This window comes from Scyliorhinus canicula, chromosome 11 (genome assembly GCF_902713615.1).
Source record: "Scyliorhinus canicula chromosome 11, sScyCan1.1, whole genome shotgun sequence".
NCBI classification, from domain to species: domain Eukaryota; kingdom Metazoa; phylum Chordata; class Chondrichthyes; order Carcharhiniformes; family Scyliorhinidae; genus Scyliorhinus; species Scyliorhinus canicula.
In genome coordinates, this window is record NC_052156.1 from 91,161,549 (window position 1) to 91,233,637 (window position 72,089).

The 72,089-nt window shown below is 48.9% G+C and overlaps 1 long non-coding RNA gene across 1 annotated transcript; it reads left to right on the forward strand.

Moving 5' to 3' along the window:
• Positions 1 to 15,468: 15,468 nt before the first annotated feature.
• On the forward strand, positions 15,469 to 57,319 carry LOC119973194. Its single transcript, XR_005462252.1, has 3 exons — positions 15,469 to 15,547; positions 51,906 to 52,069; positions 57,244 to 57,319. It is a non-coding gene; the product is annotated as an uncharacterized LOC119973194 (long non-coding RNA).
• Positions 57,320 to 72,089: the final 14,770 nt, after the last annotated feature.

Sequence of the window (72,089 nt, forward strand, 5' to 3'; positions counted from 1 at the left end):
CCACATGTCAACCGCCTGTTCAGGAACTTGGCCCATTGGAGGAGGAGCATTGCCAGAGGGCCTTCCGATGACGCGGCAACGCCTTTTCAATGACGTGCGGCATGTGATGCGATGACGGAAGGAATTCTCCGCCGATCTCTGATTACAATATCGGCGTCGGGCAGCGGATACTCCCGCCCCTTGTGTTCAGGACAGACCACAATACTCAAGTCTAAGCGCTGTCTACAGTTGGAGACAGAAATCACTCAATATGGTAGAGTTACTGACATTGCTTTAACTGCAGCTGAGATTCAGGGTTATGCTGAAAACTCCGGTTTTCTCTCATTGTTTCCTGTGTAAAGACAGCACAAAGTTAACCACTTCAAAGTATGTTCATTTTGTCACTGAGTGTCTCTATTTGAATTGCAGTTGCAACTGATTTTCTTATCTTGTGTTTAAATGCCAAGTGTTTGGTATGAAATGGAAATCTCCGCCACATCCCGCAATGTGCAATCTGTTCATTATCGCTATTTGTCGAGTGGTGCTGTAATACTGCCTCTGAGGTACAAAACTCGAGCGCCTTTAGCAGGGTTTCAGCACTCAATCTATCTTGGACAATAGAGACTGCCGTCGCTTTGTGAAGTTGACATTTCTGTGGCTCAGACTGCTGTCTGGAGCGGCTGGCACTGAGATTGAAGTGATGTGGGTAATTAGATTTTTAACCACAGCTTCTTGATGTCAGGACTCAGTGCAGGAAAAGTGATGACCTTCATTTACTGACAGAAGGACAATGGGTCTCATTGGGACTGGTGCTACCTCAGTGCCATGCTTTTAGCTTAAGCCTTTTGGTGGGCTGAAGATGATTCATGCCTTGGTTCTGAAGTAAGCCTGTATGGAGCTGAATTCCCTTGCCATCCAATTCACTGCTGTCGTTATTGGTTCTCCAGTTCACCCTCTGAAATGTCTTCACCCAGAGAGTGGTGAAACTGTGGAATTCTCTACCACAGAATGCAGTTGAGGCCAAAACATTATGGGCTGGATTCTCCGACTCCCTGCCTAGTCAGAGAATCCCCGGGTGGCGGTGTGAATCCCGCCCCGTATTCTCTGGCGCCGTTTTTAGTGTGGGGGCGGGATTCATGGCACGCCGGTCAGGGGCCGTTGACAGCGGGAATTCTCTGGGCCCTGATGGGCCGAGCGGCCGTCCGTTTCTGGCCAGTATTGCCAGCGTGGGTTATGTATGGTCCCACTTGCCGGGACCTGGCAGATAAGTCGGTGGGGGTGGTCCTCGGTGGGGGGGGGCACGGTGGCCTGGCCCGCGATCGGGGGGGGCCCACGGTGGCCTGGCCCGCGGTGGCCTGGCCCGCGATCGGGGCCCACCGATCTGCGAGGGGGCCTGTTCCGTGGGGGCACTTCTTCCTTCCGCGCCAGCCGCTGTAGGGCTCCGCCATGGCCGGCGTGCAGAGGAGAACCCCCCGCGCATGCCAGAGGGCCTTCCAATGATGCGGCAATGCCTTTTCAATGAGGTGCGGCACGCGATGCGATGACGAAAGGGATTCTCCAACGATCTCCGATTACAATATCGCCGTCGGGCAGCGGAGAATCCCCTTGTGTTCAGGGCAGAGCACAATACTCGGGTCTAAGCGCTGTCTACAGTTGGAGACAGAAATCACTCAATGTGGTAGAGTTACTGACCAAATACGCCGGCCGGTCTGTGCATGCGCAGTACCACACCGGCGGTTGCGCGCATGCGCGAGACCACGCCGTCCCTTCGCCGCCTGCTGGAGCGGCGCCAATCCCTCCGGCGTCCACCTAGCCCCCGGAGGTGAGAATTCCTCACCTTGGGGCCCATTGACGCTGGCATGGGGTCTTAGTTCCTGGACGAGAGAATCCCACTGTATATGTTTCCAAGGAGCAGTTAGATATATGTCTTGGGGTTAAAGGGACCAAAGGATATGGGGGGAAAGTGGGAACAGGTTACTGAGTTAGATGATCAGCCATGATCATAATGAATGACGGAGCAGACTCGAAGGGCCAAATGGCCCCCTTCTTCTCCTATTTTCTATGTTTCTATGTTTCCACCATTTATCATTTTCAAAGTGAGGCATCTCCCTGCCTGGCTTCCTCCATATATTCTCAATCATAGAATCCCGATAGTATAGAAGAAGGCCATTTGGTCTATCAAGTCTGCACCGGCCCTGGGAAAGAACAACCTACTTAAGCTCACGCCTCCATCCCGTCCCCATAACCCAGTGACCCTAACCTTATTGACACTAAGGGGCAATTTATCATGGCCAATCCACCTAACCTGCACATCTTTGGACAGCGGGAGGAAACCGGAGCACCCGGAGGAAACCCACACAGACACGGGGAGAAAATGCAAACTCCACACAGGCAGTCACCAGAGGCTGGAAGTGAACCCGGGTACCTGGAGCTCTGAGGCAGCAGTGTTAACCACTGTGCTCTGGCTGTCAGGAGAGTGGTTAGGGTTAGGGTTAGCCAGGCATTCTGGGAGTTTGGCCATCTCTGCACCAAACTCTCCACTGCCGTGCCTTACATCACGTGGTCAGCAGATTCCTGTCAGCAGCCATGCTGCCTCCTACTTGAAAGTTGGCGGCTGGGATTTCAGTAAAGCCCGGGATCTTCTCATTGCTGGAGTTACCCTCCTGTGGCCCCCAATGTTACTGCGCCAGTTTTGACTTCTTAATCTTCAACCACGCTGTTCCTCGGTGTTATCAGAGTGACTGCAGGGCGTGAGGGATCTGATGCTGTCTGCCAGGAGTGTGGGACAGAGATGCCCACCCCCCTTTTGCCCAACCTTTTGCGTCTGCCTCAAGGAAACTAAGTCGCAGGTGAGTCTAGAGGCACATCATGAACCTGACTGATAGCCTTAGCACACTCAGAATTGCTCAGCGAGTGCTGTCTCCTCATGGAACCACATCAGACATTAGAGATTTGCTGTGTGGCTTGCATATGGTGGCCAGAGATTCTATACATTCATATGCATGGAGATGTGCTCTGCAGGCCAAAGGAACACGTCCAGGCATTGCGCCATTTTTGAATTAAACAAAAGTGGGAGGGACAATAGTTCCTTGCCACATTCTCCATCGCAAGGCCTCAACTAATCAGAGTCAACTTATCATCAATCAGCAGCCTTTTCTCATACAGCATAGATTGTTAGTCACTTTGAAATTTGACATTCTTGCGTCTGTCCTGATAAGTGCGAGATGAAAAACATCAGTAGCATGCCTCTTTTTTTCAGTAGCACTCAAATCCTGTATGATCAAGTGACACCAGCATCCCTTTCTTCTCCAATATGGGGCGTGATTCTCCATAGCCCGACGCTGAAATCGTGTTTGGCGAGCGGGTGGAGAATAGGCTCAGGTGCCTAAATCGGGGCTGGCGCCGGTTGGACAACAGTCCGCCACGCTCTGGCCTTTCAAAAATGGCGTCATTATGACACGTGCTGCATGCCATTTCAGCGCCGTTGGCACGTCATGGGCCGGGTTCCCGACGGCGCAGGACATGTGTGGTCTGAGCCGGCATGCCAGATGCGGACTGTGTCCAGCTCCGCTTGGCTAGGATCCATACTGCTGGCCGGGAGAGACATCTGCTAGGGCTGCAGGGACTGGTGGGGGGTGGGCTGTGGGGTCGCGGTTTCCGGGTCAGATTACGTGCACAGCCGGCACCATGGTGTACGGCGCGACCGGTGCAGGTCGTGTGCAGTCGTGGCCCGGGACCCGACCATTCTCCGGCCCTTTGTGGCACAGACGGCGGGGGTTTCAGTCGCCGCCAGTGATAGCCCCTCACCGGTACCAGAATCGGTGAGGATTCACCGTCGAATTGTCTGTTGTGAAAGTCGACACATTCTATGCTGGCATCAGCACTTAGTCTCCAGAACAGAGAATCCAGCCCATGGTGTCTCGGGCAGCAGCTTTTTTCGGACATACTGCCTGCTTGGAGGCCTCTCATGTTTGGGTCCTTCAGCTCAGATTTCTCATGACCTGGAAGCAACCTCAGAGTAGGACGTGATGCTGAGCAGCCATTGATGTGGGTTGCGGACCCTTCCAATTGACCCCAGAGAGGCTTCATAAGAGATTTACAGGAGTGATCCCAGCATCAGACACTTTATCCAAGTGGAGAATCTGGAGAAACTGGGATCATTTACCTGAGAATAGGAGACTATCAAAGTGGGATTTAATAGGGTAATTGCAGGCGGTGGGGGAGGGGTGGAGAACTCCATAATGATTTTGATCGGGTAAATAATGAAAAGCGGCTTCAAGTGGCAGCAAGGTGATTGGCCCGCTCCCCAGGTCATTGCGTGCCCACATCCAATCGGAAAGGGTGCAGTTTGCACAGCGGCGTGCAGAGGTCTGGTGATGCCCGGGGCAAATCTTGATTATATGCCCCCAAAGACTCAAGTATAAGGCCTAATATACTGAGAAATATTATGAGAAAGGAAAACATTTTGAATATATAAACACAGATGAAACATGAAATAAACGCTTTAAACATAGAACAGTACAGCACAGAACAGGCCCTTCGGCCCTCAATGTTGTGCTGAGCCATGATCACCCTACTCAAACCCACGTATCCACCCTATACCCGTAACCCAACAACCCCCCCCCCCTTAACCTTACTTTTATTAGGACACTACGGGCAATTTAGCCTGGCCAATCCACCTAACCCGCACATCTTTGGACTGTGGGAGGAAACCGGAGCACCCGGAGGAAACCCACGCACACAGGGGGAGGATGTGCAGACTCCACACAGACAGTGACCCAGCCGGGAATCGAACCTGGGACCCTGGAGCTGTGAAGCATTTATGCTAACCACCATGCTACCCTGATTTATTCGATTTTAATATTAATCAATCAAATTTATTAAGTTCTTTTCCCCAAATGATACCTCCTGTCACAAAACACCTGAACTACTTCATTTTTTACATCAGCTGTGAGAAATTCTTTTTCAATGCTTATTAAAGCCAGGTTGGTCAGTCGCTCCTGTGACATAGAAGACCTCAGATATGTTTTTATTAATTTCAGTTTTGAAAATGACCTTTCACAGCTTGCGACTGAAAATGCAATTGTAAGCAGTAATCTGTATGAAACACACAGCGTCGGAAAGACATCCCTCCCATACTGCAGTAAAGACTCCAGAGCATCTTTAGGATCAGGGGGAACTCTAGTCCCTCCAGCTCGAAGGAGCATCACAAAATCAATAATTTTGTCATATAACTGAATTGCAACCACATCATTGTCATAATAATTTGCAAAGTCTGAACATTCCTTTTTTAATTTCTCTCTTTCTTGTTCATCTCCACTGATAATTTTGTGCAATTTATATCATAGACTTGCAAATTAGTGGTATCTGTATTCAGATATTAGCATGTTAAGGAATAAATGTCTCCTATTCCGAGATTAAATGCCATAGCAGTCCTCTGATCATCCAGGCTTCACTCTTACTACATCCCACGTAAATATTTCATTAAATATCACCAAAAAACCTATAAAAAACGTAGTTGCACCCGTTCTAGAGCTATTCACTGACCTCTTTATCTTTGCCATCTCTAAGGTATAGGACGGCTGCCTGAGGTTAAATTGCGCTGTAAGTTAGTCAATTTCCCCTTAGCGCTGGAATTCTAGGGATATTGTTCTCTTCTTCAGTCATTTTGCTTTGCAACACGGTAGCATAGTGGTTAGCATCAATGCTTCACAGCTCCAGGGTCCCAGGTTTGGTTCCCAGCTGGGTCACTGTCTGTGCGGAGTCTGCACGTCCTCCTCGTGTGTGCGTGGGTTTCCTCCGGGTGCTCCGGTTTCCTCCCACAGTCCAAAGATGTGCGGGTTAGGTGGATTGGCCATACTAAATTGCCCGTAGTGTCCTAAAAAGTAAGGTTAAGGGGGAGTTGTTGGGTTACGGGTATAGGGTGGATACGTGAGTTTGAGTAGGGTGATCATTGCTCGGCACAACATCGAGGGCCGAAGGGCCTGCTCTGTGCTGTACTGTTCTAAATCTAAATCAATGGGTGAGATGTTATGTCTCAAAAGTTGCGCCTCCCTCCTCTGCAACCCCCATGGAGAAGGATATGAGCAGAACGTCATGGAAATACTGTTATGACCCTTGTGGAAACAACTACAAACAACCCAACTAAGACCAATATACAAGACTTCACTTTTATATTAGCAATCACACCAAAATCAACGTAAATTAAACATGAATTAACAGGAAAATTGCAATAATATGACCGATAAATTACACATAGCAGATACAAAGACATATCTCACACATTTCGGTCAGCTCATTCAGCACGTATCGCTTTCATTTCAGCCACAATATCCTTCAAAACGTTGAACTTCTTCAAATCAAATTCCATCTTCATTTCTCTAAAGCTTTAGCACCAAGTCTCATCAAACTACTTCACCCAATTTCCACAAATATAATTTTCACAGTCAACACATTTCCAGATCCCTTCTTCTTCACAAAACCCTGGTCATGTGGGGCCTGTTTGTGCACTATGCCAGTGCATAAAGGGTCCCCAAATCCAGATATAAAAGCTCTGTTCAAGATCCGAGCTCCAGCAGCTTGCAGTCAAGTCTCTGAGAATCTCCCCTGCACCCTGCTGACCCTGGGCTTTAAGTATAAAGGGTAAGAGGGCAAAAGTTAAGAGGCCATGATGAATTTTTATAAAATACTGGTTCTGTCCCAAATGGGTGCCCCTGGCCCAAATGTCAAATTCTGGGCACGACAGTTTAAAAGTTGACAGCTACAGAGAGGGTGCAGAGAAGAGTTTTAAAATAGATCAAATAAATAAAATAAATAAATGAATAAATAAAACTCACCCATGGTGGCAATGCCGTCCATTCTGGAAAATTCGCGCCCTTTCTGCTCCCTCTCCAGCCTCTGCAGTGCGCAGGCGCGCTCGGGCTGACCGCGGTGCGCAGGCGCGCTCGGGCCGACCGCGGTGCGCAGGCGCGCTCGGGCCGACCGCGGCGACCGCGGTGCGCAGGCGCGCTCGGGCCGACCGCGGTGCGCAGGCGCGCTCGGGCCGACCGCGGTGCGCAGGCGCGCTCGGGCCGACCGCGGTGCGCAGGCGCGCTCGGGCCGACCGCGGTGCTGCCCCCATCCAGTCGCTGCCTGGGGCCAGCGCCCCGTCGGCCCCCCCCTCTGCACGCCGCTGAGTTTGCATTAATGTTAACTCTCAGTGAGACTGCCTTTTTCCCAATAGTTTTAATTACATCCAGAAACTGATCAAGGACTTTCAAAAAATAGCATAATTTCATCCGAATGGCCCAATGATCTTTATCCTGTGTTACTCACTGCAGTGTCCGTAGGATTAGTCAGCCATTCCCACAGATTCCCATTTAATATTGGGGTCAAGTAACATTTAAACATGTTTTTTTAAGGGGTGTGGGTGTCATTAGCTAGGCCGACATTTGGTGCTTGTCCGTGATTGCCGTGGACAGCGGTTTGCAATGAACCCTAAAGAAAAGCTTATTGTCTAAATGGTGAGAGATTTCAGAGCTCTGAGATGCAGAGGGATCTGGGTGACCTAGTGGATGAATGACAAAAGGTTAGTATACAGGTACAGCAAGTCATTAGGAAAGCTAATAGGATGTTATTGTTCATTGTGAGGGGAATTGATTACAAAAGTATGGAGGTTTTGCTTCAGTTGAACCGGGCAACGATGGAGTACTGTGAACAGTATTGCCTCCTCATTTAAGGACAGGTGTAAATGTTTTAGAAGCAGTTCAGAGAAGGTTTACTAGACTAATATCTGGGACAGAACTGGTGGGATGGTGGCAGACCCAAACGAGGTGAACAAGGTCCCCGGTGAGGGACTCGGAGATGGAACAGTTCCGGTGGTGGGGAAAGACAGGAAACAAGGGCTGGAAGCACTGCTAGAGCTGGGCAAAATCATGGAATGCATTAATTCCATGCAGTCAGGGAAAGCGCCGGGACTGGATGGGTTCCCGATAAACTTTTACAAGAAATGTGCGCCGGGAGATGTTTAATGACTCACTGTCAAAGGGAGCCCTGCCTCCCACATTGGCTCATGCCTCGGTCTCACTGTACCCCAAAAAGGACAAAGACTCGACAGAGTGTGTATCGTACAGGCCCATCTCTTTCTTAAACACTGATACAAAACTTCTGGCGCGTGGAGAGTTGCTCCACAGAACTGATGGCGGAAGATCAGATCGGGTTTGTCAAGGACAGACAGCTAACAGCGAACATCAGGCGCCTGCTGAACGTAATAATGACCCCATCGGGGAGAAGACACCAGAGGTGATGGTCTCCCTGGACAGTAAGAAAGCCTTTGACCGAATGGAATGGGGATACTTCATGATGGTGCTTGAATGGTTTGGGTTTGGAGCAGGGTTCACTGCATGGGTGAAGCTCCTGGATAGCGCACATGGTGAGTGTGGGGAAAAACGCCACCAGTTCGAGGTACTTTCAGCTGCATAGGATATGAGGCAGGGGTGCTCCTGTGCCGCTCCTGTTCATACTGGCAACTGAGCCACTGGCCATCGCCCACAGATCGGCAGAGTGGTGGACGGGCATTCTCAGAGGGGGCAGGGAGCACAGAGTTTAGCTCTATGCAGATGGCCTGCTCCTCTATGTATCAAACCTCTTGGCCACCATGGGAACGATAACAGGACTCCTGGGGGAGTTTGGTGCCTTCTCAGGTTACAAATTCAACCTGAGAATGAGCAAAATCGTCCCGTGAATCCCCAAGAGAGGAGCAGAGCTGGAAGAACTACCGTTTAAAGTAACCAAGGCCAAGTTCAGATACCTGGGGATACAAGTGGCCCACACCTGGAAAAGGCTCCACAAGTAGATCCTCTCCAGCATGGTGGAGGAGATAAAGAGGAAACTGCAAATGGGACTCACTCCCACTCTCACTAGCGGGAAACGTACAGATGGTCAAAATGAACATGCTGCCTAGGTTCTCTTCGTATTCAGATCACTCCCGATCTTCATCCCCAAATCCTTCTTTACCAGGGTCAACAAACTACTTATGGCCTTTGTCTGGGGCAAAGAATCCCTAGGTTATGAAAAACCATTCTAAAATGAGGGTGACGTGTGGGAGGCTCCAAACCTCCTACTCTTCCACTGGATGGCAAACGAGGAGAGGGTGATGTTGTGTTTGATCCTTTATACCGTACAAAGGTATCTGCCAAACACCTCAACTTGTCCAAACCAGAATCTTTTATAGAGTCTCGTGTGCTAAGATAGCAATCTGATACAGAGCACATTATCATGGAGTCTGCTAACTACTCCTCTGGAATCTGCACCTAGCACTGACCATTCACAGGTATGTCTTATTACCCTCTCAATATACTTCTGAAGATGGCTGGATTTGTCTCCCCTTATATGGGAGTCACTGGTCACATGACCTTGGTCCAGAGACTGCATAGTGTGTTTGCACTGCCACCTGCTGGTTGGAGGTCACCCACCACCATCTATGATATAGCCCATACGTATAGCACCTCAGGTAATGTGGTGGCTGAGGGAACTAGAGATGCACTGGGTCCGAATGGCGGAAGACTGCCACATTGGGACATCTCTCTGGGCACTGGCCAGTGCAACACTCCCAGTCCCCCATGCACATTCACTCCAGGAGCCCACTAAAGACCTGGAATCAGTTCATGCGCCACTTCAAGCTTGGTGGTATGTCTATAGAGGCCCCTTTCTGCAACTAACATAGGTTCACACCGGCGAAGATAGATTCCACGTTTGGGATGTGGAAGGAGGTGAGAGGGGTACTGAGAGTGAAGGACATTTACGAGAATGATAGATGGCGACTCTGGGGGCTCTCTTGGAGAGGCTCCAACTCCCAAAAGGGAATGAGCTGCACGACTTTCTCCGCAAGGAGACAAAAACGTTCCCCCAGCTACCCAGACACACACTCTTGGACACAATGGTAGGGCTGGACTGGGTAGGGGAGGGCGTGTGGCGACATTTACGGATGGCTTATATAAAAGTGGTAGGACTCTGGATTGAGGCGCTGCACAGGATCAACTCCACCTCCTCCTGCGCCGGGCTAAGCCTGATGCAGCTGAAGATGGTGCATAGAGCTCACCTTACTAAGACACACATGAGCGGGTTCTTCCCAGATGTGGAGTTTTAGTGTGAGCGGTGTCGGGGGGGGGGGGGGGGGGGGGGGGGTCCTGGCCAGCTAAACCCACATGTTCTGGTCCTACCCCAGACTCGGAATTCTGGATCGCTTTTTTCAAGGCCATGTCCAGGGTTGTGGGGGTTGAGATGGAGCCGTGCCCATCTGTGGTGGTCTTCGAGGTGTCAGACCATCCAGAGCTCTGGGCAGAGAAAGGGACGGACACCATGGTCTTCGCCTCACTTATTGCCAGGCAGAAACATCTGCCATACTGGAAGTCGGCAGCGCCACCCAGGGCTTCGGGGTGGCTCTCAGACCTGGCAGAGTCCCTGAAACTGAGAAAATTAACATTCTCGATCAAAGGGTCAGAGGAGAAATTCCACGACGCACGAGAGAAGTTGACAAAACCTTTTTGAGGGCATGTTCACAACCAGCACCTAACTGAGGGGGGGGGGGGGGGGGGGGGGAAGAGTGGGAGAGCTGAAAGCAAGAGGGCGGAGCAGATGGACTGGGGGAGGGAGGGCACGGAGAGGGAGGGCAGGAATATTGCTGGGATAAAAGAAAGCTTGCGTACTGAAAACGGGAGATGGGGAGGAGGGCCATTAGCCGGAGGGGACATGGACCTCTCCCACACAGGGAGAAATTGGGAAGGTGGACCATACTAACCTCCTTTGAAAACTCATTGGGAGAACAGGACCCTGCCCCCACCATTAAAACAAATGTAATATGTATAAAGTTGAGAGTTCTGGCATGGATTGTTAATACGAATGTAAATCAGAAAATGCAGGCACGGGAACCTTGGTCACAGGAAAGGCATCACCTAGTTGCAAAGATGTTTATGAAGTTGTTGCTGCCTAGTTTCTTCATATGTGCATTTTGCCAATGGCTGTGTTTCTTGTGTATAAATTTTGCTTTAGGAGAGGCAGGAATGTGGGGTGGAGCTATGATCAGGCTCAATGGGTCGAGTGGCCTACTCATGCGCTGTAATGATGCACTTTCGCAAACTTCATTAATGGACAAAAAGGGTTTGATTTGCAAGGATCTACAAGAGCAGCAACATGTTGGCAGCTAATTCTAAAATACTTCTGCTGAGGAGAACTCCTCCCTTTGGGGTGAATCCTCACTCTGAGTCCCAATTGGTCACCCAGACCTGGCGACCCTTACTCTGCTATGTTGCCCTTAAAGGGACAATCACCACATACTCCATATTTGTATGTTAACATTGTCTGGAGTCACGTGTGGACTAGGCCAGTAAGGACAGGAGGTTTCATGCCCTAAAGGATATTAGGGAACTAGATATGACAATAGATGATAACTTGATTATCAAGGTAGTTTTCAATTCTAGATTATTTTTATTAATTACATTTTCATTTACTTAATTTAAATTCCACCCATTTACATGGCAGGGTTGGAACCCTTGTCCCCAGGGCCTAAACCTCTGGATTAGTAGTCTAGTGATTTTACCATTGTGCCATCATCTCCTTTCCTCTACCTCAGCAGGGAATGTCTCAGAGCTGAAGGTCGGCAGTGATGGAATGGATTGACAGGCTGTGGAATGCTGACAGTCGAGGCCTACACATACAGGCTCGTCTTCAGCCAGGGGGAGTTGGGAAATCCTGGGTTTGGCGTTGGGAGTTGTGATGACCAGATGACTAAAGAGGTCCAGGCTGGCTGGATTTGTTCTCCAGTCACTGGTAGGCCTCAACATTCAGGCCTTCTGAGAGAGCCATTTCAATCAATCACAGGCTCTCTGCTAATTTGGTGTAAATGACCTTCTGGGAGTTACATGCACAGCAACACTGAGGAAAACTCCTGCACAGAGTGTGGGAAGGGAGCAAGGTCACAGCAAGTACTCTGAGCACACAGTCTCGATGTGTTTTAGCTAAGCCCTGCTGCTTAAATTGAATGTTGACGTGCATGAATTGTAAATGAAAGCATTTAGCTGCAGTCATTTGATACAACTTTCATCTCATTACATCAGTCACGAGTTGGTGTGTGATTCTCAATAATGGGACCTCAGATGAGCACTGCTCACTGAGCTCTCCCTTATCCAGGGCTAGATCCCAGTGCTGGCCCTGGGGGGAGAGGGGGAAGCTGGGATTAGAGAGAATGGGGCAGGTGGCGGGGAAAAGGTGAGAGGGGAGGAGAAATGAAGGCGAGGAAGGGTAATGGAGCGAGAGAGAGAAGAGGAGGATGAGGGAAGATAGGAAGATGGGAATGAAGGGAGCAGATGGTGGAGTAATCCTAGAGTCCTGACAGTACATCGAGCCCATTTGAGAGAAATGAAGGAAGCGAAAGGGAGGATGAGAATGAATAGCCTCAGGAATGTATATAAATACTCCATGTAGGTCCAGGAGTCAACCTATGTGTCGATGTTGGTGTGGGTGCGTGCGTGCGTGTGTGTGTGTGTCTGTGCTGATGAACGGGTATGTGTTCTTAGGTGTGTGTGTGTGCATGGGTGTTGGTTTGTGGGTGTTGGTATGTGTCCACAGGTGTGTGTGTGCGCGCGCAGGTGCGAGGGTGTATAGGGCGTGTGTGTAAGGGTGTGTGAAGGTGTGTCTGTGAGTGACTGTGTGAGGGGTTGAGGGTGTGAGGCTGTATGCGGGTGAGGGGTTCAGGGTGTGAGGGTGTATGTGTGAAGGTATGTGTAAACATGTGTGTGAAGGTGTATGAGGGTGCGTATGTGAGGGTCTGTGTGGTTGAGGGTTTGAGTATGTATGGATTTGTATGTGAGGCTGTGTGTGTGTGAGGGTGCGCGTGTCTGAGAGTTTGTGTAAGGGTGTGTATGTGAGGGTTTGTGTGAGGGTATGTGTGTGAGGGTATGTGTGGGAGGTTGTACACCCCATGCGACTGACAGTTCCCACCAATGTCCCAACCTACCTGTTGGGGGGGGTCCTTGAGCCCCTTGCACTCCACATGGACAGGGCACTCACGGGCCTCAGCTGTGGCATGGGAAAAGTGCCACCTGGGCACCTGGGCATCTTGGCACTGTAGGCTGGCACCCTGGCAGTTTCCCTACCAGCTTGGCAGTGCAACCTAGGCCTGGGGGCCTATGCTCACCTGGGAGACCCCCCCCCCCAGCGCCGTTCCGCCTGGTCCCTATTTGTGGGACCAGTGCAAACAGTGCCTGGCTGGGTTCACCTTCCCAAGGCCGGTAGATCCCGGAAGCCAGTTAGATGTGTCGGCAGAGTTAAGTGAGCTTTTAAGCTCACTAAATTCTGCACATCTGGATTCTGTCCATTGTGGGTGGGATCCAGATGGAGACATCTCGCGAGATCTCGTTACACTGTTGGGAATCCCGGAAAAAGCCTCTTGCAGGATCTAACGGCCGCGTCTCGTCCCAATTCCAGCGGAATGTAGCCGGTAAATCGCACCTTGGTCTATATGTGAGGATGTGTATGTGAGGGTCTGTAAGTGAGGGTTTGCGTAAGGGTGTGTGTATGTGAAGGTGCGTGAGGGTTTGTGTGAGGATGTGTGTATGTGAGGGTGTATGAAGGTGTGTGTGTATGCGAGGGTGTGGATGTAAGGGTTTGCGTGAGGGTGTGTGTGTATGTGAGGGTGTATGTGAGGGTTTGCGTGAGGGTGTGTGTGTATGTGAGGGTGTATATGCGAGGGTGTATGTGAGGGTGTGTGTATGCGAGGGTGTATGTGAGGGTGTGTATGTGAGGGTGTGTGTGGGTTGCGTGAGGGTGTGTGTGGGTTTGTGTGAGAGTGTGGTGTTTATGAGGGTGTTTGTGAGGGTGTGTGTGGGTGTGTGTGAATGCGAGGGTGTATGTAAGGGTGTGCGTGGGTTTGTGTTAAGGGGTGTGTGTATGTGAGTGTGTGTGTGGGTTTGTGTGAGGGCGCGGGTATATTTGAGGGTGTGTGTAGGTTTGTGTGAGTGTGTGTGAGGGTGTATGTGAGGATTTGTGCATGTGTGTCTGTGTTGGTGTAAGTGAGGGTGTGTGTGGGTTTGTATGTGAGGGTGTATGTGGGTTTGTGTGAGTGTGTGTGTGTGTATGTGAGGGTGTAAGTGAGAGTGTGTGTGGGTTTGTGTGAGAACAAAGAACAAAGAAAATTACAGCACAGGAACAGGCCCTTCGGCCCTCCCAGCCTGCGCCGATCCAGATCCTTTATCTAAACCTGTCTCCTATTTTCCAAGGTCTACTTCTCTCTGTTCCCCACCCGTTCATATACCTGTCCAGGTGCATCTTAAATGATGCTATCGTACCCGCCTCTACCACCTCCGCTGGTAAAGCGTTCCATGCACATCTCCCTTAAACTTTTCACCTCTCACCTTGAAATTGTGACCCCTTGTAACTGACACCCCCAATCTTGGAAAAAGCTTGTTGCTATCCACCCTGTCCATACCTCTCATAATTTTGTAGACCTCAATCAGGTCCCCCCTCAACCTCCGTCTTTCCAACGAAAACAATCCTAATCTATTCAACCTTTCTTCATAGCTAGCACCCTCCATACCAGGCAACATCCTGGTGAACCTCCTCTGCACCCTCTCCAAGGCATCCACATCCTTCTGGTAATGTGGCGACCAGAACTGCACGCAGTATTCCGAATGTGGCCGAACCAAAGTCCTATACAACTGTAACATGACCTGCCAACTCTTGTACTCAGTACCCCGTCCGATGAAGGCAAGCATGCTGTATGTCTTCTTGACCACTCTATCAACCTGCGTTGCCACCTTCAGGGTACAATGGACCTGAACTCCCAGATCTCTCTGCACATCAATTTTCCCCAAGACCCTTCCATTGACCATATAGTCCGCTCTTGAATTTGATCTTCCAAAATGCATCACCTCGCATTTGCCTGGATTGAACTCCATCTGCCATTTCTCTGCCCAACTCTCCAATCTATCTATATTTTGTTGTATTCTCTGACAGTCCTCCTCGCTATATGCAACTCCACCAATCTTAGTATCATCTGCAAACTTGCTAATCAGACCACCTATACTTTCCTCCAGGTCATTTATGTAGATCACAAACAACAGTGGTCCGAGCACGGATCCCAGTGGAACACCACTAGTCACCCTTCTCCATTTTGAGACACTCCCTTCCAGCACCACTCTCTGTCTCCTGTTGCCCAGCCAGTTCTTTATCCATCTAGCTAGTACACCCTGAACCCCATACGACTTCACTTTTTCCATCAAACTGCCATGGGAAACCTTATCAAACGCCTTACTAAAGTCTATGTATACGACATCTACAGCCCTTCCCTGTCTCTGGGTCTAGCTGTCTGACTGGGATATTTCTGCTATTGGGTGGCTCTCCTATGCGACTGGATAAGTTGTGGACTGTTCATTATCTGGCTCAGTGTTGACTCTCAGCCCCGTCTAAAACCTTCACTCGCTCATTCCTGAATGAGGAATCTCCTTTTCAATTTCAGGATAAGTGCTGTACAATTGAAATGAAAGGAAAAAAGAATAGAATGTTCCAGAAGAAGTGACATTGAGGAAGCACAAAGGTAAAAGGACATTTGATTGTGAATGTACAGATGAAGCTCTCTGTCATGTCAGAGTATGTCAGTTTGAATCCACACTGACAGCCTTGGCTCAAACCCAGCTCCTTTCGAGTCATGTTATTAGCTCCTTACTATATTTACTTGTGAAGTAATCATTGTGTTGTACCTTTACATTCCTCTGGTGCACAGGCTCAGCAACACTTCAATTAGTTGACACTCTGTAATTAGGATTCATCTTTCAAATCAGTCTCTGTGACGACACTTTGCATTCCCTTCCATGTTTCTGGATTTCTAAATGCTACTCTCACTACGAACTGGTTGGATCACTGTCCACAGCAATAATTTGTGTGTGTGTACGTGCATGGGTTTCTGTGTGTGTGCATGTGCACTGGTTTCTGTGTGTGTGTATGCCTGGGTTTCTGTGTGTGTGTATGTGCATGAGTTTCTTGTGTGTGTGTGTGTGGGCATAGCTTTCTGTGTGTGTGTGTGCATAGGTTTCTTGGTGAGTGTATGTACATAGGCTTCTGGGTGTGTATGTGCATAGGTTTCTGTGTGTGCATGTGCATAGGTTTCTGTGTGTGTGTATGTGTGCATGGGTTTCTGTGTGTCTGTGCATAGGTTTCTGTGTGTGTGTATGTGCATGGGTTTCTGTGTGTGTGTGCGCATGGGTTTCTGTGTGTGTGCAAATGCACTGGTTTCTGTGTGTGTGTGTGCATAGGTCTCTGTGTGACCGAGTTTAGTTGCGTAGAGATTCTGTGGCTCACCCTCGCGTGCAGTAGACTTAGCTTCTGATCTTCTGTAGTTTTGGCTATGTTCGCTTCGGCCAGGTAGGCCTTGAAGCACCGGATCCAGTGGGAGAAGATTTCTTTAGCCTCCGCATCCTGCGGGTTGAGTTCCAGGCGTCCAGGCTTGAGGGCTGATTCCATAATTGATCTTTACTGTTCTTAAGTCGATTAAATTGATGGTGAACCATCAATTCATCAGATACGTATTTCGGATGTGAATCTAGGCTTTAATCAACTTACTTCAGAGCCAGCCTGTTACCTGTCGATGAACTCGCAGTGAACTCAGAGCCAGCCTGTTACCTGTCGATGAACTCGTAGTAAACTCAGGCTGACTCTGGACAAGGGTATTTATACAGCTGCACTAGGGGGAGGAGTCGTGGGCAGAACCAAAGGTGGAGCCCAGTACAAGTTCCTGAGTGCTCCCAGCGCTACTCCTCCTAGTGATAGGATAGCGCTACTGCGCTTACAAAGACAGTGTGAATTAACATATATACATCTATATTACATTCACCACAGTATGTGCATTGGTTTCTGTGTGTGTACGTGCATGGGTTTCTGTGTGTGTGTACGTGCATGGGTTTCTGTGTGTGAGTGTATGTGCACTGGTTTCTCTGTGTGTGTGTATGTGCATGGGTTTCTCTTTGTGTGTGTGTGCATGGGTTTCTGTGTGTGTGTGTGTGCATGGGTTTCTGTGTGTGTGTGTGTGTTTATGTGTGTGTATGTGCATTGGTTTCTGTGTGTGTGCAGAGGTTTCTGTGTGTGTGTGTTTCTGTGTTTGTCTGTGCATGGGTTTCTGGTGTGTGTACGTGCATGGGTTTCTGTGAGTGCGTACGTGCATGGGTTTCTGTGTGTGTGTGCATGTGCACGGGTTTCTGTGTGTGTGTGCATGTGCACGGGTTTCTGTGTGTGTGTGTGCATGGGTTTCTGTGTGTGTGCATGGGTTTCTGTGTGTGTGCAAATGCACTGGTTTTTGTGTGTGTGTGTGTGCATGCGTTTCTGTGTGTGGGTATGTGCATGGGTTTCTTGTGTGTGTGTGTGTGTGCATAGGTTTCTGTGTGGCCGAGTTTAGTTGCGTAGAGATTCTGTGGCTCACCCTCGCTTGCAGTAGACTTAGCTTCTGATCCTCTGTAGTTTCGGCTGTGCTCGCTTCGGCCAGGTAGGCCTTGAAGCACCGGATCCAGTGGGAGAAGATTTCTTTAGCCTCTGCATCCTGCGGGTTGAGTTCCAGGCATCCAGGCTTGAGGGCCGATTCCATAATCGATCTTTACTGTTCTTAAGTCGATTAAATTGATGGAACCATCAATTCACCAGACACGTGTTTCCGATGTGAATCTAGGCTTTAATCGACTTACTTCAGAGCCAGCCTGTTACCTGTCGATGAACTCGTAGTGAACTCAGAGCCAGCCTGTTACCTGTCGATGAACTCGTAGTAAACTCAGGCTGACTCTGGACAAGGGTATTTATACAGCTGTACTAGGGGGAGGAGTCGTGGGCAGAGCCATGGGTGGAGCCCAGTACAAGTTCCTGAGTGCTCCCAGCGCTACTCCCCCTAGTGGTAGGATAGCGCTACTGCGCTTACAAAGACAGTGTGAATTAACATATATACATCTATATTACATTCACCACAGTATGTGCATGGGTTTCTGTGTATGTACGTGCATGGGTTTCTGTGTGTGTGTACGTGCATGGGTTTCTGTGCATGAATGTATGTGCACTGGTTTCTCTGTGTGTGTATGTGCATGGGTTTTTCTGTGTGTGTGTGTGTGCATGGGTTTCTGTGTGTGTGTATGTGCATTGGTTTCTGTGTGTGTGTGTGCAGAGGTTTCTGTGTGTGTGTGTGTGTGTGCATAGGTTTCTGTGTCTATGTGTGCATAGGTTGCTTTGTGTGCGTGTACATGGGTTTCTGTGAGTTCATGTGCATGGGTTTCTGTGTGTGTACGTGCATGGGTTTCTGTGTGTGTACATGCATGGGTTTCTGTGTGTGTACGTGCATGTGTTTCTGTGTGTGTATGTGCATGGGTTTCTGGTGTGTGTATGTGCATGGGTTTCTGTGAGTGTGTACGTGCATGGGTTTCTGTGTGTGAGTGTATGTGCTCTGGTTTCTGTGTGTGTGCGTGTGTATGTGCATGGGTTTCTCTGTGTGTGCGCATGTGCACGGGTTTCTGTGTGTGTGTGTGTGCATAGGTTTCTGTGTGTGTGTGCATGGGTTTCTGTGTGTGTGCATATGCACTGGTTTGTGTGTGTGTGTGTGCTTGCGTTTCTGTGTGTGGGTATGTGCATGGGTATCTTGTCTGTGTGTGTGCATAGGTTTCTGTGTGTGTATGCATGGGTTTATGTGTCTGTGTGCATAGGTTTCTTTGTGTGTGTGTGTGTGTGTGCATGGGTTTCTGTGTGTGCGTGCATAGGTTTCTGTGTGTGCGTGCATAGGTTTCTGTGTGTATGTGCATAGGTTTCTGTGTGTGTGTGCATAGGTTTCTGCGTGTGTGTGTGTGTGTGCATGGGTTTCTGTGTGTGTGTGCATAGGTTTATTTGTGTGTGTGTGCATAGGTTTATTTGTGTGTGTGTGCAGGGGTTTCTATGTGTGTGTGTGCAAAGGTTTCTGTGTGTGTGCACATGGGTTTCTGTGAGTTCATGTGCATGGGTTTCTGTGTGTGTACGTGCATGGGTTTCTGTGTGTGTATGTGCATGGGTTTCTGTGTGTGTATGTGCATGGATTTCTGTTTGTGTACAAGCATGGGTTTCTGTGTGTGTACATGCATGGGTTTCTGTGTGCGTGTACGTGCATGGGTTTCTGTGTGCGTGTACGTGCATGGGTTTCTGTGTGTGTGTGCATAGGTTTCTTTGTGTGTGTGCGCGCATGGGTTTCTGTGTGTGTGTGTGCATAGGTTTCTGTGTGTGCGTGTACATGGGTTTCTGTGTCTGTACATGCATGGGTTTCTGTGTGTGTACATGCATGTGTTTCTGTGTGTGTATGTGCATGGGTTTCTGTATGTGTACGTGCATGGGTTTCTGTGTGTGTGTACGTGCATGGGTTTCTGTGTGTGTACGTGCATGGGTTTCTGTGTGTGTACGTGCATGGGTTTCTGTGTGTGTACGTGCATGGGTTTCTGTGTGTGTACATGCATGGGTTTCTGTGTGTGTACATGCATGGGTTTCTGTGTGTGTACATGCATGGGTTTCTGTGTGTGTACATGCATGGGTTTCTGTGTGTGTACATGCATGGGTTTCTGTGTGTGCACGTGTATGGCTTTCTGTGTGTGTGAACATAAGACATAGGAGCAGGAGTAGGCCATCTGACCCCTCGAACCTGCTCCGCCATTCAATGAGATCATGGCTGATCTTTTGTGGACTCAGCTCCACTTTCCGGCCCGAACACCATAACCCTTAATCCCTTTATTCTTCAAAAAACTATCTATCTTTACCTTAAAAACATTTAATGAAGGAGCCTCAACTGCTTCACTGGGGAAGGAATTCCATAGATTCACAACCCTTTGGGTGAAGACGTTCCTCCTAAACTCAGTCCTAAATCTACTTCCCCTTATTTTGAGGCTATGTCCCCTAGTTCTGCTTTCACCCGCCAGTAGAAACAACCTGCCCGCATCTATCCTATCTATTCCCTTCATAATTTTAAATGTTTCTATAAGATCCCCCCTCAACGAGTACAGTCCCAGTCTACTCAACCTCTCCTCATAATCCAACCCCTTCAGCTCTGGGATTAACCTAGTGAATCTCCTCTGCACACCCTCCAGTGCCAGTACGTCCTTTCTCAAGTAAGGAGACCAAAACTGAACACAATACTCCAGGTGTGGCCTCACTAACACCTTATACAATTGCAACATAACCTCCCTAGTCTTAAACTCCATCCCTCTAGCAATGAAGTACATGCATGGCTTTCTGTGTGTGTGTATGTGCATGGGTTTGTCTGTGTGTGTGTGTCCATGGGTTTCTGTGTGTGTGTGTATGTGCATATATTTCTATGTGTGTGTGCTGTGGTGAATGTGTAACTGGTAATTCACACTGTACCTACTGTTGTCCCTGTGGGCCCCACCTCTGAGCCACTGTGCGGCTCTGCCCACAGGGAGAGATGAGGAGCATGTACAGGGCTCCGCCCTAGGCTCCCCCCCCCCCCTTTAGGGAGTATAAGTGCTGCGGTCCTGCGAGTCCACCCTCAGTATCGTGCAGTCACAGGCAGGCTAAGTTGTAAGCCGATTAAAGCCACAGTTTACTCCAACTCGTGTCTCAGAGTGAATAGATGGGCGCATCAATTTAATCGGTTTAAAGAACTATTATGGAATCAGCCCTCAAACCTGACCGACTGGAACTCGATCCACAGGCCGCAGAGGCAAAGGAAATTTTTTTGCATTGGCTTCGGTGCTTCAAGGCCTACCTGGCTGCGTCGATGACTTCCTTTGTTACAGATGAACAAAAACTAAGTCTTCTCCACGCATGGGTGAGCCATCGTATTTCTACTCTACTTTCTACTTGATGAAGCTAACTCTTATACTGAGGCCCTCGCGATTCTCGACCACCTGAACGTGTGGCCTGTGAACGATGTCTATGCACGCCACATCTTCACAACTTGCCGCCAGCGCCATGGGGAGTCGCTAGATGACTATCTGCGTGACCTCAAAGCCCTAGCACGCGACTGTAACTACCAGGCCGTTACAGCCACTCAGCACATGGAACTCGCCGTCCGAGACGTGTACGTTGCGGGGGTCCGATCAAATTATGTGCAGCAGCGTCTTCTTGAGAAAGGGGCCCAGGACCTGGAGGACACGGTAAAACTGGCAACCTCGTTGGAGGTCGCTTTCCAAAGCCTAACGGCGTTCCCGGCCGATCACGTGACCCCCATCGTGGACCCCTGACTAAAGGCTGCCCCAGGCCTGCGCCGCGCGGCCACCCACCTACCACGGAGGACTATTGTGCCATTTTTGCGGCCAGCCCCAACTCCCCCGGCAGCAATGCCCGGTCCGCAATGTGACCTGCAGCTGCTGCGGGCAAAAAGGACACTTCTCTAAGGTCTCCCTGGCCAAATCAAAAAACTCAAACCCTAACTCGAACACTTGCTCCTCCGACTCTCAGGCCCGCAGACCCTGTAACGTGGCAGCGTGTCTGCCGACTCCGCCTCCACACAACATGTGCGACTCACGGGGGCCGCCATCTTGGCCATCCTCCCCCACGAGGCCGCCATCTTGGGCGCCACCTTCCTCACCACTCGCCAATGTGATCCATGGGGGCAGCCATCTTGGCCATCACCCACTACGCCACTCGAAGATTACGACCTTCGCGGACAGTCATCGCGGGGCCGCTCCAGCACCGCCGACCACGCCACCGACTATCCTCAACTCAGCGCAGTCACCTTGGACCAATCGCGGCCCAAGCACCTCAAGAGCTCCATGATGTCCGTCCGGATCAATGGATACGAGACACCATGCCTGTTCGACTCCAGGAGCACTGAGAGCTTCGTTCACCTGGATCTGGTAAGGCGCTGTTTGCTCCCGATATTCCCAACACAGCAAACAATCTCCCTCGCCTCGGGGTCGCACTTAGTTCAAATACAGGTGCGCACTACTGCGATTCTGACAATACAGGGCGCCGATTACGCTAATTTCCAATTGTATGTGCTCCCAGACCTCTGCGTCGCTCTCCTCCTAGGACTGGATTTCCAGTGCAACCTCAGGGGCCTAACACTCAGCTTGGCGGACCCCTGCCCCCACTCACTATATGCAGCCTAGCAACTCTGAAAATCGACCCCCCTCCACTCTTCGCTAATCTCATCGCTGTGGTGAATGTATAATATGTATAATTCACACTGTGCATCACTGTGTCCCTGTGGGCTCCATCTGTGAGCCGTTGCGCAGCTCTGCCCACAGGGGGAGATGAGCATGTACAGGGCTCCACCCTTGGCTCCGCCCGTGGCTCCGCCCATGGCTCCTCCCGGAAGTATAAAGTGCTGCGGTCTTGCGAGCCTGCCCTCAGTTCATCTGGTCGCAGGCAGGCTCAGTTGTAAGTCGATTAAAGCCACAGTTTACTTCTACTCGTGTCTTGAGTTAATTGATGGTCGCATCAATTTAATTGACTTAAAAAACCACCATGGAATCAGCCCTCAAACCTGATCGACTGGAACTCAATCCGCAGGCCGCAGAAGCGAAGGAAATATTTCAACATTGGCTTTGGTGCTTCAAGGCCTACCTGGCTGCGTCGACTACCTCCGCTGTTACTGAAGAGCAGAAACTCAGTCTTCTACACGCAAGGGTGAGCCATCGCATTTCTACTCAACTCGATAGTACCGACTCGTACACCGAAGCCCTCACAATACTCAACCGCCTGTATGTGCGGCCCGTAAATGAAGTTTACGCGTGGCATATTTTTACTACCCGCCGCCAGCGCCTCGCAGAGTCGATAGAAGACTACATGTGCGACCTAAAAGCTCTATCACGGGAACTTCCAGGCTGTAACTGCCTCCCAGCACATGGAACTTGCTGTCCGTGATGCATATGTTGCAGGGGTCTGATCCAATTATGTGCGCCAGCGTCTCCTCGAAAAAGGGGCCCAGAACCTGGAGGACACAGTAATGCTAGCAACCTCGTTGGAGATCGCTTTTCAAAGTTTGAACTCGTTCCCACGCGACCCCATCGTGGTCCCCCGACCAGAGACTACCCCAGGCCTGCACCGCGCGGCCACCGGCCCAACACGGAGCACCATCGTTCCACTTTTGCGGCCAGCCCCAACACCCACGGCAGCACTGCCCGGCCCGCAACGCGAACTGCAGTAGCTGCGGACGGAAACGACTCTTTGCAAAGGTATGCCTGGCTAAAACCAAATCCTCAAACTCTAACGCTATCCAGAACAATTGCCTCTCTAACTCAGACTCGCAGACCCCGCAATGTGGTAGCGTGTCTGCCGACTCCGCCTCCGCACGACATGTGCGACTCATGGGGGCCGCCACCTTGGCAATTCTCCCCCACGCGGTCGGCCATGTGCGATTCATGGGGGCCGCCATCTTCCTTGCCGCCCGCCACATGTGATCCACTGGGGCCGCCATCTTGGCCATCACTCGATATGAAAATCGACGACAACGACCTCCACGGACAGTCATCACGGGGCCGCTCCAGCACTGCTGACCACGTCACCGACTACCCGCAGCTCAACGCAATCACTTTGGACCAGTCGCGGCCAAAGCACCTCAGAAGCTCCATGATGTCTGTTCAAGTTAACGGATCCAAGACACTGTGCCTCTTCGACTCCGGGAGCACCGAGAGCTTCGTTCATCCAGACCTGGTAAGACACTGTTCGCTCCCTATCTTTCCAGCACGGCAAACTATCTCCCTCGCCTCGGGGTCGCACTCGGTCCAGATACAAGGGCGCACGGTTGCGTCACTGACGATACAGGGCGCCAACTACTCCAACTTCCAATTGTATGTCCTCCCAAACCTCTGTGCCCCTCTCCTACTCGGACTCGATTTTCAATGTAACCTCAGGAGCCTAACACTCAGCTTCGGCGGACCTCTGCCCCCTCTCACTATATGCAGCTTAGCAACTCTAAAAATTGACCCCCCTCCACTCTTCGCTAACCTCACCGCTAACTGCAAACCAGTGGCCACTCGCAGCAGGCGGTATAGCCTGCAGGACAGGGTATTTATTAGAGCCGAAGTCCAGCGACTCTTACGTGAGTTGTCATAGAGGCCAGTAATAGCCCCTGGAGAGCTCAAGCGGTGGTCGTCAAAACCGGGGAAAAGTTCCGGATGGTGGTTGATTACAGCCAGACCATTAACAGGTTCACGCACCATGATGCTTACCCCCTCCCCAGAATTGCAGACATGGTCAACCAGATCGCCCAGTACCGCATCTTCTCCACGGTGGATCTGAAGTCTGCATACCACCAGCAGGAGGTATAGTCTGCAGGGCAGGGTGTTTATCAGATCCGAAGTCCGCCGTCTTTTGCGTGAAGGAGTCATAGAGGCCAGTAATAGCCCCTGGAGAGCTCAGGTGGTGGTCGTCAAAACTGGGGAAAAGCTCTGGATGATGGTTGATTACAGCCAGACCATTAACCGGTTCACGCACCTTGATGCGTACCCCCTCCCCCGGATTGCAGATATGGTAAATCAGATCCCACAGTACCACGGTGGATCTGAAGTCTGCATACCACCAGCTCCCAATCCGTCCGGAGGACCGTTACTACACGGCGTTCGAGGCAGACGGCCGCCTCTTCCATTTCCTCCGGGTCCCCTTTGGCGTCACGAACGGGGTTTCGGTGTTCCAACGAGCAATGGACTGAATGGTGGACCAGTACGGGCTGCGGGCCACTTTTCCGTACTTGGAAAACGTCACCATCTGCGGCCATGGCCAGCAAGACCACGACGCCAACCTTCACCGATTTCTCCAGACCGCCCAAAAACTCAATCTCACCTACAATAAGGAGAAATATGTTTTCCGCACTACCAGGCTAACCATCATCGGCTACGTCGTGGAAAACGGGGTCCTAGGACCCGACCCTGACCGTATGCAACTCCCTGTCCCTCACTGTCCCAAGGCCCTCAGGAGGTGTCTCGGATTTTTTTCATACTATGCCCAGTGGGTCCCCCAGTATGCGGACAAAGCCCGCCCACTATTTAAGGCCACCCTCTTCCCACTGTCAGCCGAGGCTCGCCAGGCCTTCAACTGCATTAAGGCGGACATCGCCAAAGCCGCCATGAGTGCTGTAGACGAATCCGTCCCATTCCAGATGGAGAGCGACGCTTCAGAGGTCGCTCTCGCTGCCACCCTTAACCAAGCAGGCAGGCCGGTAGCGTTCTTTTCCCGAACCCTCTCCGCTTCGGAACTTCGACACTCCTCAGTCGAAAAGGAAGCACAAGCCATTGTGGAAGCCGTGCGGCACTGGAGGCACTACCTCGCGGGTAGGAGGTTTACCCTCATCAGCGACCAAAGTACGGTTGCCTTTTATGTTTGACAACTCGCATCGGGGCAAGATCAAGAATGACAAAATCTTGAGGTGGAGGATTGAACTCTCCACCTATAATTACGATATAGTATATCGTCCTGGGAAGCTCAATGAGCCCCCAGATGCCCTTTCCCGCGGCATATGCGCCAGCGCGCAAGACGACCGACTACAGGCTATCCACAATGACCTCTACCATCCGGGGGTCACGCGGCTCACCCATTACATCAAGGCCCGCAACCTGCACTTCTCCACTGAGGAGTTTAAAGCCGTCCCCAGGAATTGTCCGATCTGCGCAGAGTGTAAACCGCACTTCTATAGACCAGACAAGGCCCACCTGGTAAAGGCATCCCGGCCCTTTGAACGCCTGAGTATTGATTTCAAAGGGCCCCTCCCTTCGAACAACCGTAACACCTACTGTCTGAACATTATAGACAAGTTCTCCCGTTTCCCTTTTGCCATCCCATGCCCCATATGACCACCCCCACGGTTATCTGAGCCCTGCACAGCTTCTTCACCCTGTTGGGTTTCCCCAACTATGTCCACAGTGACAGGGGTTCGTCCTTCATAAGCAACGAACTGCGGCAGTACCTGCTCAGTGAGAGCATTGTCTCGAGCTGGATTACCAGTTATAACCCCAGGGGGAACGGGCAGGGGGAGAGGGAGAACGCGACGGTCTGGAAGACCATCCTACTGACCCTACGGTCCAGGAATCTCCCGATCTCCCACTGGCAGGAGGTCCTCCCCGATGCGCTCCATGCTATTAGGTCCCTCCTTTGTACGGCCATGAATCAGACTCCTCATGCTCGCTTATTTGTCTTCCCTGGGGGCACTACCACAGGGGCCTCGCTTCCATCCTGGTTGAGGACACCGGGTCCTGTCCTCCTTCGGAAACATGTTCAGATGCATAAGACCGACCCCTTGGTAGAGAGGGTCCAGCTCCTGCAATCGAACCCCCACTACGCATATGTTGAACACCCTGATGGCTGGCAAGACACCGTTTCCCTCCGGAACCTGGCACCCCCAGGCTCTATCACCACTACCGCCGATACACTCCCCACACTACACCCCACCCGACCTCCCACGCCCCGCTTCCCCACACCTATTTGCTCCCTTCCACCCGGCATACCAGTCCGCAGGAACGAAGCTCAGGAAGAGCCATCCCCGGAGTCCACCCCCGGACCTGCACCGAACATCCTTCCACAGCCATCCGAAACGGCTGCAACACCAATGCTTCGTCGGACGCAACGCACGATCTGGGCGCCGGAGTGACTGAACTTATAAACGCGTCACCCCCGCCGGACTTGATTTTTAACAGGGGGTGAAGGTGGTGAATGTGTAACTGGTAATTCACACTGTACCTTACTGTTGTCCCTGTGGGCCCCATCTGTGAGCCACTGTGTGGCTTTGCCCACAGGGGGAGATGAGGAGCATGTACAGGGCTCTGCCCTAGGCTCCGCCCCCTTTAGGGAGTATAAGTACTGCGGTCCTGCGAGACCGCCCTCAGTATCGTGCAATCACAGACAGGCTCAGTTGTAAGCCGATTAAAGCCACAGTTTACTCCAACTCGTGTCTCAGAGTGAATTGATGGTCGTATCATGTGCATGGTTTCTGTGTGTGTGTTTGCGCATGGGTTTCTGTGTGTGTATGTACATGGGTTTCTGTGTGTATATATGTGCATAGGCATCCGTGTGTATGTGCGTAGGTTTCTGTGTGTGTGTATGCGCATAGGTTTCTGTGTGTGTGGTGTATGTGTGTGTGTGCATAGCTTTCTGTGTGTGTGTGTATGTGCACTGGTTTCTGTGTGTGTGCTGTCACTGGTTTCTCTGTGTGTGTGTGTGTGCATAGGTTTCTGTGTGTGTGTGTGTGCATAGGTTTCTGTGTGTGTGCATGCATGGGTTTCTGTGTGTATGTGCATGGGTTTCTGTGTGTGTACGTGCATGGGTTTGTCTGTGTGTGCGTGCATAGGTTTGTGTGTGTGCGCATGGGTTTCTGTGTGCGTGTATGTGCATAGGTTTCTCTGTGTGTGTACCTGCATGAGTTTCTGGGTGTGTATGTGCATGGGTTTCAGTGTGTGTGTGTGTACATGCATGAGTTTCTGTGTGTGTGTATGTGCACTGGTTTCTGTGTGTGTGTGTGCATGTGCATGGATTTGTCTGTGTGTGTGTGTGTGTGTGCATAGGTTTGTGTGTGTGTATGTACATGGGTTTCTGTGTGTGTATGTGCATTGGTTTCTGTGTGTGTATGTGCATAGGTATCCGTGTATGTGTATGTGCATAGATTTGTGTTTGTGTGTATGTGCATGGGTTTCTGTGTGTGTATGTACATGGGTTTCTGTGTGTGTGTATGTGCATAGGTGTCCGTGTGTGTGTGTATGTACATGGGTTTCTGTCTGTGTGTGTGCATAGGTTTCTGTGTGTGTGTGCATAGGTTTCTGTGTGTGCACATGCATGGGTTTCTGTGTGTGTATGTGCATGGGTTTCTATGTGTGTGTATGTGTATAGGTTTCTGTGTGTGTATGTGCATAGGTTTCTGTGTGTGTATGTGCATGGGTTTATGCGTGTATATGTGCATGGGTTTCTGTGTGTGTACGTGTATGGGTTTCTGTGTGTGTACGTGTATGGGTTTCCGTGTGTGTATGTGCTTGGGTTTCTGTGTGTGTGTGCATAGGTTTCTGTATGTGTGTGTATGTGCGCTGGTTTCTCTGTGTGTGTGTATGTGCATAGGTTTCTGTGTGTGCGTATATGCATGGGTTTCTGCGTGTGTGTATGTGCATGGGTTTCTGTGTGTGTATGTGCATGGGTTTCTATGTGTGTGTGAATGTGCATGGGTTTCTGTGTGTGTATGTGCATGGGTTTCTATGTGTGTGTGAATGTGCATGGGTTTCAATGTGTGTATGTGCATAGGTTTCTCTGTGTGTGTGTCTGTGCATAGGTTTCTGTGTGTGTATGTGCATAGGTTTCTGTGTGTGTATGTGCATGGGTTTATGTGTGAATATGTGCATGGGTTTCTGTGTGTGTGCATAGGTTTCTGTATGTGTGTGTATGTGCATGGGTTTCTGCGTGTGTGTATGTGCATGGGTTTCTGTGTGTGTGTGCATGGGTTTCTTGTGTGTGTTTGTACGTGCATGGGTTTCTGTATGTGTGTATGTGCATTGGTTTCTGTGTGTGTGTATGTACATGGGTTTCTGTGTGTGTGTGCATAGGTTTCTGTGCGTGTATGTGCATAGGTTCTGGGTGTGTATGTGCATAGGTTTCTGTGTGTGTGTGTGCATGGGGATCTGTGTGTGCGCATGGGTTTCTGTATGTGTATGTGCATAGGTTTTCGTGTGTGTGTGTATGGACATAGGTTTCTATGTGTGTGTATGTTCATAGGTTTCTCTGTGTGTGCATAGATTTCTGTCTGTGTGTATGTTCATGGGGTTTTGTGTGTGCCTGTGCATAGGTTTCTGTGTTTGTGTGTGTGCATGGGTTTCTGTGTATGTGTGTGTGCATAGGTTTCTGTGTGCATGTGTATGTGCATGGGCTTCTGTGTGTGTGCAGACGTTTCTGTGTGTGTGTACGTGCATGGGTGTATGTGGAAGGGTTTCTGTGTGTGTGTATATGCATGGGTTTCTGTGTATGTGTATGTAATAGGTTTCTGTATGTGTGTGCATGGGATTCTGTTTGTATATGTGCATGGGTTTCTGTGTGTGTGTATGTATGTGCATGGGTTTTTGTGTGTGTGGATGGGGTTCTGTGTGTGTATGTGCATTGGTTTCTGTTTGTGTGTATGTACTTAGGTTTCTCTGTGTGTGTGTGTGTATGTATGTTCATAGGTTTCTCTGTGTATGTATGTGCATAGGTTTCTGTGTGTGTATGTGCATGGGTTTCAGTGTGTCTGTGTATGTGCACTGGTTTCTCTTGGTGTGTGTATGTGCATGGGTTTCTGTGTGTGTATCTGCATGGGTTTCTGTGTGTGTGTACGTGCATGGGTTTCTGTGTGTGTGTATGTGCATAGGTTAATGTCTGTGTGTATGTGCATGGGTATCTGTGTGTGTATATGCATGGGTTTCTGTGTGTATGCATAGGTTTCTGTCTGTGTGTATGTGCATACGTGTCTGTGTGTGTGTACATGCATGGGTTTCTGTGTGTGTGTGTATCTGCATGGGTCTGTGTGTGTGTATGTGCAAGGGTTTTTGTGTGTTTGTATGTGCATGGGTTTCTGCGTATGTATGTAATAGGTTTCTGTGTGTGTGTGTATGTGCATGGGTTTCTGTGTATGTGAATGTAATAGGTTTCTGTTTGTGTGTGCATGGGTTTCTGTTTGTGTATGTGCATGGGTTTATGTGTGTGTATGTGTGTGTGTATGTACAAATGTTTCTGTGTGTGTGTATGTGCATGGGTTTCTGTGTGTGTATGTACATGGGTTTCTGTGTGTGTGCATAGGTTTCTGTGCGTGTATGTGCATAGGTTCTGGGTGTGTACGTGCATAGGTTTCTGTGTGTGTGTGTGTGTGTCTGTGCATAGGTTTCTGTGTGTGTATGTGCATAGGTTTCATTGTGTGTATGTGCATGGGTTTAAGTGTGAATATGTGCATAGGTTTCTGTATGTGTGTGTATGTGCACTGGTTTCTGTGTGTGTGTGTATGTGCATAGGTTTCTGTGTTTGTGTACGTGCACAGGTTTCTGCGTGTGTGTATGTGCATGGGTTTCTGTGTGTGTGTGCATGGGTTTCTTGTGTGTGTTTGTACGTGCATGGGTTTCTGTATGTGTGTATGTGCATTGGTTTCTGTGTGTGTGTATGTTCATGGGTTTCTGTGTGTGTGTGCATAGGTTTCTGTGCGTGTATGTGCATAGGTTCTGGGTGTGTATGTGCATAGGTTTCTGTGTATGTGTATGTAATAGGTTTCTGTGTGTGTGTGTATGGGGATCTGTGTCTGCGCATGGGCTTCTGTATGTGTATGTGCATAGGTTTTCGTGTGTGTGTATGTACATAGGTTTCTGTGTGTGTGTGTGTGTATGTTCATAGGTTTCTCTGTGTGCATAGATTTCTGTGTGTGTGTATGTTCATGGGGTTTTGTGTATGCCTGTGCATAGGTTTCTGTGTTTGTGTATGTGCATGGGTTTCTGTGTGTGTATATGCATCGGTTTCCGTGTGTGTGTGTGTGCATGGGTTTCTGTGTGTGTGTGTGTGCATAGGTTTCTGTGTGCATGTGTATGTGCATGGGTTTCTGTGTGTGTGCAAACGTATCTGTGTGTACGTGCGTGTGTGTATGTATGTGGAAGGGTTTCTGTGTGTGTATGTGCATGGGTTTCTGTGTATGTGTATGTAATAGGTTTCTGTGTGCATGGGTATCTGTGTGTGTTTGTGTGTATGTGCATGGGTATCTGTGTGTGTTTGTGTGTATGTGCATGGGTTTCTGTGTGTGTATGTGCATAGGTTTATGTCTGTGTGTATGTACATGGGTATCTGTGTGTGTATGTGTGTATGTGCATGGGTTTCTGTGTGTGTATGCATAGGTTTCTGTCTGTGCGTATGTGCATACGTGTCTGTGTGTGTACGTGCATGGGTTTCTGTGTGTGTGTATCTGCATGGGTCTGTGTGTGTATGTGCAAGGGTTTTTGTGTGTTTGTATGTGCATGGGTTTCTGTGTATGTATGTAATAGGTTTCTGTGTGTGTGTGTATGTGCATGGGTTTCTGTGTATGTGTATGTAATAGGTTTCTGTGTGTGTGCATGGGTTTCTGTTTGTGTATGTGCATGGGTTTCTGTGTGTGTGTATGTGTGTGTGTGTGTATGTACAAATGTTTCTGTGTGTGTGTATGTACAAATGTTTCTGTGTGTGTGTATGTGCATGGGTTTCTGTGTGTGTGTATGTGGATGGGTTTCTGTGTGTGTATGTGCATTGGTTTCTGTTTGTGTGTATGTGTACGTGCAGATGTTTCTGTGTGTGTGTATGTGGATGGGTTTCTGTGTGTGTATGTGGGTGGGTGTCTGTGATTGTGCATGTTCATTGTTTTCTGTGTGTGTGTGCATAGGTTTCTGTTTGTGTGTATGTGCATAGATTTCTGTGTGTATGTATGTGCACTGGTTTCTGTGTATGTAAGTGTGTGTGTGTGTGTGCATTGATTTCTATATGTGTACATATATATATGTATGAACATGGATTTCTGTCTCTGTGCGGAGCTGTGTGATATGTTTGAGTAATTGTTTTCATTCATTCTTGGGATGTGGGCGTCGCCGGCTTGACCAGCATTTGTTTTCCATTCCTAATTGCCCCTTCAGAAGGTGGTGGTGAGCTGCCTTTTTGATCCGCTGCAGTCCCTGAGGTGTAGGTGCACCCACTGAGCTGTCAGGGTGGGAGTTCTAGGATTTTGATCCAGTAAAGGAATGATGGTATATTTCCAAGTCAGGGTGACTTGGAGGGGAACCTCCAGGTGGTGAGGTTCCCAGGTCTCTGCTGCTCTTGTCCTTCTAGTTGGTTGTGATCGTGGGTTTGGAAGGTGCTGCCGAAGGAACCTTGGTGAGTTACTGCAGTGCATGTTGTAGATGGCACACACGGAGGTGGAGAGTTTGAATGTTTGTGGAAGAGGCAGCAATCAAGCGGGCTTCTTTATCCTGGATGTTGTCGAGCTTCATGAGTGTTGTTGGAGCTGCACTCGGCCAGGCAAGTGGAGATTATTCCATTCCACTCCTGACTTGTGCCTTGTAGATGGTGGACATGCTTTGGGGAGTCAGGAGGTGAGTTCCTCGCCGTAGGATTCCTCACCTTTGATCTGCTCTTGTAGCCACAGTATTTATACGGCTAGTCCAGTTCAGTTTGTGGTCAGTGGTACCCCCAGGATATAGTTTTTGTGATGTGTGATTATATGATTTTCTATGTGGGATGTCCTATTCTATATAAATGCAAGTGTTAATACTGACAGGGACTGTTGTGGTTTAAGAAGCTGTCTGGTCATATTCTCAGAGAATTGGACAATATGTGTCACCCTTTGAGCAACATACACATCCTGAGAATCAATTTTCAGAAACATCAAACAAAAATTCTGGTCTTGTCAGTGATAAATTACTGAGGAAATAAAAGCAATAACATTCCTCCCATCCAATGTTTTCATTTTTAATCAGTAAATCCTTTTGACAAATACACAGTGGAGAACCTTAGGGGTTTCTTTGTGTAAAACCCGAGACCCCACTCATCCCTTCCAACCAGCTCAACAAAGCAAGATTCCACCCAGCTCCCAAAGGTGACATTTACTTGTGGATGCCTGAGGGGAGGTAGTTGTGGAGCAGGACGGGGGTGTCCGGGACGGGGGAGTCCGGGATGGGGAGTCCGGGACGGGGGAGTCCGGGACGGGGGAGTCCGGGACGGGGGAGTCCGGGACGGGGGAGTCCGGGACGGGGGAGTCCGGGATGGGTAGGGTCCGGGACGGGGGAGTCCGGGACGGGGGAGTCCGGGACGGGGGAGTCCGGGACGGGGGAGTCCGGGACGGGGGAGTCCGGGACGGGGGAGTCCGGGACGGGGGAGTCCGGGACGGGGGTGTCCGGGACGGGGGAGTCCGGGACGGGGGAGTCCGGGACGGGGGAGTCCGGGACGGGGGAGTCCGGGACGCGGGAGTCCGGGACGGGGGAGTCCGGGACGGGGGAGTCCGGGACGGGGGAGTCCGGGATGGGTAGGGTCCGGGATGGGGAGTCCGGGACGGGGGAGTCCGGGACGGGGGAGTCCGGGACGGGGGAGTCCGGGATGGGTAGGGTCCGGGACGGGGGAGCCCGGGACGGGGGAGTCCGGGACGGGGAGTCCGGGATGGGTAGGGTCCGGGACGGGGGAGTCCGGGACGGGGGAGTCCGGGACGGGGGAGTCCGGGACGGGGGAGTCCGGGACGGGGGAGTCCGGGACGCGGGAGTCCGGGACGCGGGAGTCCGGGATGGGTAGGGTCTGGGACGGGGGAGTCCGGGACGGGGGAGTCCGGGACGGGGGAGTGTCCGGGACGGGGAGTCCGGGACGCAGGAGTCCGGGACGGGGGAGTCCGGGACGGGGAGGGTCCGGGACACGGGAGTCCGCGACGGAGAGTCCGGGACGCAGGAGTCCGGGACGGGGAGTCCGGGACGAGGGAGTCCGGGACGGGGGAGTTCGGGACGGGGGAGTCCGGGACGGGGGAGTCCGGGACGTGGGAGTCCGGGACGGGGAGGGTCCGGGATGGGTAGGGTCTGGGACGGGGAAGTCCAGGACGGGGAGGGTCCGGAACGGGGGAGTCCGGGACGGGGAAGTCCAGGACGGGGAGGGTCCGGGATGGGGGGGTCCGGGACGGGGGAGTATGGGACGGGGGAGTCCGGGACGGGGAGGGTCCAGGACACGGGGGGTCCGGGACGCAGGGGGTCTAGGACGGGGGGTTCGGGGACCGGGGCGTCTGGGACGGGAGAGTTCGGAACGATGGAGTCAGAGTCCTGGGATGAGGGAGTCTGTGACGGGGAGTGTGGGACGCAGGAGTCTGGGACGGGGGAGTCTGGGACGAGGGAGTCTGGGACGAGGGAGTCCGGAACGGGGGAGTCCGGGAAGGGGGAGTCCGGGATGGGGGAGTCCGGGACGGGGGAGTCCGGGACGGGGGAGTCCGGGACGGGGGAGTCCGGGACGGGGGAGTCCGGGACGGGGGAGTCCGGGACGGGGAGTCCGGGACGGGGAGTCTGGGACGGGGGAGTCCGGGACTGGGGAGTCCGGGACTGGGGAGTCCGGGACTGGGGAGTCCGGGACGGGGGAGTCCGGGACGGGGGAGTCCGGGACGGGGGAGTCTGGGACGGGGGAGTCTGAGACGGGGTAGTCTGGGACGGGGCAGTCCGGAACGGGGCAGTCCAGGACGGGGGAGTCCGGGATGGGGGAGTCCGGGACGGGGTAGTCCGGGACGGGGTAGTCCGGGACGGGGAGTCCGAGATGGGGGAGTCCGAGATGGGGGAGGAGTCCGGGACGGGGCTGTGGGTGGCTGGAATCTGGAACGGGGGGGGTCTGTTATGGGGGACTATGGTGCAAGGGAGTCTGGGATGATGGAGGGAGAGTCCAGGGTGAGGGTGCCCGGGACGAGGGGGTCTGGGTGGGAGGCGGGTCTGGACAGGGGTGTCCGGGATGGGGGAGGTCAGCGCAAGGGAGACTGGGAAGCGGGAGACTGGAAGCGGGAGTCTCGGGTAAGGGTGTCTGGAATGTCGGTGAGAGAGTCTGGGATGAGGAATTCTGGGATGAGAGAGCCTGGGACGAATGAGTCTGGGACGGAGGGTGGGTGGGAAGGGGGGGTGGAATCTGGTATGCGGGACTATGGTACGAGGGAGTCTGGGATGATGGAGCGAGAGTTCAGGATGAGGGTGGGGGGAATCTAGGATGAGAGTCTCTGGACGAGGGAGTCTGGGATGAGGGGTTTTGGGATAAGGGAGTCTGACACGAATGAGTCTGGGTTGGAGGAGTCCATGATGGAGGAGGGACGAGGGTATCAGGCACAAGGGAGTCTGGGACGAGGGAGTTTGGAATGAAGGAGTCTGGTATGGGGGAATTTGGGATGAAGAAGTCCGGCACGAGGGAGCCCGCACAAAGGATTCCGGGATGGGGATGTAGTGATATTCAGATATCAATATACATGATCAATGTATGTAAATGTAGTACAGTCATTTCAAAACTAGATGTCTCACAATCAGATTCTTTAAGAACTGGGGGCGGAATTCTCCGCCCCCCACTCCGGGTGGGAGAATCGGCGAGGCGCCGAGCGAGTCCCGCCACGACGCCCTGGCACCAGCACGCGATTCTCCCACCCCCCACCAAACCGGTGCGGTGAGATTCACGGCTGGCCGCTGAGAGAATCACTGCTCTCCGTGTACCGGGGAGGGCCTCAAAAGGGGTCTGGCCCGCGATCGGTGCCCACCGATTGGCGGGCCGGCCTCTCTGAAGGAGGACCTCCCTTCCTCCGCCACCCCGCAAGATCCATCCGACATCTTCGTGCGGGACGGCCGCTGGGAGGACAGCAACCGCGCATGCGCGGATTGGCGCCGGCCAACCTGCGCATTCGCGGTGACGTAATTTATGCGGTGCCGCTTTTATGTGGCGCCACAGGTCAGCGCGCGTAAATGAGGCGGCGCCGCTCCTAGCCCCCCGGGGACGGGAGAATAGGGGGCTGGGAGCGGCCTCCAACGGCGGAGTGAAACACTCCGGTTTTCAATCCGGCGTCGGGACTTAGTCTCCCGATGGGAGAATTGCGCCCTGGATTCCCACCTTTTCTAAGTCAGATGATGATGTGATTCGGAACAGTGAACAAGCAAGACATAGAATAGCTAGAGTGAGAGAAGTTAGAACTAGTTTGTTATAATAATGTATAGTGATATAGTTATCCGTATTGTACTTTAATTCTTTACTGTTAGTTTAGTATTGAGTAAAAGGACTCAGTTTATTATTTTATTACTCATTAAATAGCTCATCTTTTAACAAGAAGACTATTGGTCATTTTATCATCCTGGTGGATTCAAGAGTAATATATATATTTTAGATAAGTCATTATTTAAAATATAACATGGTACCAGTGAATTATAAATCTTTTAAGAAAGACTTACAAAGATTTAGCATAGAAAAGAAGAAAGAAAAAAGCACAAACGGATTCAACTATTCGACTATAGCAATCATCGCAACTTTGAAAACTTTGACGCAAATGGCCTATCAATGGACCAAGTTCAAGCACCAAGACATTTAAAGACCACTGGTAATTTAATTTTAAATTGGAAGTTGTTCAAGCAGCAATTTCAACTTTACCTCGAAGCTAGTGATTTAAGTGCAGCACCAGAAGCTCGAAGGATCGCATTATTTCTATCACTTGCAGGACAGCAAGCAATTGGAATATTCAACTCATTTCATTTTAGTGAAGGTGAAGAGAAAACTAAATTTGATCAAGTGATAGCGAAGTTAGATGAACATTGTAAAATGCAGACAAATGAGGTTTTAGAACGACTGAAATTTCACCGGAGAATTCAAAAAAACTGGTGAACCTGTGAATAATTTTATCACAGATTTCAAGCTCTTAGCTAAAACGTGTAACTATGAAAATCTGCATGATTCATTTGTCAGAGATCAAATAGTATATGGTATACTTGATGATAATATCAGAGAAGCGTTAATTCGTCAAAATGATTTAACTCTACACGGTAGCATTGGTAGCAGCACGGTAGCATTGTGGATAGCATAATTGCTTCACAGCTCCAGGGTCCCAGGTTCGATTCCGGCTTGGGCCACTGTCTGTGTGGAGTCTGCACATCCTCCCTGTGTGTGTGTGGGTTTCCTCCGGGTGCTTCGGTTTCCTCCCACGGTCCAAAGATGTGCAGGTTAGGTGGATTGGCCATGATAAATTGCCCTTAGTGTCTAAAATTGCCCTTAGTGTTGGGTGGGGTTACTGGGTTATGGGGATAGGGTGGGAACGCCCACTTAAAGGGGAATTGTCCAGCTTTCGGCAAACAATGTTTAAAATGTCAGAAACTCAACTATTATGCTTCACAATGTCAATCAACTGCTACACACATTCCTCCTACACACAAAAAGTATCACAAAGTACGAGCTGTGGACAAACCAGAAGAAATCAACACTCAAGAAGATGTCACGGAAGATGATGTTATTTCTCATTAGAAAATACTTTCTTCGTTGGTGTAGTAGATTAGTCCATCAAGCATTATCTACAAACAAGCAAGGATCATCTTAAAACAATGAAGTTACCTCCTCGATAGCATGAGAAAAATCTTCAAGCAACCGAAGAACAAAAAGTCGACATAGTAAGCAACGAGTGGATGACTACTGTGTTTATTAACACAATTCCAATCACTTTTAAATTGGATACCGGCGCCTCGGCGAATCTTTTGCATTCCAAGGACTGGTCCAAAATTAAGAGTCATTATGAAATGATTCCTCCAGAATGCTCATTGCGTGATTATAATGGCAACCCCATTTTTTCACATAGATCCTGCTACCTAAGTGTCTCAAACAGAGACATTGAACAACAAGTTCAAGATTTAGGATGTATAGGATGGGGAAGGAAACAGCAGGGGATGGGTACAATCGAAATGTGGAGCTTTTTCAAGGAACAGCTACTGCGTGTCCTTGATAAGTATGTACCTGTCAGGCAGGGAGGAAGTTGTCGAGCAAGGGAACCTTGGTTTACTAAGGAAGTTGAAGCACTTGTCAAGAGGAAGAAGAAGGCTTATGTTAGGATGAGACATGAAGGCTCAGTTAGGGCACTTGAGAGTTACAAGTTAGCCAGGAAGGACCTAAAGGGAGAGTTAAGAAGAGCGAGGAGAGGACATGAAAAGTTGTTGGCGGATAGGATCAAGGAAATCCCTAAGGCTTTCTAGAGGTATATCAGGAACAAAAGAATGACTAGAGTAAGATTAGGGCCAATCAAGGATAGTAGTGGAAAGTTGTGTGTGGAATCAGGGAGATAGGGGAAGCGTTAAATGGATATTTTCCGTCAGTGTTTACACTGGAGAAAGACAATGTTGTTGAGGAGAACACTCAGGTTCAGTCGACTAGGCTAGATGGAATTGAGGTTCAAAAGGAGGAGGTGTTAGCAATTTTGGAAAATGTCAAAATAGATAAGTCCCCTGGGCCAGATGGGATTTATCCTAGGATTCTCTGGGAAGCCAGGGAGGATATTGCAGAGCCTTTGTCCTTGATCTTTATGTCGTCTTTGTCGACAGGAATAGTGCCGGAAGACTGGAGGATAGCAAATGTTGTCCCCTTGTTCAAGAAGGGGAGTAGAGACAACCCTGGTAATTATAGACCTGTGAGCCTTACTTCGGTTGTGGGTAAAATGTTGGAAAAGGTTATAAGAGATAGGGTTTATAATCATCTTGAAAAGAACAAGTTGATTAGCGATAGTCAACACGGTTTTGTGAAGGGTAGGTCATGCCTCACAAACCTTATTGAGTTTTTTGAGAAGGTGACCAAGCAGGTGGATCAGGGTAAAGCTGTTGATGTGGTGTATATGGATTTCAGTAAGGCGTTCCCCACGGTAGGCTATTGCAGAAAATAAGGAAGTATGGAATTGAAGGTGATTTAGCGGTTTGGATCAGTAATTGGCTAGCTGAAAGAAGACAGAGGGTGGTGGTTGATGGCAAATGTTCATCCTGGAGTTCAGTTACTTGTGGTGTACCGCAAGGATCTGTTTTGGGGCCACTGCTGTTTGTCATTTTTATAAATGACCTGGAAGAGGGTGTAGAAGGATGGGTTAGTAAATTTGCAGATGACACGAAGGTCGGTGGAGTTGTGGATAGTGCTGAAGGATGTTATAGGTTACAGAGGGACATAGATAAGCTGCAGAGCTGGGCTGAGAGGTGGCAGATGGAGTTTAATGCGGAAAAGTGTGAGGTAGTTCACTTTGGAAGGAGTAACAGGAATGCAGAGTACTGGGCTAATGGCAAGATTCTTGGTAGTGTAGATGAACAGAGAGATCTCGGCATCCAGGTACATAAATCCCTGAAAGTTGCCACCCAGGTTAATAGGGCTGTTAAGAAGGCATATGGTGTGCTAGCCTTTATAAGCAGGGGGATTGAGTTTCGGAACCACAAGGTCATGCTGCAGCTGTACATAACTCTGGTGCGGCCGCACCTGCAGTTCTGGTCACCACATTATAGGAAGGATGTGGAAGCTTTGGAAAGGGTTCAGAGGAGATTTACTAGGATGTTGCCTGGTATGGAGGGAAGGTCTTACGAGGAAAGGCTCAGGGAATTGAGGTTGTTTTCGTTAGAGAGGAGAAGGCTGAGAGGTGACTTAATAGAGACATATAAGATAGTCAGAGGGTTAGATAGGGTGGACAGTGAGAGTCTTTTTCCTCGGATGGTGATGACCAACACGAGGGGACATAGCTTTAAATTGAGGGGTGATAGATATAGGACAGACGTCAGAGGCAGTTTCTTTACTCAGAGAGTAGTAGGGGTGTGGAACGCCCTGCCTGCAACAGTAGTAGACTCACCAACTTTAAGGGCATTTAAGTGGCCACTGGATAGACATATGGATGAAAATGGAATAGTGTAGGTCAGATAGGCTTCAGATGGTTTCACAGGTCGGCGCAACATCGAGGGCCGAAGGGCCCGTACTGCGCTGTAGTGTTCTATGTTCTATGTTCTAAGTACGATTCAAGATTGTCAGTGATACTCGTTCATCATTACTTGGAGTGCAAGCATGCAAAGATTTGCAACTCACACAGAGAATCATCATGAATACCTGTCAATCAAGTGCACTCAATGATGATGTTCAGCAACTCTTACAGCAATACCCAAATGTTTTTCAAGGTATGGGCTCGTTACCTTTTCAGTACAAAACGGTGATTCATCCACCTAGACGTGTTTCTGCTCCACTTGAAGATAGACTGAAAGCTGAATTGTCACAACTTCAAACTCAAGGAATAATCTCTAAGGTTATTCAACCTACTGACTGGGTAAGCTCTCTAGTCTGTGTACAGAAACCTACAGATCAAATCAGAATCTATATGGACCCAAAAGATCTCAATAAAATCAAGAGAGAGTATTATCCAATACCAAAGAAAGACGATATCACTGCTGAGATGGCAAATGCTAAAATATTTACCAAGCTTGATGCATCTCAAGGATTGTGGCAGATGCAGTTAGAAGACTCCAGCAAACTTCTTTGTACTTTTAATACACCTTTTGGAAGGTAGTGTTTCAATAGGATGCCTTTTGGTATCATATCTGCTTCTGAGATTTTTCACAGAACAATGGAACAGACGACCGAGAACATAGAAGGAGGTTGGGTTTATGTTGACATAATTGTTTGGTCAAAAATGCCTGAAGAGCATATTAAGCGTCTTCAGGAGGTTTTTCAAAGAATTGACAACTATGGTTTAAAGTTAAACAAGGTCAAGTGCATGTTTGCCGCCTCATCTTTAAACTTCCTGGGTGACAACATAACGGCTGAGGGCATTAAACCAGATCAAGACAAAGTGCAAGCTATCAAGGCAATGCAAATTCCTAAAGGTGAGAAGGCTGTCTTATGCTTTCTCGGATTTGTCAACTTTCTAGGAAAGTTCATTTCAAATCTATCCGTGAGTACAACTGCTCTACGTCCATTGATCAGAAAGAACACAGAATTAATATGGACTGACAAACAAACTGCAGAATGGACTGATTTGAAACAACAATTGATACAAGCTCCATGCTTATCATTCTTTGATCCCACAAAACCAACCAAAGTTTCAACTGAGGCAAGTAAAAATGGCATTGGCGCTTTTGTACTGCAACAACACTGTTTTGATAATTGGGTTCCTATTGCCTATGCGTCAAGATCAATGACTGACACTGAGTGTAGGTAAGCCCAAATCGAAAAGGAGTGTCTAGGGTTAGTCACAGGGATTTCCAAATTCCACGACTACATATATGGTCCACCCAAATTCACAGTGGAAACTGACCATCGTCCACTAGTGCACATCACAGAACAAAACTTAAATGACATGACTCCAGACTTCAACGTTGAATGATGAAATTGAGAAGATACAATTTCACACTGAAGTATACACCAGGTGAAGCATTAGTAATTGCTGATACTTTATCCAGGTCAGTCAACACTTACATTCTCCAAGAAGAATCCATCAATGATGTTGATTCACATTTGCGGCCATTTGCATCAGATGTCAAATTTCAGCAAATTCATATTGAAACACAGAAAGATACCACGTTGATGAAAGTTCTGAAACATCTTCAAGAAGGATGGCCCAAAGGCGATTGTCAGCAATATCAAACCATTCAGTCAGAACTGACTATTGTAAATGGTATACTGCTGAGACAAGATCGCATTGTAATTCCACAACTCGTGCGTTCTGAAAGGCTGTCAAGATTACATGAGGGTCATCTAGGCATTGAAAAATATAGAAGACGTGCCAGAAAGTCTATCTATTGGCCTGGTATCAACAATGATATTGCGAACATGATATCATCGTGTTCAACATGTCAATCCCATCAAAGTCAGCAATGTGAAGAACCGCTGCAACCACATGATCTAGTAACATCACAATGGATCAAGGTTGGTGCTGATCTTTTTCACTATTTTGGAAAAGACTATCTTGTAGTCATTGGCTATTTTTCCAATTTTCCTGAGTTAGTGAAATTGAACATCCAACAATGTCATAAAGACATGCAAGGAGACATTTGCTATACATGGTATTCCTAGTATTGTAATGTCTGACAATGGTCCTTGTTTCTCAAGTCATGAATGGCATGATTTCTCATTGAAATACAACTTTCAACATGTTATTTCAAGCCTACACTTTCTGCAATCAAATGGAAAAGCAGAAAACAACTACTTAACAAATCTAAAGACTCTGATTCTGATTTTTACTTAGCTTTACTCAATTACAGAACATCTCCTCTATCAACAGTGTTGAGGACATTACCTCAATAACACTTTCCTGATCAAGAACAATAAAATCTTTTTAAAAGAATGCAACAGCAGAAAATGAGTCAGAAAATATATTTTTATCAACATTCGAAAGAACCGCCTACTCTATCTGATGATGATACAATTAGATTCAGACTTCCTGAAGGAGGTTGGTCTGACAAAGCTCACATAATTTGGCAATTCTTACCAAGATCTTATCTGATCAGAACTCCTGATGGAACCATTCTAAGAAGCAATAGAAGAGATCTACTTCAAGTCAAAGTTACTGTCAATATTTTTCCAGATCTTGATTTGAACCAGACTGTTTCCAAACAACTTGAAAGAAGAATTCAATCCAATGTACTGATTCACAACAGACTGGAGAATTCTTCATCACCTTTGAAGTTGAGAAGATTGACAAGGAGAAGGAGACCCAATCATCTGGACTTGTGAACATTTTCAATCATCTAATGATTACTGTAGACTGTTTACACTGCATTTCTTTTGTAAATTTTCTGTTCAAATATTTCAAAGAAAATGTTAAAAAGAAAGGGGAATGTAGTGATATTCAGATATCAATATACATGATCAATGTATGTAAATGTAGTATATTCATTTCAACACTAGATGTCTCACAATCAGATACTATAAGGTAAAGATAGATAGTTTTTTGAAGAATAAAGGGATTAAGGGTTATGGTGTTCGGGTCGGAAAGTGGAGCTGAGTCCACAAAAGATCAGCCATGATCTAATTGAATGGCGGAGCAGGCTCGAGGGGCCAGATGGCCTACTCCTGCTCCTAGTTCTTATGTTCTTATGTTCTTATAAGAACTGGCTTCCCACCTTTTCTAAGTCAGATGATGATGATGTGATTCAGAAGAGTGAACAAGTAAGACATAGGGCGAGATTCTCCGTAAATGCGGAGAATCGTAAAGGTTGCCGTGGGACAGGTCGTGACCCATGGCAGCCTTCACGCCCACTTCCGGGGCCGGTTCTCCCCCCCCCCCCCGGTCGCTGCTAGGAGCGCGGCCCCGTGCGTCACGGCAGCGCGGCCTTGACGACCGTCTTCAAGGCCGCACATCAAGCGTCACGCTGGCTGACGTGGCCGATGACGTCAGCCGCGCATGCGCAGGTTGGACAACACCAACCTGCGCATGCGCAGTTGGCGTCTTTTCCCTCAGCCGCCCCGCAAGACGTGGTGGCTTGATCTTGCGGGACGGCAGAGGGAAAAGAGTGCGTCCGTTATGGACGCACGGCCCCATTGGCACGGCCGTGGTACTGCCGTGCCAATTGGGTCCCCAGATGCCCCAAACGGGCATCTGGCGCCCGTTTCACGACAGCAGCGAGCAGGTGTGTTTGCTGCCGTGTTGAAACGGGCGTGAAGACCCGGCCGCTCGGCCCATCGTCCTCGGAGAATCGCTGCTCGCCGTGAAAAATGGCGAGCGGCGATTCGTGGCGTGGGGGGGGGGGGGAAGAATAGCGGGAGGGCGTGAAAAATGTCGGGAGGCCCTCCCACTATTCTCCCACCCGGCGTGGGGGACGGAGAATCGTGCCTATAGAATAGCTAGAGTGAGAGAAGTTAGAACTAGTTTGTTATAATAGTGTACAGTTATATATGATGTGGAGATGCCGGCGTTGGACTGGGGTGAGCACAGTAAGAAGTCTTACAACACCAGGTTAAAGTCCAACAGGTTTGTTTCAAACACGAGCTTTCGGAGCACGGCTCCTTCTTCAGGTGAATGGAAAGGCTTGTTCCAGAAATGTTTATATAGACACAGTCAGAGATGCCCCGGAATGCGAGCACCTGCAGGCAATCAAATCATCAAAGATGCAGAGAGAGAGGTAACTCCAGGTTAAAGAGGTGTGAATTGTCCCAAGCCATCGACATGGACACCACCATTACATGTGGAAACACCACCCACCAGGTACGCGGCGCATACTCGTGCGACTCGACCAATGTAGTCTACCTCATACGCTGCAGGAAAGGATGTCCCGAAGCGTGGTACATTGGCGAGACCATGCAGACACTGCGACAACGAATAAACGGGCATCGTGCGACTATCAACAGGCAGGACTGTTCCCTTCCAGTTGGGGAACACTTCAGCAGTCAAGGACATTCAGCCTCTGATCTCCGGGTCAGCATTCTACAAGGAGGCCTTCAGGAGACGCGACAACGCAAAATTGCTGAGCAAAAACTTATAGCTAAGTTCCGCACGCATGAATGCGGACTCAACCGGGATCTGGGATTCATGTCGCATTACATTCGGCCCCCACCAACAAGCCTGGACTTGCAGAGGCCTACCGACTGAACTGGCTTGGGACAATTCACACCTCTTTAACCTGGAGTTACCTCTCTCTCTGCATCTTTGATGATTTGATTGCCTGCAGGTGCTCGCATTCCGGGGCATCTCTGACTGTGTCTATATAAACATTTCTGGAACAAGCCTTTCCATTCACCTGAAGAAGGAGCCGTGCTCCGAAAGCTCGTGTTTGAAACAAACCTGTTGGACTTTAACCTGGTGTTGTAAGACTTCTTACTGTACAGTTATATAGTTATCTGTATTGTACTTTGTTTCTTTATTGTTAGTTTAGTATTGAGTAAAAGGACTCACATTTTATTATTTTATTCCTCATTAAATAGTTCTTCTTTCAACAAGAAGACTATTTACCATTTTATCATCCTGGTGGATCCAAGAGTAATATATTTTAGATAAGTCATTATTTAACATATAGCAGGGGAAACTGTCACGAGGGAGTCCAGCATGAGGGAGTCCAGATGAGGAAAACCATCACGAAGCAGTCCGAGATGAGGGATATCCATGATGTGGGGATTTGAGATGTGGGAGTCCGAGATGGGGGACGTCCATGATGGGGGAGTCTGAGATGGGGGAGTCTGAGATGGGGAATTACAAGATGGGGAATTACGAGATGGGGGATTACGAGATGGGGGATTACGAGATGGTGGATTCCGGGATGGTGGCTTCCTAGATGGGGGGGTCCGAGATGGGGGATTCCGAGATGGGGGAGACCGAGATGGGGGAGTCCGAGAGGGGGGACTCCGAACGACCGAATCCGGACGACGGAGTCCGGGACGAGGGAGTCCGAGACGAGGGAGGCTGGGACGAGGGACTCCGGCGTGAGGGAGTCCGGGATGTGGGAGTCCGGGACGGGGAAGACTGGGACGAGGGATCCGGGATGAGGGAGTCCGGGATGAGGGAGTCCGGGATGAGGGAGGCTGGGACGAGGGAGTCCAGGGTGATGGAGGGAGAGTTCCGGATCGAGGCTTCCGGGACAAGGAAGCCTGGGATGACAGAGCAGAGGGGAATATAGGATGAGGAAGTTCAGGATGATGGAAGGGAATGGTGTCCAGGATTAGGATTCCAGAACTAGGTAGTCCGGGATGAGGAGTCCGGGACGCGGGAGTACGGGATGAGTGAGGTGGAGTTAGAGGAGGGGAGTTCAGGGTGAGCGAGTCCGGGATGAGGGACCGGGAGCCCGAGAAGAGGCAATCTGCCGAAGGCATTCCAGGGCTTGGTAGTCAGGGACGCGGGATCCATGACAAAGGTGTCCGGGATGAGGGAGTCCAGAATGAGGGTGGGTTAGACTGGCACGGGGAGTCCGCAAGTCAGAATCCAGGATGAGGGAGGGGGAGTACTGGACAATGGAGTGAGGGACGAGGGAGTTCGGGACGGGGTGCTGAGGGGTTAGGAAGACCGGGATGAAATAGGGTGGGTCCGGGATGAGGGAATGGTGCGGGAGTCCTGAAAGAGGTAGTCCAGGACAGGGGAGTCTGGGAAAGGGGGAGTCTGAAATGGGGGAGTCCTGAATGAGGTAGCCTGGGGTGGGTGAGTCCGGAACAAGGGAGTCCGGAACGAGGGAGTCAGGAACGAGGGAGTTCGGGACGAGGGAATCCGGGACGAGGGAGTCCGGGATGAGGGAGTCCGGAACGAGGGAGTCCAGGACGGGTGAGTCCGGAACGAGGGAGTCCGGAACGAGGGAGTCCAGGAAGGGGGACTCCGGAACAAGGGAGTCCGGGACTGGTGAGGCCTGGGCGAGGGAGTCTGGGACGAGGGAGTCTGGGACGAAAGACGGGGGAGTCCGGAACGGGGGAGTCCGTAACGAGTGAGGGAGAGGCTGGTGTGCGTAACGAGAGAGGGGGCGTGCGGGATGAGGGAATGGGACTTGGGACCAGGGTGCCCGGGACGAGGATGGGAAGAGGGGCATTGGGGAAAGTCCGGGACGGGATAGTCTTGGATGAGGGAGGGAGGTCCGGGATGGGGGAGTCCAAGACGAGGGAGGGGGAGTCTGGGACAGGGGAGTCCGGGACGCGGGAGGGGGAGCCTGGAACGGGGGAGTCTGAGATGATGGAGGGAGGTCCAGAACAGGGGAGACCGGGATGCGGGTGTCAGGAACAACAGAGGGAGGTCCAGGACGGTGGGGTCCAGGACGGGGGGAGTCCAGGGCGGGGTAATGTGGGAGGAGGGAGCCTGGGACGATGGAGACGGAGTCCGGGACAAGGGACTCCGGGCTGAGAGCGAGGGAGTCCGGGATAAGGGACTCCAGACCGAGAGAGAGGGAGTCTGGGACAAGAGTCCGGGATGAGGGAGGTGGTGTCTGGGATGAGGGTGAGACAGTCATGGACGAAGGAGTCCAAGACGAGAGAGTCGGGACGAAGGACTTGGGGAGGGGGCGTTCGGTGAGGGAGTTCAGGACGGGGGAATCCGGGATGAAAGGGGAGTGGGGGGGCGGGGGGGGGGGGGGAGGTTGGGGAGGGGGCGTACGGTGCGGGATTTGAGCAGAATGGATTAGGTCTCTGGAGTGGGTGGTGAGACATGACTTTCTACAGGAAATGCCCAAGTGAATTCATCTGAGGAGAGAGGAAGTTGAGAGAACAACAGCTGCTCAAAGATGTGAAGGGTCACACAACACAAAAACAAAATCTGGAGTAACTCCATGCTCCATTGGACTCTGAATCGTTTCTCCCTCCAACTGGACTTTGGACATTTGCCAAATCTCCTGTCACATAGATACTTAGATACATAGAAGATAGGAGCAGGAGGAGGCCTTTTCTCCCCTCAGATGAATTCATCACGATCATGGCTGATCATCCAACTCAATAGCCTAATCCTGTTTTCTCCCCATAGCCTTTGATGTCATTCTCCCCAAGTGCTATATCCAGCCACCTCTTGAATATATTCAATGATTTAGCATCAACTACTTCCTGTGGTAATGAATTCCACAGGCTCACCACTCTTGTGTGAAGAAGTGTCTCCTTATCTCTGTCTGAAATGGTTTACCCTGAACCCTCAGACTGTGACCCCTGGTTCTGGACGCACCCATCATTGGTAACATCTTCCCTGCATCTACCCTGTCTAGTCCTGTTAGAATTTTGTAAGTCTCTATGAGATCCCCCCTCATTCTTCTGAACTCCAGCGAGAACAATCCCAACCTAGTCAATCTCTCCTCATATGACAGTCCCGCCATCCCTGGAATCAGTCTGGTAAACCTTCGCTGCACTCCCTCGAGAGCAAGAACATCCTTCCTCAGAGAAGGAGACCAAAGCTGCGCACAATACTTCCAAGTGTGCCCTCACCAAAGCCCTGTATGATTGCAGCAACACATCCCTGCTTCTAAACTCAACCTCTTGCATTGAAGGCCAACATACCATTAGCCTTCTTTACCGCCTGCTGCACCTGCATGCTTACCTTCAGTGACTGGTGCACAAGGACACCCAGGTCCCGCTGCACACTCCCCTCTCCCAATTTACAACCATTCAGGTAGTAATCTGCCTTCCTGTTTTTGCTTCCAAAGTGAATAACTTATCCAAATTATACTGCATCTGCCATTAATTTGCCCACTCGCCCAACCTGTCCAGATCATGCTGTAGGATCCCTGCATCCTCGTCACAGTTCACCCTCCCTAATTTGGTATCATCTGAAAACTTTGAGATGCTACATTTAGTTCCCTCATCCAAATCATTAATATGTAGTGTGAATAGCTGGGGTCCCAGCACCGATCCCTGTGGTACCCCACTAGTTACTGCTTGCCAATTTGAAAAGGATCCATTAATCCCTACTCTTTGTTTCCTCTCTGCCAACCAGTTTTCTATCCACCTCAATACATTTCCCCGAATTCCATGTGCTTTAATTTTGCACAATAATCTCTTATGCGGGATTTTGTCAAACGCCTCCTGAAAGTCTAAATATACCACATCGTTTGGCTCCCCCTTGTCAACTGTACTGGTTACATCTTCAAAGAATTCCAACAGATTTTTCAAGCATGATTTTCCCTTCATAAATCCATACTGACTCTGAGTGATCCTGCCACTGCTTTCTAAATGTTCCGTTGTAAAGACCTTGATGGGCAGTACGGTAGCATTGTGGTTAGCACAGTTACTTCACAGCTTCAGGGTCCCAGGTTTGATTCCGGCTTGGGTCACTGTCTGTGTGGACTCTGCACGTTCTCCCCGGGTCTGCGTGGGTTTCCTCCAGGTGCTCTGGTTTCCTTCCACAGTCCAAAGATGTGCAGGTTAGGTGGATTGGCTATGCTAAATTGCCCTTAGTGTCCAAAAAGGTTTGGTTGGGTTACTGGGTTTCGGGGATAGGGTGGAGGTATGGGCTTGGGTGGGGTGCTCTTTCCAAGAGCTGATGCAGACTCAATGGGCTGAATGGCCTCCTTCTGCACTGTAAGTTCTAGCATTCTATGATAATGGATTCAAGCATTTTTCCCACTACCGATGTTAGGCTTACTGATGTATAATTCCTTGCTTTCTCTCTACCTCCCTTTTTGAATATTGGAGTGACGTGAGCTACCCTCCAATCTGCAGGGATAGTTCCAGTGTCTATAGAATCCCGGTGACCATTGGATGACCACCAATGCATCCACCAATGCATCCACCAATGCATCCAGAGCCACCTCCTTATGCACTCTGGGGTGCAGATTCTCAGGCCCTGGGGATTTATCCGCCTTCTAACCCATCAATTTTCCCAGCACCATTTCTCTACTAATGTTGATCTCCCTCAGTTCTTCCCTCTCACTAAACCTTTCATTCTCCAACATTTCTGGTATCTCATTTGTGTCCTCTTTTGTGAAGACAGGACCAAAGTATGTATTCAATTGTTCAGCCATTTATTTGTCCCTTATTATGCATTCCCTTGTTTCTGTCTGAAGGGGGCCTACATTTCTGTATTCCCAAAGATTCGGGACAGAAGCTGCACAATCTCCATGCTCCATTTGGAATGCTGATCCACCCAGCATGCACAGAGGAATATGCTCCATCGTATTTACTGGTGTTGGTCAAGGTTATTTAGCCATTTTCTTCCTCTCCTCCACTCTCTCACAGGGATTTGTTGCTCGTTCTGGGTGAGTGTGCTTTGGAGTCGCCAGGTATCGTTAAGATACCGCCACAAGTTTCAAGTTCAAGTTCAAAGCAATAAATCCATACACCAGTCAGTAAGTTCAAACAAGACACGTTTATTATATTACAATAATCTACGCATCATGCATATAAAACTATAAGACTAGGCTAATCCTACCACTAATAGGCCATATACGTATCTGGATAAGGGGACTGCCGGATCAGGGAACAACGGCCTCCAGCTTTGTCCTGGGTCCGCAGGCTTCCAGTAGTTATGGACTAAAGGGGGTCAGGAGTGTCTAATCTCGTAGCGTGCGTTGTGACACTTACTTGTTGGCGGCTACTGTCCAGACCTCTCCTCCTCAAGGTTCTTCTGCTGCAACGGTGTTCTGCTGGGAGGGCTAGCTGGTCAAGGAGAGACTGGCAGAGAGAGAGAGCTGGGGTCGGGGTCTCTGTTTCATACCTCTCTCAGGGTCTGGGCGGACCCTCTATTCACTCGCAATCGATTGGGTCTCTTTCCAATTGATTGATTTGAATTCCCCAATAACGGGGCAGTACCTCGATCACTGGGCGGTTCTTGGGACTTATTGTTTTGGACTTCCTTTGGCGCCAACAAGTCTGGCCTTCCATTTAATGTATCGATTTGTGTTAACTTGTTTCCATTGTACCTGGGGATCGCCCGGTATCGCCTCATTAGTATGCTAACTTGTTTTCTTTCACAGTGCTGTCTGGTTTCTGCAGCATTCAGAACTGGTTGCTGCAGTTGTCAGAATACACGAGCGCTTTGCAAGCTGCTTGCTTTTGCAACATGTCCAATTTCCCTGCATTCCTTGCAATCTTCCATTTTGTGTTGGGCAGTGGTCACCCCAGGTGGCTACAGATTCACACCCCAAATGGTGAACACTGCAGACACCAGACTCGATGTAAAGTGTCTGTTTTTGAATGATCCCAATATTCCCAAGAAATAGTAGTAATGTAGAATCCACATACTCAATAATGGCGTGTAGAGTAAAGGGTTAATTGTCATGTTAATGGGACAATTATGATGTCAGCCTGACATGAAGGGCCAGATGGTCAATAGGCTCCAAGAGAGCACGACAAAGAATAGTCTGCTGAATTCTCTGTTGGCAGGATCCTACGCTTTGCTGGCAGCGCACCCACATCCACAGGTTTCCCAACGGTGTGGGGTGGCTACAATGGGAAACCCCATTGGCCGGCTGCAGGGATGGAGAATTCCGCTCCCGGTAGGGGTGCACCGCGCCACGCCGGAAAACAGGTCTGACTGGGATGGAGAATCCCACCCAGTAAGTGTTCAGAAAACAATGGGCGGGATTCTCCTTCGGCCGACGTTTGAATCACGAAACACGTTTGGGCAGAGAATCGGTTTTGACACGAAACCATGGCAAGCGGCGGGTTCACGCCAATATCGCAATTCTCCGGTGCCTCGACAGTGGCGTCAATGCGTTCTACTCCGCATGTACAGTAAATGCCGTTTGCATATCATTATCGGGCCCAACCCGGGATTCTCGAAGGCCTCAGCGATTCTCCGCTACCACTTGGGGAAATTCCCGACGTCAAGGTTCACTTGTGCTTTTAAAAGTCAAGAAACAGGCGACTTGGCTGATGAGTGAGAGAGAGGAGGTAGGACACGGCGAGGTGTGACTACGGGCTGCTGGTCCTGACATTAAAAGGACAGGCTCGTGGGAGGGGGCTTCTGCCAGGGCTGGGGGAGGGGGGTGCATGACGGTAGGATGGGCCGTGGGGCAGATGTGAACTCCCATGAGACTGTGGAGGTGTCCAGGCATGTACCGCCAAAGTGTGGGGTGGTGCCAGGGCATGGAGGTGGTGCCTCACTATGTCTGGCCAGGGGGTTGCCCATCCTAACCCAGCACTGCCTACCAGTCTGCCTGGTGGGGGCCACATGGGAGTGGGGGTGAGGGGTGAGGTGGGGGGGGGGGGGGGTGAGGGGTGGGGTGGTACCAGAGGAAGTGGTGGCTCACCTGGGCCACCCTGAGGGGGTTGTGCAGCTTCTTTCGGCATTGCTGCCTGGTGCTCGCGGTGGGGCCCACGACACCCATGGCCTCTGCCATCTGCACGCAGGCCCAGTTGACGCCAGGTGATAGTGTCCTTCCCACCCTGGGGACCAAGGTGTCCTATCTCTCCTACATGGCATCCATGGCATTTCCCGCTCTGCATCCGTGAATCTCGGGGCCGTTCTCCAGGGTGGCATCTTCTTAATTGAAATAATAATAGTAATCTTTATTGTCACAAGTAGGCTTACATTAACACCGCAATGAAGTTATTGTGAAAAGCCCCTAGTCGCCACATTCCGGCGCCTGTTCGGGTACACGAGGGAGAATTCAGAATGTCCAATTCACCTAAACGTCTTTCGGGACTTGTGGGAGGAAACCGGAGCACCCGGAGGAAACCCACGCAGACACAGGGAGAATGTGCAGACAGTGACCCAAGCCGGGAATCGAACCTGGAACCCTGGAGCTGTGAAGCTAACCAAAAATGAGTGTGTTGGAAGCTGAGTTCTTATATGCAGCTTCTGCTTGTCAGCCCGCAGTCACACCTCTCCAGTGCCAATCCCGACCCCAGCGAATCCAACACTGGCATGAGTTAGAATTGCACTTGTTCCACATGGCGCGAGTGCTGACCCATTAGGCTGTCCTGAATTGCTCTGGGACCAGTGCCGCTATCAGAACTGTGGAACACCTGCCATTCAGTCCCGGCATCGGCACTTAATCTCTCAAACAGCAATTCCCGCCTGAGGTCTTTATAAATATTTCTGAATAGTTTCCAGAGAAACTATGAGCTGACTAGCTTCAAGGTATATATAGAGTAAATGAAACCTCACCAAAACATTTTGAAATATCATAACATGGAGCCCCACTGGTGTGTTACAGATCACTCAGGGAGTCTAGGTCGCCCTGCATGGTTTGGTCTGGAGCCATGGATAGTGATGGTCGAGGCGCCAATGCTGATCCCATCACTTGGCTGAGCAGGAAGGATTTGGTGGTGGATACTCAACCTGTTTGGCCAGGTTATGTCAGGTCAGAAAATCTGTCAGGTAAATCCCCCAAAATTGTAATATTTTCTGTTGGTAATATTCTGGTCATATTTTTAAATGTTAGGGTCTGTGAATGATAATTAAAGCAAATGGCTGAATGGCTATTTGAATGTAAACTGTGAATTTGATATGATAATATGCTAAGCTAGATGTCAAACAGATGTTTACCTAATATAAATTTAGTAAGGATGGGTATAGAGCAGGAATAGATTTGAATGGTCCGTTGTGATTCAAAGGATAAGATATGCAAGGTGTGAAAAAAAGGTGTCATCGGTAGAGTATGGATAAAGGGAGTGTTCCTTTCTTTTAAATTCTAAAAGCTACAGTAAAGATATCAAGTTAATTGATCCTGGGAGAGAGAAATTCTTTAGAAACTGGGTGAGATAATGTGAACTCAAAGGGAAAGAACGTATTTAAGAGGATACTGAAAATGTATGAAGTTGGTGGTTTTCGATCTCATCCGACTGCAGGAGTAGCTGGTTAACTCCCAGCAAGAAGTGTGAACAAGCTAGATCTGTAAAACCAACTGCTGGGAAACCTCAGAGAGAACCCCGAGAGAGAATTAAAGGCAGTGTGGTTATACATTTTTAAATCCAGTAGGTGTTGCTGAACAGATTGGGGAAGATTAGCTCTGAAGGTAGTTAAATTAGGATTGTTTAGAACTGTTTAACGTATTGGTACTGTGGGAAACCATTCTCTTATTTATATGTACTTCTATTTTAGCTTATTGTTTTTCCGATTCATTAATAAACATGTACTTTCCTGTAAAATGAGCACAAATAGTTGGGAACATAATTTCTGATTTTAAAACCTCTCCCCACACTAGACAAATTTCAAATACAATTGGGAGGGCAGCTGTTTCAAGTTTCCCTACTGGGTTTTGAACAGTTGGGCGTTTACCTCAGCCGGGCCCTTAACACCTTGTTATACCCCACACAGAACCTATGGGGGTAGAAGCAGTTAGCCTCCCTGTGAACTTTGTGGAGTAAGAGCTCCCCTCTGAGGGGCGGGGAGCCCATGGACATTCTAATAATCTGTAATAGAGAGGTCGGCCAGGTTTGGTACCAACACCTCAGACCGGGCTGGGATCTGAAGAGTATTTTACTTCCTATAACATGGTAATAAAACTACTTTCCGTTATCTACTCGTCTTGGACTCGTCTGAGGTCACTAAACACCTCTTTGACAAATCAAATCTCAGGGTGTTTCTCAGACCCAGAGCTTCTGGCTCAGAAGCAGGAATGCTGCCCACTACACTGCAAGATTTTCTGGCATCCGATTATTTACTCCACACTATTATAAACAGATTCTCTGACCATTATCACATTGCTGTGTGTGGGATCTTGCTGTGTGTGTTTTTAAAATTAATCCATGGGATGTGATGTGGCTGGTTAGGCCCAGCATTTATTGCCCATCCCGAATGGCCCCTGAGAAGGTGGTGGTGAGTTGATTTATTGAACCATTAGGATTGTGCACATCAACAACCTGACAGGTACCAAACTAGGAATCATGGATTTTTCTTGGAGCGGGGTGTCTTGACAGGAGTCTCCTTTTTGTAAGTCAGTATTCCGTCTGGGATAGGGCAGTTCAACAACATAGTAAGAGGAGTATAGACATTCGAGTGGAGTTCCCATTCAGGTCCAGGAAATCGCAATGTTGGAATGATTAAACGAGCATGTGTGAAATGGTGGAGTTCTCGGAATTGTGTGGGGTGCTGAGGCTGCATTGTTTAAAGTCTGCAATGTGGAACAATGTCGGGCATGAGTGAGTAAATATTGACGGACACAGTGCTGTATCAGAAAGCTGAAAGAGCAGTCACACCGTAAGTGAAAATTGATCAATCCACTCTCCCCAAGTCTATCGACCTCCATCTCACCACATTACCTGGATATGCATAAGCACTGCTAATTCACAGGATATCATCAAATAAACACAAGGTGGCAAAACATCCCACTTTGCAAAAGATTCGGAGTGTGTGGTGGAAATGAAAAATCCATTTAACTCCTATGATTGGAAATTGATGTTCTTCTTGCTTCAGAGAGAACCGAGCAGGGTTGTGAATCACTCTTCATCTTGTCACCTCCAGCACACATTCCATACAGACAGCAAGTGGTGGTGGGAGAGAGAGGAGGTATGAATGGAGAGAGGGAGGAGAGGAGAGGGAAGGAGTGGACATGAAAGAGCGGTGAGGGGAAGAGGGAGAGGTGAGGGGAGAGGAGAGAGGGAAATGCCTGGAGAAGGGTTTGGGAAGGGCAAGGGAAGGCGGACGGAGAGGGGAGGGGAGGGGGGAAGGGAGGAGGAGGGGAAAGGAAAGGAGGAGAGGGGAAAGGAGAGAAGGGGAGGGGAATGGATGGGAGGAGAGGGGATGGGAGTAGAGGGGAGGGGGTGGGAGGAGAGGGGAGGGAAGGAGAGGAGGAGAGGGGAAAGGAAGGAAGGAGAGAGGATTGGGAGGGAGGAGGATGGATTGTCACTGTGCTGAGCTTCCCACCTTCAAATCCAGCTGCTCCTCTCTCGTCCGAGCTTCTGATTCTGGCTGGCTAAAATCTGTATTGAAAATAAACCTGTGAAGATAAAAATTATCCCGAGGCAGATGTACTGCTCTATGAGCCATTTGTATAGATGGAGAAGCAGTTATAATTTGATGTTGAGGTTAACAATCCATTTAACGGCTTCAGCTGACAGGGTGAATGGTTAGAATGACACCAGGAATGGATCTCTCAGGGCAGGAATTCAGTATATGAATGATGGTCTGACCTGGAAGGTCAGGGTCACAATTTGAACTGATCCTCATGTGCATGTGTGGAGCACGTGGTTCACGTCTCCCCTGGACCGCCTTCAAGTTGTCGGGCATCAACCATATTTTCTGTGGAAAGTTGAAACCTGGGTCTTCACTCGGGTCAGTTACCAGGTTACAATTGGTGATCTTTGCAGACACCAGGAGGTGCGCCATTGAGAGAACATAAGAACATAAGAACTAAGAGCAGGAGTAGGCCATCTGACCCCTCGAGCCTGCTCTGCCATTCAGTGAGATCATGGCTGATCTTTTGTGGACTCAGCTCCACTTTCCGGCCCGAACACCATAACTCTTAATCCCTTTATTCTTCAAAAAACTATATATCATTATCTTCAAAACATTTAATGAAGGAGCCTCAACTGCTTCACTGGGCAAGAAATTCCATAGATTCACAACCGTTTGGGTGAAGAAGTTCCTCCTAAACTCAGTCCTAAATCCACTTCCCCTTATTTTGAGGTTATGCCCCCTAGTTCTGCTTTCACCCGCCAGTGGAAACAACCTGCCCGCATCTATCCTATCTTTTCGCTTCATAATTTTATATGTTTCTATAAGATCCCCCCCGCATCCTTCTAAATTCCAACGAGTACAGTCCCAGTCTACGCAACCTCTCCTCGTAATCCAACCCCTTCAAGTCTGGGATTAACCTAGTGAATCTCCTCTGCACACCCTCCAGCGCCAGTACGTCCTTTCTTAGGTAAGGAGACCAAAACTGAACACAATACTCCAGGTGTGGCCTCACTAACACCTTATACAATTGCAGCATAACCTCCCTAGTTTTAAACTTCATCCCTCTAGCAATGAAGGACAAAACTCCATTTGCCTTCTTAATCACCTGTTGCACCTGTAAACCAACTTTTTGCGACTCATGCACGAACACACTCAGGTCTCTCTGCACAGCAGCATGTTTTAATATTTTATCATTTAAATAATAATCCCTTTTGCTGTTATTCCTACCAAAATGGATAACCTCACATTTGTCAACATTGTATTCCATCTTCCAGACCCAGCCCATTCACTTAACCTATTTAAATCCCTCTGCAGACTTCCAGTATCTTCTGCACTTTTTGCTTTACCACTCATCTTAGTGTCGTCTGCAAACTTGGACACATTGCCCTTGGTCCCCAACTCCAAACCATCTATGTAAATTGTGAACAATTGTGGGCCCAACACCGAACCCTGAGGGACACCACTAGCTACTGATTGCCAAGCAGAGAAACACCCATTAATCCCCACTCTTTGCTTTCTATTAATTAACCAATCCTCTATCCATGCTACTACTTTACCCTTAATGCCATGCATCTTTATCTTATGCAGCAATCTTTTGTGTGGCACCTTGTCAAAAGCTTTCTGGGAATCCAGATATACCACATCCATTGGCTCCCCATTATCTACTGCACTGGTAATGTCCTCAAAAACTCCACTAAATTAGTTAGGCACGACCTGCCCTTTATGAACCCATGCATCTGCCCAATGGGACAATTTCCTCGCTATTTCTTCCTTGGTGATAGATTCCAGCATCTTCCCTAGTACCGAAGTTAAGCTCACTGACCTATAATTACCCGCTTTCTGCCTACCTCCTTTTTTAAACAGTGGAGTCACATTTGCTAATTTCCAATCTGCCGGGACCACCCTAGAGTCCAGTGAATTTTGGTAAATTATCACTAGTGCATTTGCAATTTTCCTAGCCATCTCTTTTAGCACGCTAGGATGCATTCCATCAGGGCCAGGAGACTTGTCTACCTTTAGCCTCATTAGCTTGCCCATCACTACCTCCTTAGAGATAACAATCCTCTCAAGGTCCTCACCAGTCATAGCCTCATTTCCATCAGTCAGAGATGGGCTGCCACCAGTTTTGCAGGGTATGCAATGTGTTCCATTAGGGGCTATGGGATTTCAGGCAACTGCATGGATGTTTCTTTGAGGGACTGTGCCAGTGGGATTCCGGCTGAGCTACAATGTCCTAGTACTGAAATAGGCTGTGATCTTGGAGGAGGATGTTTTTTCTGTGAACATTGACAAGTTTAATGCGTGCTCACACAGGCAGCCACTCAAACTGTGTTGGTCTCAACATCCCAGAAATAAACCTCGAGATGGATATCAACCACGTGTGTGTGGCAGCTCAGGCTCATCGAGCCTGTTCATCCATTCAATACAATCATGGCTGATCTTGGCCTTAAACTCCACGTTCCCACTCACTCCCCATATCCCTTCATTCCTGACACACACAAATGTGCCCATCACAGCCCATCAACAGGAATAATTAGCAATTGTTAGATGGCACCTGAATGAGTGACGTCATGTGAAGCCAATGATTGTGTGAGGATTACAAATTCTGTCTGGCAGTTGGTTTTGACAATCAAACTTATTTGTCGTTACAACAGCTCCTGGGAGTTGAAAAATAAATTGAGCACATCGGCTCCTTCGCACAAAGGAAATGATGCTCCGTCAAAATGAGGTAATTCCGTCTTTACAGAACTACAGCACTTTAAATATCACACTGCCTCTCAGACTGTGCCTTTGGGAGCTAAGTCTGGGAATTCAATTCAATGCCAACAATACACTCAGTCTGAAAACACAGAAAAACAATCAACTTTATTCCTTGTTAGACACTTTTTCATTCTCTCTCACTCTCTGCCAAACACACAGCTCTGGTTCTTAAACCATTATTGCCAGGCGAGTGGGAAACAGTGACATTTTCCGAATGCATTAACTTCACAGTTTGCAAAGGTATCGAGCTGAATAGGAGGGACTTCTTTGTGGGAAAGAGGGACATCTTTCGCAGAAAAAGTCAACCTGCCCCTGAAATTCAAACTACATCCCAACACCAAAGGTGGCAAATGTTTCCAGTCCTTTCTATCCCAGTAATTATGTACCTTGCTTATTGTGAGGGGGGCCGGTTTCAGCTCTGTTGGCTGGACAGCTGGTTCATGATGCAGAGCGAGGCCAATAGCATGGGTTAAATTCCCGTACCAGCTAAACTTAATCATGAAGGCGCTGCCTTCTCAACCTTGACCCTCGCCTGTGGTGCGGTGACCCTCAGGTTAAATCACCACGTGTTAGCTCTCCCCCTCAAAGTGGAAAGCAGCCTAAGGTCATCTGGGACTATGGTGACTTAACTTCACTTTTATTGTGAGCTCCAAACTTATTTATCTTCCTGATTAACGGCACCATGACACAGTGGTTAGCACTGCAGCCTCACTGCGTCAGGGTTCAATTCTGGCCTTGGGTGACGGGTCTATTTGGAGTTTCCACATTCTTCCCGTGTCTGTGTGGGTTTCCTCTGGGTACTCTTATTTCTTCACGCAGTCCAAAGATGTGCAGGTTAGGTGGATTGGCCATACTAAATTGCCCCTTATTGTCCAACGTTTATGTGGGTTACAGGGATAGGGCAGGTGTGGGCATAGGTAGGGTTCTCTTTCAGAGGGCCGCGGGGACTCAGTGGGCCGAATGGCCTCCTTCTGCACTGTAGAGATTCAATGATTCTGTGATTAGCCACTTGGTCTCCCAGATTCTTCAAGTCAAACCTACAATCCAACTCAGTTGGCCGTCTGTCCCCATTTTAGGTTGACCTAACTTTCTACAGTCAAAGCAGGAAATCCCCTTCAATGTCATTTATGTGCACCGAGAGACACTTTCAATTGAACCTTTTCAGTCCTCTGCCCGAAGGGCACGTCTGACCCACAGTGTGAAGATCTCCAGGAGACAGGTCCTGAATCCACCTCAGCCAGAACGGAGATTGAACCATCATGCTGTTGGCAGTAATGGAATCCACACCAGTCGCCTAGCCAACTGAACCAATCATCCCCCAAGCAGTCTGCGTTGGTGTGGCAACTCTTACTTTTGCATGCAAGTTGTGGTCTGGAGCTATGGAGTTACGGTACCCGGACAAGAGTCCAATGTACATGAGAAAACCAGCCGAAACTCCAACAATTTTTCAATTTGTAATTGTGAGGAAAGGATACTTTGCTCCAGGAGTGATTCCACTTACAACCAGGAATCTTTTATATTAAAACAAATTTATTGTTAACACAGTAACATCCAAGGGGGAAAAAACAGCTTTGCAATTAACAGTTAAACAGTTAAAAAAAATTAAACTGTCTCATCTCCTCTCCTCAGAACCCAGAACAGAGCTCCAAAAATGAAACTAAAAACAACAGTCACAGGGCAAGACTGAAAACAAAACTAAAACAACAGTCACAGGGCAAGACTGAAAACAAAACTAAAACAACAGACACAGGGCAGGGCTGAAAACAAAACTAAAACAACAGCCACAGGGTAGGGCTGAAAATGAAACTAAAACAAAAGCCACAGGACAGGGCTGAAAATGAAAGTAAATCAACAGCCACAGGGCAGGACTGAAAATTAAAGTAAACCAACAGACACAGGGTAGGGCTGAAAATGAAACAAAAGGACAGACCTAACCTCTCCCATAAGTGACATCACAGTCTGCCCAGCTGTTAACCCCTTAATCACAGCTTTAGAAGAACTATAATCTGGATACCTTAACCTAAGTTATTTTAATAACCTTACTGCAACAGGCATGTGTGATTTGATTTATTATTGTCACATGTATTAGTGTACAGTGAAAAGTATTGTTTCTTGCATACTGTACAAACAATGCATACCGCACATAGGGAAGGTAGGAGAGACTGCAGAATATAATGTTACAGTTATAGCAAGGTGTAGAGAAAAGATCAACTTAATACGAGGTAGGTCCATTCAAAAGTGTGGTGGCAGTAGGGAAGAAGCTGTTCTTAAGTTGGTTGGTACGTGACCTCAAACTTTGGTTTCTTTTTCCTGATGGAAGAAGGTGGAAGAGAGTATATCCGGGATGCGTGGAGTCCTTAATTATGCTGGCTGCCTTTCTGAGGCAGTGGGAATTATAGATAGAGTTAATGGATGGAAGGCTTGTTTGCATGATGGACTTGTTGCTCGTTTTGGGTGAGTGTGCTTAACACTCACTTGGCTCTGTTTCTCGTTCTAAGCTCTGGAGTCGCCAGGTGCCGTAAAGACACCGTCACAAGTTTCAAGGTCAAGTTCAAAGCAATAAAGCTGTACACCAATTAGTAAGTCCAAAACAATTAGAGTTTATTATAACACAATTATAATAACACTCATGCACACGCTAAAGATTAAACCTACTTCTACCACTAAACAACTAATACTTAGCTAAGAAGGAACTGAGAGGTCAGGGAACAAGGCCTTTGTTCTGGTCTGGTCTGCAGGCTTCGGATCACTATCAGTCGGCAAGGGTGTAAGTAATGCCGGTTTCAGGTAGCGGTCGTCGTTAGGCACTTACTTATTGGCGGCTGCTGCTCAACGGCTGATGTAGAAGACAGGGGTCTGGAGGCTGGAGTCGGAGGCCGGAGACAGGAGACTGAACCATGTGTGGGACCTTTCTTTTATAGGTCCCAGGGGGTCCGTGCCCCTTTGGGCGGGCTCCCTCACCTGCTGGGGATCGATTGGGCCTCTTCCCAATCAATATGGTTTGAACCCCCCAATCCTAGGGCCGTTCCTTGATCGCTGGGGCGGTTCTTAGGACATATTGTCCTGGGCTTCTCTGGCTCCACCGTGCCTGGTCTGCTATTGGATGTATCGATTGATACTTAATTTGTGTCCATTGTACCTGGGACTGGCCCGGTATCACCTCATTAGTATGCTAACGGCTTCTCATTTACAGCGCTGCCTGATCTCTGCAGCTGTCAGGAAACTGGTTTCTGCAATTGTCTCAATACATAATTGCTCTGCAAGCTGTTTGCTCTTTAACATGTCCGTTTTCCCTGCACTCTTTGCAGTCTTCCATTTTGTGTTCGTTAGTGGCCATCTTAGATGGCTACAGACTGGGCTACATTCACAATCTTTTGTAGTTTCTTGCGGTCTTGGGCAGAGCAGGCTCCATACCGAGCTGTGATACAACCAGAAAGAATGCTTTCTATGGTGCATCTATAGAAGTTGGTGAGGGTCGTAGTTGACATGCCAAATTTCCTTAGTCTTCTGAGAAAGTAGAGTCGTTGGTGGGCTTTAACTATAGTGTCGGCATGGGGGTACCAGAGCAGGCTGTTGGTGATCTGTGCACCTAAAAACTTGAAGCTTTTGACTCTTTCTACTTCATTCCCATTGATGTAGACAGGGGCATGTTCTCCACTACATTCCTGAAGTCGATGACAATCTCCTTCATTTTGTTGACATTGAGGGAGAGATTATTGTCATCGCACCAGTTCACCAGATTCTCTATCCCATTCCTATTCTCTGTCTCACATTGTTTGAAATCCGACCCACTACGGTGGTGTCATCAGTCAATTTGAAAATCGAGTTGGAGGGGAATTTGGCCACACAGTCATAGGTGTATAAGGAGTATAGTAGGGGGCTGAGGACACAGCCTTGTGGGGCCCTGGTGTTGAGGATGATCGTGAAGGAGGTGTTGTTGCCTATCTTTACTGATTGTGGCCTGTGGGTTAGAAAGTTCAGGATCCAGTCGCAGAGGGAGGAGCCGAAGCCAAGGCCACGAAGTTTGAGATGGGTTTCGTAGGAATGATGGTGTTGAAGGCTGAGCTGTAGTCGATAAATAGGAGTCAGACATAGGTGTCTTTGTTATCTAGGTGTTCCAGGGTAGAGTGCAGGGACATGGAGATGGTGTCTTCTGTGGACCTGTAGCAGCAGTAGGCGAACTGTAGTGGATCAAGGCAATTTGGGAGGCTGGAATTGATTTGTGCCATGACTAACCTTTCGAAGCACCTTTACAATGCAATATATATAAAAATTCCCTACATTCATCACATATGAATAGCAATGATAGAAGCACCAACATACCTGGTGACCAGGATTATCTCCTGCTCACGCTGGCTGCCATTGGTGTATGCTGGAAGAACTTAGATAAATTGATACCTGTTTGGCAGTGTTATGAATGCATCTTCCTTGGTCATCAAGTCCTGGAGTGAGACTGGAACTCAGAGCTTGTGGTTCAGAGACAAAGGTCCCATTAGCACACTGGGCGAAATCGCTGGCTTTTAAAGCAGACCAAGGCAGGCCAGCAGCACGGTTCATTTCCTGTACCAGCCTCCCCGAACAGGCGCCGGAATATGGCGACTAGGGGCTTTTCACGCTAACTTCATTTGACGCCTACTTGTGACAATAAGCGATTTTCATTTTCATTTTTCATTTCATTGCGCCACAAGATCTCAATTACACTTGGTAAAATTATTATTTTTTAAAAAGAATGGATTTGATCAAGTTCCAGATGTCAGGCTTTGAAGACACTGAGACACTGAGGGAACCTTCATTCTCATCAAAACATATAAATTAGGTGCATGAATAGGCCACTCAGCCCCTCGTGCTTGTTCCACCATTTAATAAGATCGTGGCTGACATGATTGTAACTTCATCCCCACATTCCTGACTACCCCCAGTAAATAACCTTTCACCCCCTGGCTTATCAAGAATCTATGTAGCCCTGCCTTGAAATTAATCAAAGACTCTGCTTTGACTTCCTTTTGAGGAAGAGAATTCAAAAGACGCACCATGCCCGACAAAAAGACATTTCTCCTTATCTCTGTCTTAACTGAGTGACTCCATGTTCCAGATTCTCCCATAAGAGGAAACATCCAGACAGTTAAGATTCTCCTCTGCACATCCGGCTGTGTGTCCACTATTCTTGGAGGGATTTGAAGAGAATATCGAGGGCTTTGAAATCTCATTGTGCTCCCTCAGTAACATGGGGCTGTGATTCAAAGCCCTGAGTCCCTTTAAGGGAAGGTCAGATTGTTAAGTTTGATTTGAAATGGAGCTAGAAGAGGGGCTGACTCAGTGAGCCAATGAGAGGACTTGCAGCAGTGGATGGAATTCTAGGGGGGCAGGTTAGTAAGAGAGTAAACGGCAACCAGTTTCATAAACTGGCCACAAGAAAGGATGTCGACTATTCTCTATAGGCACAGGTAGCCAATTCCTCATGTCTAAGTAACAACTATGAGAAGATAACAGGTCAGGTGACAAGTGTAACAAATCTCTGTGGTATTCAAAATGCTCAGAATTAGTTAAGCCAAATGGATTACAAATGACAGGCTGATTTTAACGTGGATAAAAAAAATTATAAGTATAAATATGACATATTATTCAAGATGCTCGGCATCTGGGAAAAAGCTTCGTGCCTTGGGGAATCCTTGGATCACCAAGAGCCAACATCCCTCCCTAAACCGAATAATACATTAATGAGGGAAATTGCTCCTTTAATTTGTCAATAAATATTTGACATTGGATGATTAGGGATCAGAGGGCTAGTTAGTGTTACCCCATTGGACAGAGGGCATGGCCAGAGAATGGTGACAGATAATGTAACTTTTCTATCAGGAAAGAGCTCAGGTTAAGTGTCAGACTGCAGGCCTCCTAGTCCCCTGCATTGACTCTGTTGCCTTGTGAAAGCTCATACCAATACTGAAAGCTCTGAAGCACCTCATGCATCCCCTAATGCAGCTAATTAAATCAAATGGGGCATGGAGGGTTAAACTGTGAGGAGAGGTTGCACTGTTTTGAATAGAGTAGATTAAGGGTGTTGTAAAGCCCACGAGACCCATGGGGACCCGATCGATCTCTCCATAGGGCTCATGGAGTTCGAGCTCCCCGCTGAGGGGCAGAGGCCCAAAAGTGGGGCTTGTTAATTCCCTGAGATAAAAGCCCAAGAGGGAGCCGGCATCTCAGGATGGTCCCGGCTGGGACTTGGGGAGTTGTTAGCTGCTGTGTTTCCTTATTGTGAATGGGAAATAAACTGCATTTTCGGGACTCTTCATTGACGACAGTAAAGGGATGATCCAATCAGGCGTTTTGGGATGAATAAAGATGCAAATTCCTGAACCGAGGCCCATCACCTAAAAATTAGAGTGGGTCTGATGAGGGGTGATATCATGAAATGTGTCTTCATCCAAATCCTAACCCTAACCAAAGTCCAGAACTCTTCTCACTAATTGATCCATCCTACACGCCAAACAAAATACTGTTGAGACTGAGGATTAGTTGATGGTGAGATGGGTAGATTTTAGTTAGTTAAGGAAATTAAGGGTTACAGAGTCACAGTGGGTGAATGAAATTACGAATGACCTTGATGAATGGCAGGACTAATCTGAGGCGCTGACTGACCAATTCCTGTTTATTAATTACATTGCAATATTATTGCCCCTACTCAGAAGACTGCCTCTTCTTCATCATGGGCAATGCTGTGGAGAAGATGTTTGGAGGTCTGGTATCAGCAGTGGGGGAGAAATTTGGCTTGTTGCTGCGGGATGCAGTGTCATAGTGGTATTGTCAGTGGGCTGGCGATCCAGAGATCCACGGTAATTTCCTGGCTTTGAATCCCACCAATAACAATCTGGAATTAAAAGTCTAATGATGACCACAAAATGATGATCATTGATTGTTGTAAAAATCCATCCTCAGTTGTATCAAGCCACTTAAAAAAAGAAGTGAATAAAACGAATGAAACCAGATGGACCATCCAGCATGGACCCAGGCGTTGGGAATGACAAGGACAAGCCCAGTCAGCCTCGCAAAGTCATCCTTCCTAACATTTGGGGGCTTGTGCCAAAGTTGAGAGAGCTATCCCACAGTCTAGTCAAGCAACAGCCTGACATAGTCATACTCACTGAATTATACCTCACAGGTAACGTCCCAGACATCACTATCACCATTGCTGGATATGTCCTGTCCCACCATCAGGGTGGACCTAGCAGAGTGGTGGCATAATGGTTTACAGTCAGGAAGGAGTTGCCCTGGGTGTCCTGAACTTTGATTCTGGATTCCATTAAGTCTTTTGACATCAGGTCAAGCGAAGGGAAGGAAATCCCCTGCTGATTACCACCTACTGTCTCCTCCCTCACCCTTCAGCTGATGAACAGTATTCCTCTATGTTGAACACCACGAGGAGGAAGCACTGAGGGTGGCAAAGGTGCAGAATCTAATCTGCGTGGGAGACTTCAATGTCCATTATCAAGGGCGGCTTGTTGGCACGACTACTGACCAGGCTGGCCGAGTCCTAAAGGACATAGTTGCTACACTGAGGTGGTGGTGAAGGAACCAAGAAGAGGGAAAACCTCATCCTCACCAACCTACCTGCTGCAGATGCATCTGTCCTTGACAGTATCGGTAGGAGTGACCACCGAACAGTTGTTGTGGAGACCAAGTTTCTTCTTCACATTGAGGATACCTCAATCGATATCTCATTGTGTTGTGTGGCACTACCTCTGTGCTAAATGGGACAGATTTTGTACAGATCTAGCAACTCAAGATTGGGCATTAATGAGGCCCTGTGGGCCATAAGCAGCTGCAGAATTGTACTCAACCACAATCTGCAACCTCATGGCCCGGCATATCCCCCAGTCTACCATTACCACCAAGCCAGGGAATCAACCGTGGTTCAATGAAGATTGCAGGAGAGCAGGCCAGGAGCAGCACCAGGCATACCTAAAAATGAGGTGTCAACCTGGTGAAGCTACAGCACAGAACTACTTGTGTGCCAAACAGCATAAGCAGCAAGTACTAGACAGAGCTAAGCGATTCCACAACCAACGCATCAGATCTAAGCTCTGCAGTCCTGCTACATCCAGCCATGAATGGTGGTGAACATTAAAACAAATTTGTCAAGGAGGTTCCACAAATATCCCCATCCTCAATGATGGGGAAGTCCAGCACATCAGTGCAAAAGATAAGGCTGAAGCATTTGCAACAATATGCAGACAGAAGTGCCGAGTGAGTGATTCATCTTGGCCTCCTCAAATGTCTCCAGCATCACCGATGCCAATCTCCAGCAAATTTAATTCACCCCAGGTGATATCAAGAAACAGCTGAAGTCACTGGATACTGCAGAGGCTACGGTCCCTGACAATATGCTGGCAATAGAACTTATGCTCCAGAACATGCCATGCCCAAAACCCAGCTGTTCCAATACAGCTACGACCCTGGAATATACCCGGCAATATAGAAAATTGCCCAGGCATGTCCTGTACACAAAAAGGAGGACAAACCCAATCCAGCCAATTTCAGCCCTGTCAGTCTACTCTCCATCATCAGCAAAGTTATGGAAGGGGGTCATCAACAGTGCTATTAAGTTGCATTTTGATGCTCAGTTTGAGTTCTGCCAGAGTCATTGTGGTGAATCATAATAGCATAATTCACACTGTTATCACACACGTTGTACCATGCCTCTGTAAACTCGGCACACGAGCAGTTTCACGGTTCTGCCCCTAGGGGGAGGTGTACTGGGAATGTACGGAAGTTTGTACTGGGCTCCACCCTTGGCTCCGCCCATGACTCCCCCCCCCCCCCACTGGTTGAATAAAGCTTGGCAGTCAGAGCCTGCCTGCCAGTTCATCTAGAGTTCATCTCGTCACAGGCAGGCTCTGTTGTAAGACGATTAAAACCACTGTTCACTTCTAACCACGTGTCACGTGAATTGATGGTCTCATCAGTCATAATAATAATCTTTATTGTCACAAGTAGGCTTACATTAACACTGCAATTAAGTTACTGTGAAAAGCCCCTAGTCGCCACATTCCGGCGCCTGTTCGGGTACACTGAGGGAGAATTCAAAATGTCCAATTCACCTAACAGGTCTTTCGGGACTTGTGGGAGGAAACCGGAGCACCCGGAGGAAACCCACGCAGACACAGGAAGAATGTGCAGACTTCGCACAGACAGTGACCCAAGCTAGGAATCGAACCTGGGACCCTGGCGCTGTGAAGCAACAGTTCTAACCACTGTGCGATCGTGCTGCCATGGTACAGCCGTGGTTCAAACAGAGGTGAGATGAAGGTGACTGCACATGGTAGCATTTGACCAAGTATGGCATCAAGGATCCTAAAAAAAAGTGAATCAGTGGGAATCAGGGGGGAAACCCCCAGGTGGTTGGAATCATACATGGTATAGAGGAAAATGGTTGTGGTTGTTGGAGGTCGATCATCTTAGTTCCAGGACATTACTGCAGGTGTTCCTCAGGGTAGTGTCCTAGGCCCAACCATCTTCAGCTGCATCAATGGCCTTCCTTTCATCGTAAGATCAGAAGTGGGTTAGCTTGCTAATGATTGCACATTGTTCAGCACCATTCTCGACTCCTCTGACACTGAAACAGTCCATCTCGAAATGCAGTAAAGCCCGGACAATATACAGGTTTGGGCTGACAAGTGGCAAGGAACATTCAAGTCACATAAGTGCCAGGCACTGACCCTCTCCAATAAGAGAGAATCTAACAATGGACCCTTGTCTTTCAATGGCATTAAAATCACTGAATCCCCCACCATCAACATCCTGGGGGTTACCATTGACTGGAAAATTAAACGGACCAGCCATATAAATACTGTGGCTACCAGGACAGGTCAAAGGCTAGGAATCCTGCGGTGAGTAACTCACCTCATGACTCCCAAAGCCCATCCACCACCTGAAAGTTACAAATCTGGATTTTGATGGAACCCTCTGCACTTGCCTGAATGAGTGCAGCTCCAACAACACTCAAGAAGTTCAACACCATCAAGCACAAAGCAGCTCGATTCAATCTGAATCCTTCATGGTTTTAAGTGCCATCCTCTTCTCTCTGTCCCAAGAAAAACAAGTTTGCTGCCTGGATTAAAACTATCGCCAGATGGGGAATGTGAGCTGTCGGAAATCCAAATTAATCAGTTGTAGTAAGTCCGGCTGTGAAGTTTCCCTGTGTGGACAATACTGGATTCACTGCTGCTTCAACTAGTGATCAAATTCACATCTGTCGACAGATTGACTTTCCCTCTCTGCGATGAGGAGGGAGGTAATAATGTTAGTGTGAGCCAAGTGGCCCATTGTGCTGCGAGGGATACTAATGTTGAGGGGACCCTTGGGAGTGCTAGATGCCCAGATGGAAATTACACCACTTTAAACTAACAACTCACAGCAATTCTTTTGAATTTGCTGTGTCTGGAGACACTTTTATTTCACTGTGCAAATGTGTCCTGCTTCAGTTCTGCACGTGAATGCTTTTCTCTCTCCTCAAGCCTTTCATTGCTGCCCAGCGGCAGTTACAAAGCAGAAAGTAACTTCAGGCAAAGTTAACTCAAACCCATGTGATTTTAAACTCACCCGCACTGAGTGAAAATTGGGTGTGTGAGGAGTTACAATTAGGGGGCGGGATTCTACGTCGGCTGATGCCGGAATTGGGAAACGCAATTGGACGGAGAATCGGTGTTTTGGCATCGGAATTGTGGCGGGTGCTGATTTCACGCCAAATCGCAATTCTCCGGTGTCTTGGCAACAGCGTCAATGCGTGCCAGAGTACATACAGTAAACGCCGTTGACATATCATTATCGGGCCTGACCTGGTATTCTCCGGGGCCTCCATGATGCTGCGCATTCACCGGGGCAAATTCCCGATAGTGAGGTTCACTTGTGCTTTTAAAAATCGTGAAACAGGCGCCGTAGCTGCTGAGGGAGAGAGAGGGGGTTCAGAAAGTGTCCAACATCGCCATAGTTTGCTGATAGTTGTGCCGCTGGCCGGGGGGGGCTTCTGCCAGGGCCGGCGGAGTAGCGGGGGGTGGCCAGGAGTTGGGCTGTGGGGTCGGGGTGGATGGGCATGGAGCAACATTGCCGCAGCCTATGGTCATCTGGGACTATGGCGACTTTCGTTTACTTTTACTGGGAGTGAATCTTCAACCACCGCCTGAGCTTTCGAAAGGAAATTATATAAATGAAGGTGACAAAATTGCAGGAATATGCCCAATGATCAGATTAGCTGGACTGACTGAATTGCTTTTCTAAAAAGCCAGAGCAGACCTGAGTAACTTGGTTCTGGATTGGATTGGACTAGATGATAGAGGGAGTTAGGTGAGGAGGGAGTAAAGTGCTCCTGACATTTCATTTCCTATATTTATCAAAGAGCGTGAAGGGAGCCAGGAGTTTAGAGTACAGCTGACTGGAAGTAGAGTCGGAGGGCGGAGGTCCAGTTGGTCCACGGGGCAGCTAATTTTGTAAAGTAAGAGGGGATGGAGGCTAGGGCAGTTGCATGCTCCTCCTGTAGGATGTGGGTGGTGAGGGATACCACCGGTGTCCCCGCTGACTATACCTGCGGGAAGTGCACCCAACTCCAGCTCCTCAGAGACCGTGTTAAGGTACTGGAGCTGGAGCTGGATGAACTTCGGATCATCCGGGAGGCAGAGGGGGTCATAGAGAAGAGTTACAGGGAGGTAGCCACACCAAAGGTACTGGACAAGAGTAGCTGGGTTACAGTCAGGGGAAAGAAAACTAACAGGCAGACAGTGCAGGGATCCCTCGTGGCCATTCCCCTTCAAAACAAGTATACCGTTTTGGATGCTGTTGGGGGGGATGACCTACCGGGGGAAGGCCCCAGCGGCCAGGTCTCTGGCACTGAGTCTGGCTCTGGGGATCAGAAGGGAAGGGGGGAGCATAGAAAAGCAATAGTAATAGGAGATTCAATGGTTAGGGGAATAGATAGGAGATTCTGTGGTCGCGAGAGAGACTCCCGAAAGGTATGTTGCCTCCCGGGTGCCAGGGCCAGGGATGTCTCTGATCGTGTCTTCAGGATCCTGAAGGGGGAGGGTGAGCAGCCAGAAGTCGTGGTGCACATTGGTACCAACGATGTAGGTCGGAAAAAGGGTGTGGAGGTAATAAACAAGTTTAGGGAGTTAGGCTGGAAGTTAAAGGCCAGGACAGACAGAGTTGTCATCTCTGGTTTGTTTCCGGTGCCACGTGATAGCGAGGCTAGGAATAGGGAGAGAGTGCAGTTGAACACGTGGCAGCAGGAATGGTGTAGGAGGGAGGGCTTCAGTTATTTGGATAATTGGAGCGCATTCTGGGGAAGGTGGGACCTGTACAAGCAGGACGGGTTGCATCTGAACCAGAGGGGCACCAATATCCTGGGGGGGAGGTTTTCTAGTACTCTTCGGGAGGGTTTAAACTAATTTGGCAGGGGAATGGGAACCGGATCTGTAGTCCAGCAACTAAGGTAGACGATAGTCAGGACGCCAAAGCACATAGTGATGCAGTGGGGAAGGTAACAATGACAAAGGAGAGTACTTGCAGGCAAGGAGATGGGTTGAAGTGTGTATACTTTAATGCAAGAAGCATCAGGAATAAGGTGGGTGAACTTAAGGCATGGATCTGTACTTGGGACTACGATGTGGTGGCCATCACGGAAACTTGGATAGAAGAGGGGCAGAAATGGTTGTTGGAGGTCCCTGGGTATAGATGTTTCAACAAGATTAGGGAGGATGGTAAAAGAGGTGGGGGGGGGGGTGGCATTGTTAATTAGAGATAGTATAACAGCTGCAGAAAGGCAGTTCGAGGGGGATCTGCCTACTGAGGTAATATGGGTTGAAGTTAGAAATAGGAAAGGAGCAGTCATCTTGTTGGGAGTTTTCTATAGGCCCCCCAATAGCAGCAGAGATGTGGAGGAACAGATTGGGAAACAGATTTTGGAAAGGTGCAGAAGTCACAGGGTAATAGTCATGGGTGACTTCAACTTCCCAAACATTGAGTGGAAACTCTTTAGATCAAATAGTTTGGATGGGGTAGTGTTTGTGCAGTGTGTCCAGGAAGCTTTTCTAACACAGTATGTAGATTGTCCGACCAGAGGGGAGGCCATATTGGATTTAGTACTTGGTAATGAACCAGGGCAGGTGATAGATTTGTTAGTGGGGGAGCATTTTGGAGGTAGTGACCACAATTCTGTGACTTTCACTTTAGTAATGGAGAGGGATAGGTGCGAGCAACAGGGCAAGGTTTATAATTGGGGGAAGGGTAAATACAATGCTGTCAGACAAGAATTGAAGTGCAGAAGTTGGGAACATAGGCTGTCAGGGAAGGACACAAGTGAAATGTGGAACTTGTTCAAGGAACAGGTACTGCGTGTCTTTGATATGTATGTCCCTGTCAGGCAGGGAAGAGATGGTCGAGTGAGGGAACCATGGTTGACAAGAGAGGTTGAATGTCTTGTTAAGAGGAAGAAGGAGACTTATGTAAGGCTGAAGAAACAAGGTTCGGACAGGGCGCTGGAGGGATACAAGATAGCCAGGAGGGAACTGAAGAAAGGGATTAGGAGAGCTAAGAGAGGGCATGAAAAATCTTTGGCGGGTAGGATCAAGGAAAACCCCAAGGCCTTTTACACATATGTGAGAAATATGAGAATGACTAGAGCGAGGGTAGGTCCGATTAAGGACAGTAGCGGGAGATTGTGTATTGAGTCTGAAGAGATAGGAGAGGTCTTGAACAAGTATTTTTCTTCAGTATTTACAAACGAGAGGGGCCATATTGTTGGAGAGGACAGCGTGAAGCAGACTGATAAGCTTGAGGAGATACTTGTCAGGAGGGAAGATGTGTTGCGCGTTTTGAAAAACTTGAGGATAGACAAGTCCCCCGGGCCTGACGGGATATATCCAAGGATTCTATGGGAAGCAAGAAATGAAATTGCAGAGCCGCTGGCAATGATCTTTTCGTCCTCGCTGTCAACAGGGGTGGTACCAGAGGATTGGAGAGTGGCGAATGTCGTGCCCCTGTTCAAAAAAGGGAATAGGGATAACCCTGGGAATTACAGGCCAGTTAGTCTTACTTCGGTGGTAGGCAAAGTAATGGAAAGGGTACTGAGGGATAGGATTTCTGAGCATCTGGAAAGGCATTGCTTGATTAGGGATAGTCAGCACGGATTTGTGAGGGGTGGGTCTTGCCTTACAAGTCTTATTGAATTCTTTGAGGAGGTGACCAAGCATGTGGATGAAGGTAAAGCAGTGGATGTAGTGTACATGGATTTTAGTAAGGCATTTGATAAGGTTCCCCATGGTAGGCTTATGCAGAAAGTAAGGAGGCATGGGATAGTGGGAAATTTGGCCAGTTGGATAACAAACTGGCTAACCGATAGAAGACAGAGAGTTGTGGTGGATGGCAAATATTCAGCCTGGAGCCCAGTTATCAGTGGCGTACCGCAGGGATCAGTTCTGGGTCCTCTGCTGTTTGTGATTTTCATTAACGACTTGGATGAGGGAGTTGAAGGGTGGGTCAGTAAATTTGCAGATGATACGAAGATTGGTGGAGTTGTGGATAGTGAGGAGGGCTGTTGTCGGCTTCAAAGAGACATAGATAGAATGCAGAGCTGGGCTGAGAAGTGGCAGATGGAGTTTAACCCTGACAAGTGTGAGGTTGTCCATTTTGGAAGGACAAATCTGAATGCGGAATACAGGGTTAATGGTAGGGTTCTTGGCAATGTGGAGGAGCA